Genomic DNA, 61,629 nt, shown 5'->3' with positions numbered 1-61,629 from the left:
CTCAATCAAAACCAATCATGCAAAACAGTGAGGATTCTCTCAGCTCACAACTGTATAGACACACTCCCTCACACGGCTTAGGTTCAAAGCAGTCCCTGATTTTCAAAAATTTCATGTTATACCTATGAATTCCATGTATACAATCATATCATATCATGTTATCAATGGGTGCAAACAACATTTAGACTATGGAATCAAACAATCCAAGTTGCATTTAAAACATATCATGCAATTCCATTGATTCTTCATCAATCATGCCATTTGAAATCAGTCATATATCCATGAAATCCACATAAAGTGTTAAGTTATCTTTATACTAGAATATTAACAAGAAACTAAAAGAAAACAAATGAAAGAAAAACAAAAATATTCCCTCATGATGTTATGCCATGCTCAATCTTATATTCCTCAAAACTCATCCCCTCAAATAAAATTGGACTGTCCTTAGGTCAAGCAATACCAGCAATAAAAGATTCCTGCTAACAATCACTTGTAATTTATGTTAGTACACAAAAGAGAATGAGAAAAGTCACACCTTCCATTAAAACAATCCACAACATAGTTCATATGAAAGTACACTTGAAGAGCTTTCCAAAGAGTGGTCATTTGCTTTAATCAGATAAGAAACGAGGAAGATATGATCATTTTAAAAAATGATGTCACTATTGTAAAAATGGCGCTAAGCGCCCAGATCCTTGCGCTAAGCGCAATTTGGTCAAGGAATACCCTTTTTTTCTTCAGTTCTACTGGCGCTAAGCACACCAAAATGGCGCTAAGCGCCAAATGGACAGTGAGTTCAGAATTATGCAGCAGAACAATGCAAAATATGAGATTTTTCAAAACTTTATACCCTAAAACTTATTTAAATCATAATTCATGCTTCAAGATCATTCAAATGCATGTCTAACATTATTTTAAACTTGTGAAAGTCTTCAATTTCAACATGTTATCACAAAAATCACAAGATCAAAGCCTAGCAAAAACTATATGCATTTACATACTTTTGCACAACTCAATACCTCCAATTTTGATTCACTCTATTTTCTTGCCCCAAAACTCATTGTTCATTCTTATAACATCATGAGAAACTTGTGGAATAGCTAAAGATACAAAATTAAGCGCAATTTCCATAAAAGCAAAATCTAAACCCCTAAGAAAACAGTAAACTATGATCAAATAGTACTAGAATCACTCCAAAATTCAAACTTAACATACCAAATTACAAACCCACAACACACATTAAATACACTAAACTAAATGAACATGAATATGAACATGAGAGAATTCAAACAGTTTAGAGAGGAACTTGCATAATTATGCAGCAAATTCAGATATAGAACTTGTTTTTCTATATTTCACACAACCACATACCTTAATTTTTGCATTACACACCAACCTTGCTTTCCAACATTCCATATGCATGAAAAATACTATTTTGGACTTGCTGCAGGTATCAAATTCAAAGTATTAGCAGTAAAATCACAACATCAAAATTTGACTCAATTTTCACATGCAGAACACAAGTCACACCCCTAAAATTTGATTTCATGACATTTCTTACTTCAAAACTCATTGAACAATCTCAATATGCTAAATAAGACTTGTGAAGCTCATAAAAACTCATCTTTAAGCACAACTTCACAAAATCACTTATGCTACAAATTAAAAGAGAAAGCACACAAAAGCATAGAAAACAAACACACCAAAACTCATGGTTTCCAAAACTTCATGGTTCTATCTTGATTCACACAACTCAAAAGATGATTTTTCTCATTAAAACTTGCAGCAATCATTCAAGAACCAAAAGTGAGGAATCCTTAGGGAATTGAAAAACAAAAACAAGAAAACAACAAATATGCACAATTCACATATATATACAACAAACCTATGTATCAAAATCATCATTTCATGACTAATGACCTAATTAAGATTAGATTCACTAGCTGATTCTTTCTAGGTCAGATTCACAGAATTTCAAATTTCAAATCATATTATAGGTGATCAGGCTACAACAAGCATTAATAACAAGAAAAAATCAGTGAAATTGACACATAAGAACAAAACATAGAATATGTACATTATTTACAACTCAAACCAACATTCCACTAGTTTCACCAACATTACTAACACAATCCCCGGCAACGGCGCCAAATTTGATAAAGGTTTTTTCCTCGTTGTTTGTACTGCTTTTGGCTAAACCTTTATGATTCAATCATAGTAAAGCAGATATGGGTTTATCGTCCTCAGGGATTGTGTGAACATTAATTCCACCAGTTAAACATTGATCTGAGCGGATACAAAGATGTTGGATAAATTGTTTTTATGGTTTTTGAATATAAGGAAAGCGGTAAAAGAATGTTTACAGGGATAACAAAGAAGAAAACGTATTTAGAATGCATTCCCCTAATCCTCTAATTGATTTCAACTCAAACACTTTTGCAATGGTTCATTTCATTTACGATGCCGAGAGTTATCCACCTAACTATCCCTAGCCTAGAAGAATCTATAGATTGGAATTCCTAGACGTAATCCCTTACCATCTAGAAAGCCCAAAAGGAACAATACAACTCGAATTCTCTCTCAAAGACATTCTCAATGACCAATTTTTCCTAGAACAAGGTACCCTAGGCTTGCAAATCTCCGTTGTCACCCCGAAAACTCTTGTTAGAACTCAGAACCCCACCTGTCACGTGGAAATCCACTATTGCTCCTATCCAAGATATTCTCACCCTAAGACAACTAGTTCACTGAGTGATTCCTCTCTTGAACCGGACCTGCAATTATCTCCCGATCTCATGCTAGTCCATAGGAATCTAACACAAACCAATCAATACTTGAAGCGAAGAAAGTAAAACTTTAACACACAAATTGTGACCTAAGACATAGGCGTTCTACTTTCACTGAACTAAGCATGCACTAATTCATATCAACCTTCCGATCTATTTATAAATTAGTGGAGCTCTTTTGATTATCAATTGATAGATTAGAAGCATGAAGCATAGAAAGAAACACCATACATGAAATATTTCAATTTACATCAATGAATGAGTTTAGAATAAATCAAAGAATCAAGTTTCAACAAGCTAAATACAAAAATAGAAACAATATATACAAGGGATAAGGAAGAAGAGATGAAACCCAAAAAAACGGCGAAGGATCCACGGCGATAGAAGCTTTCCCAAGCTTTCCATCGCCTCCGAGAGGTTGTCACGGTCCTTCGGCGGTCGCCGCCACGCTCCGGAGCTTCAATCTGTCAATCCTAGATCCAGGGACCTCTCCTCCATGAAGCCCAACTCCCTAGCTCTGTTTCGCTGCAAAAATGGAAGAAATTCGAAGAGGAAATGGAGAGATATTTCAAAATCTGATTTCTGGCCTTTTATAGGTGTAGTGCTGTCAAAATGGCGCTCAGCGCCCCTTTCTAGGCGCTCAGCGCCCTCTTTTCTTCAATGTGAAGACTTCTCCACCGCCTCTAGGCGCTCAGCGCCCCTGTATAGCCGCTCAACACTCTTCTTTCCTCAGGAAACTGGTTTCTTCAGCTTCCTTGGGTGCTCAGCATCCTTAACAGTGCTCAGCACTCTTTCTCTCTAAAAATGTCATTTTTCACTTCAAACTTGGACTCTTCATCAATTTCTTCAATGTATCAAAAATCCAAGTTAAACACATGAAATAAATAACATTTACACTATTTATAAGCTAAAATTATGTATTTACCAAATTAACTACGTTGGGGGATAAAATGATGAATAAAGTAAGCATATAGGTCAGATAAGTGCTTAAAAAGATATCAAGATATACGTAAAAAGAGCACTTATCATCGCCTCGTTACTTATTTATGAAGATATATCTGGGTAAATAGAGTTTCAAGTAATAATTTGAAAAGTATGCATAAAATTGAACATATATTTGAAAATATGTCATCCTATATGTAGGATTAAACTTTTTTCTCATTCTTATTTTAGAGGTAATGAGCCAGAATAAATAATGGGGAAAAATGTTAAAACCGTCCCCGAACTTTGAGCGAAGTTTGATATCCACCCCTCGCCGGAGAATCTTCCTATGCCCACCCTCAGACTTTACTTTTTTGTTTGGAATCAGCCCTTGCCGGTAAATTTCTCCGGCCGCCGTTGCCAGATGTTCGATTTGGCATACGTGTGCCTGCCACGTCATTTAATGAATGACGTGGTTTTAAAAAAAAACAAATTAAAATTAATTTTTTTTAATTGATTTACAAATTAAACCCCCCAAATTATAACTTATTAACTTTAACTAAAAAACATATAATTAACCCTAAAAACTAAAACCTAGTCCACTCTCATCCCTAATCATTCACCCTATCTAAAACTCATCCCTTCTTCCCCAACCACTCGAACACTTCATCTCTCTCACTCGAAGGCGGCGACGAAGATTTTCAGAGGCGACGACGATGACTGAGCATAAGGCGATAACGGTGACTGAGCAATCGACGACGACGACGTCGAGGTATGTTACCCTTTGCTTTGCGTTAATCTTCTCCATCTATCTCTTTCGTTTGATTCATTTTTGGGGCTTCTTTTGATTCGATGTTCACGGGTAGATTCCATGGCTAGGGTTATTGTTTTCGAATGTTTATGTGACAGAACCTTAAACCTATTTTGGGGCTTTTTTTGATTCGATGTTCATATGACACTTCTATTTCTGTTCCCATTCTATTTGTAGGTTCATTCTGTTCTATGTTGTTGCAACGAATTTCATATGACACTTGTATTCTATTTCTGTTCCTTTCTATGTGATAGAACCCTTCTATTTTTGTTTTGTGAAGATAGTCATGACTAGGGTTTCTGTCGTTCAATTCTACACTTGTAGGTTCAATTCTATTTTTGTTTTAGCATGCATTGTTGCAATTAAAATGTAATTCGTGTATATTTTGTTGCTTAATGTAGGATATAGCTTTCAACACCATTATTCATCACGAAGGGCAATTTGTGGAGGAGCCCCAATTCCATTACCATGATGTGAAGCTGACTACAGATTTAGTGCAGAATTGAGAAGGGTTTCTGCTGGCAATACTTGCAAAATGCACTTAGAGAACCCTACTGGATCTATACAACCTAGGTTTGGTAGATTCTACATGTGCCTAAAAGGTTGTAAGAGGGGCTTTATTGAGGGTTGCAGACCTTTCATAGGATTGGATGGGTGTCATTTAAAGACACAATTTGGGGGGATTCTCTTATGTGTTGTTGCAAGAGATCCTAATGATCAATATTTCCCACTTGCTTTTGCTGTAGTGGAGTCAGAATGCAAGGAGAGTTGGCATTGGTTTCTTGATCTATTGCTCCTTGACAGTGGTCCAGATAAAAGATGGATCTTCATATCTGATCAACAAAGGGTATAGTATTCTTACTAGTCTTTCAATACTTATTTGTTGAAGAATAAATCCTCAATGTGTAGTTTCTTGCAGGGTCTGCTGAGCTGCTTGGAAGGGTTTGAGCACAGGTTCTGCTTGAGGCATCTTTATGCCAATTTTAAGAAGAAGTTTGGAGGTGGTGTTGTGATTAGAAACCTTATGATGGCAGCAGCAAAGGCAACATATCGCCAGTTGTGGGAAGAGAAGATGTTGGAGCTGAGGACACAAAATCAAGCAGCATGGGAGTGGTGGGTGGCAATACCTTCCAGGTCTTGGTGTAAGCATGACTTCACATTCTTCCCAAAGTGTGATGTGCTGATGAACAACTTGTCATAGTCTTTCAATGCAACAATTATTTTGGCAAGGGACGAGCCAATTTTGACAATGATGGACTGGATCAAGACATATCTAATGGGCAGGTTTGCAACATTGAGAGAAAAGTTTCAGAAGTACACAGGGGAGGTAATGCCTAAGCCAATGAAAAGGTTGGACTGGGATATTGAAAAGAGTGCACACTGGTTCCCAACTCAATCTTCAGAGTACTTGTATGAAACTAAACATATTGTTGCAGGTATGAATTTGTTGGGGTTCCTAATGCTCTACTTAATGTTTCACACTGGTTCCTAATGCTCTACTTAATGTTTCAGGTGAAAGATTTGTTGTGGACCTGAGCAGGTATTCATGCACCTGCAATATGTGGGATTTGGTAGGCATAGACATGTTGTTTCAGCCATCACATACAAATGCCTCAGACCTCATGATTTTGTGAATCCATACTATAAGAGAGCAGCATATCTGGCAACTTATGGACAAGAAATCAGTCCAATCAATGGGCAAAAACTGTGGGAGCCTACTAATGATCCAGAGATCCTTCCTCCTATCCAGAAGAGAGGGCCTGGAAGGCCAAAGAAGCAAAGAAGAAGGGACCCAGTAGAGAGTCAAGATCCTGAGAAGATGTAGCAGATGTGGTCAGCATGGCCATAACATGAGAAGATGCCCAAACCCAGTAGAGAGTCAAGATCCTAAAGCAGGGCCTTCCAATGCTGCAGGACAAACAACTCAGGAACAACAAACCCAAGCTTCTCAGGTCATCAATGAAACACAACCTGTAAGTCACATTAGACCTACACTTTAACACAATCTGAAGTTGCTGATTGAATATACATACCTCAAGTTTCTTATTCATGAATATCCTTTTCATTTGTCAATATCAGATCCAAGTTCCTGCTGGTAATGGAGGATCTCAAGATGTTGCTGCTAATGAAGGTCATGACATAGCTACTGTAAATGGAAGGTCTCAATCATCTCAGGTCAATGAAACACTACCTGTAAGTCAACTTAAACATAAATTAGGTAATTTCTTCATCATACAAAAAAACTGACCAATATCCATATGATTTGTCAATTTCAGATCCAAGTTGATGGTAATGGAGGATCTGGATCTCAAGTTGCTGATGCTGCTAATGGAGGCTCTCAACTTGCTGGAAATGGATGTTCTGGAGGTGCTGCTGCTAATGGAGGGGCTCAAGTTGCTGGAAATGCAAGGTCTAGAGTTGCTGCTGCTAATGGAGGATCTCAAAATGCTGGAAATGCAAGGTTGGAATCAAATGGAAGGTCTCAGGTTGCTGCTGCTAATGGAGGGTCTCAAGCTGCTGGAAATGGAAGGTCTCAAGCTACTGGAAATGGAAGGTCTCAAGCAGCTGCAAATCGAAGAAGGAGGATTTAATGTAGCTGAATGATAGTGATATTGGTTCTAATGAAATTATTGATAGTAGTAAGATAATGTTAGGATAAAGAACAAGTGGACAGCTTTTGGTTTGTTTGGATTACTTTTGACAGCACATGGGTGCACATTTTGATAGACAACACATGGGTTGCTTTGTTTTATGTTGTGTTTTGATGTAGTATGGTCCAGAAAAGCACTTATGTTTTGTTTAAGGCCTTTCTTTATTTTGAATGTGTGGATGAATGGACCACTTTGACATTAAATTATGAAGGTTGATGTTGTTGGTCTTCAGGTTACATTTTCCCTACATTTTACCATACATGAAGCAAAAACTAACTACCCAAGCTAACACAACAAACACAATGGTGGCAAAGGCCAGATTCTTATTCATGATCTCACAATCAAGCTTCCTTTCAAGCTTGCTGACCTTCTTCTTGCTTTCCTCAAATTTCCTACTTGTATCCTCAAATTTGGTCTTCAATTCTTTCATTTTCTTCTTCGTATCCTCCAATTCAGCCTTCAACGCATCAATACCTCATTGTCTTGCTGAACCTTGCCCAAGATCATCATCCCACAAGAAAAATCCACAGTCCCTTGCTGTCTGTAAAAAAGGGATGGGTTTCAAGAAATGGAAACACATGAAATTTGATAGAAATGAGGTAGAGAGATTTTACCTTGAAATTCCTGCATCTCCAGAAATGTCTTCCTGGATTCTCAGGAGTATGAGATGTCAGGTGCACAATGAGCTCCCCACACGCACAAATTCCTCCAGGAGGCATGGAGTAAGTACCAGAAGAAGCACACGACCCAGATGAACACGACCTTCTCATGGTTGCAGATTCAACAAATCGGACCAGAAGATGATGGGAGAAGAAGAAATCGAACAAGAAGATGGAGGGAGAAGAAGAAATCGAATAAGAACCAGATGGAAGGGGATGAACCCTAATTCCCTTTATGATTTGGGTCGAGGAAGATGATGGAAGGGGGTTTTATGGGAGTTGATGTTTAGTTAGGGTATACCAAGTTAATTAGTTACAATTTGGGGGGATTTAATTTGTAAATCAATTAAAAAAAATTAATTTTAATTTGTTTTTTTTTAAAACCACGTCATTCATTAAATGACGTGGCAGGCACACGTATGCCAAATCGGACATCTGGCAACGGCGGCCGAAGAAATTTACCGGCAAGGTCTGATTCCAAACAAAAAAGTAAAGTCTGAGGGTGGGCATAGGAAGATTCTCCGGCGAGGGGTGGATATCAAACTTCGCTGAAAGTTCGGGGACGGTTTTAACGTTTTTCCCTAAATAATGTGGTAATATTTTGGAGACTTTTGGTGATTATATTTACTTTTTTAGTTTTTTATTCAAAACTCAAATTATTTAGGCTTGTAATTTGATGTTATATGATTCAAATTAACTTTAATTTGTTCATATAGTAACAATGTCTTTGAAAAAACGAAATCCAATACAATCCGATTAAAATTGGATAGGATTGGTTCGGATTTACAGAAAGAAAAAAAACCGATTTGATGATGTAGTAACAAAACCGAAGTGATTGGATCAGATGAAGTTTTCCCTCAAAACCGAACCAATCCAAACCGCGAACATCCCTACTAACACATACCTGATTGATTCAATTGGTGACGAAGAAAGGGTTGCAGCTGGGTTATGGATGAGGGGGGGCATCGCCAATGAGAAGGGGGTGGCAGCGGAGAGAGAGACCAGAGAGGCGGCCCGACGGTTGGTATAAAGAAGGAAGGAAATAAAAGAAGTGAAATAAAGAAGGGAAGCCCTAGGATAAAAAGTTGGAATTTTTAGATTTGTGCAGGGTTAATTTTATCTGAAATTTATTTCCCCTCCTAAGTCCCCAACTTTTGGGGGAACAAAAAATTGAGGTTGGAGAGATTTTGCTCCCCTCCTAAAGTTTGAACCAAACAAAATCAGATTATAAAAATTCCTCCATCCGTTCTCCTCCAACCAAACAATGCGTAACGAAACATTCCTTTAACTCAAAATTAGTTAATATAAATATAAATATAAATAGTAAATAGATTTAAATTATCCCCTAACCAAATAATAAATATACTGTCACATATAAATATTCTAAATATTTCTAAAATCTCTTAAATTTCTCTAGATAAAATATAAAATAATTAAATTTATATTTTTTTTTATATTTACTGTGGTAAACATATTTATAAGATATATTAACATTTCTATATTAAATATTAACATTTCCTATAATATTTTTAAGATATGAGTAAATAAAAATATTTTAAAATTAATTTTTTTTTTGAAAATAGAAATATTGATTGATAGATAATGATCAATTGTACAAACAACACATAACAATGTGCCAAAAGTCTCTCAAATGCCACAAAGCAAATCTAAAAACGAGTTTATCTCATTAAACATTACAAGGCAACAAACTAACCCTGAGCCACAACCATAAGGGCCTAACCTCTAAATCAAGCATTAACCGACCAACAAGAGAAGGCATCCGTCGGGGACGTTACGAGAGGAAGCCTCGCAAACCCAACAAAAACAGATCCTCATACAAATTAGCGCAAGACATCGACCAAAGGCGGCAGCAAAACTAAACAATATTTCCAGGTTATCAAGAACCTCCTGCAAACTCTGATTCAGCGCACTCAGAGCCAACGCCAACCAGCCCAACCAACATACCTACATCCCAGAACCGCCAAGGACAACCCATCACACACCAAAAGTCTCGAACAAGAGCGCCCAAAACATAGCAAAGCACCAGCCTATTCATCCTAACCATTTTAGAGCAACCCAAAGGCTGTGAATAATAAAATAAATTAAGAGATTTATCCTTGTATTGCAAACACATGTGTGCTCTTTTTCACAGTGACACAAAAATCGTGTCTCATAACAAATTGGCGGCGAGAAAGAGATTAGCCTTCTAGGAAGAGACAGTAGGGGACTTAACACGAGCCTCATAACAGCGAGAGTGGAACCTTTCAGAACAACCCATTCGGACAGCTGAAAAAACCAGAGCATGGATACTCTTTGACAGAATGCTCTCTCACTCTCTCCCTCACACGAGGTAGCATCCGGAGGCGGCGAAGAGCACGAAGGAGCAGAGACGTCAAGCACAAGAGCCTTTTCCCCGACAACAGATTTGGACGATGAAAGCAGGGGAAGAGGAACCTCTCAGATCTGGAGATAAAAACAAGGGGATCGTCGGATGGGAGAAGCACGACCCAGAATGTTGTCGTCGTGAGAGAGAACGATAAGGGTGGTCATCGTCGCTTATTGAAAGCTAAAGAAAGCAACCGGGACTCCAAGCACCGCGCGAAACAGGTCACCTGTAACGCCCCGACTTTCGGGAGTCACCATAGTAATCTAATAAAGTAAATATGAAATGATTTCCAAATTGGATTCATAAAAGCTAATATATTTTTTCTCATTTTCAAAGTATTTCCAAAACATGTCATGCATACTCCCAACTACAATAGATTTACATCAAGCCTTGAACCAGGCAAGTACTCGAGGCTAAAACGAAAACACACAACCTACAAAACCTAACAAGAAATAAGATTCAACAAAGAATCCATTATGCAAGACACCACCAATCTGACATACTCCCTACGATTTCCACATCAGGGAAATGCAGGAAAGCAACGTATCGGAACCTACCCGAAAACCTCAAATATAACTTCCTAAAAACATTATGCAAGCTTTAACCAATAATAGTAAGCTCTCTATCCGAAGGCTCTAGCCCTACACCTGAATCTATTCTTCGAGTCTTCCACAGTTCCCACTCGCACAAAGGTTAAACTCCATCGAAGATTCTCCATCGCCTAATAGCGTTAAGCGCCCAAACAACAAGTAGCAAGCAGAAAGGGTTAACTCCATGAAATTACTACATATAAAAGAGAAAAGCATGCTATTCAAGTTTAAGTGCATGACATGGCACATAAGCTAGCAACTTAATTCCAGATAGATGACGACATATATCCAACAACATAAAATCAAATCAGATATCAACAACATAGACTTAATCAGATATCAGCAACATAATAACATATATTTAAATCAGATAACAATAACCTCAACAATATAACATCAAATCAGATATCAATAACCTCAACAATATAACATCAAATCAGATGAAAATAACCTCAACAATATAGAATCAAATCAGATATCAATAAAACCAACAATATGGGTCAATCAATAACGTCTCGTAAGACGGGACAATCACGTGGGACACAACCACCTCATTGTCTTTTAGCCCACAATGGACGGGACAATCGCGCAGGACATAACGACCTCATTGCCACTTTAGGACATCTCGAAAGATGGGACGATCCTGTGGGACATAACCACCTCATCGCCACTTTATAACGCCTCGAAAGACGGGACAATCACGTGGGACACAACCACCTCATTGCCACTTCGGGTAATTCAAAACATTCCAATAGACAAGCTAACAATACCATCCAATCCAGATAGATATCAACACATAGAATCAGCAATCTAGAATTAAATCAAGTATCAACATAATCAACAACATGAAATTAAATCAAATATCAACATAATCAGCAACATGGAGTTAAATCAAATATCAACATAATCAGCAACATGGAATTAAATCAAATATCAACATAATCAGCAGCATAGGATTAAATCAAGTATCAACATAATTAACAACATATAATGAAATCAGATAACAACAGAATCAATTGTTAGTGCCCTATGATGCGACTATATGTTGCTACCAAAATGGATCGATCAATAACGTCTCACAAGACGGGACAATCACGTGGGACATAACCACCTCATTGCCACTTAATGCCACAACGGATGAGACAATCACATGGGACACAACCACCTCATTGCCTCTTTAGGACATCTCGAAAGATGGGACGATCCCGTGGGGTATAACCACCTCATCGCCATTTTATAACGCCTCGAAAGACGGGACAATCACGTGGGACATAACCACCTCATTGCCACTTAGGGACATCTCGAAAGATGGGACGATCACGTGGGACATAACCACCGCATCGCCACTTTAGTTCCACCCCTATATGCCACAGTCAGTCATCAACACATCAGCAATCTCAGTAGTCACTCAATCAACAATTTCAGCTCAGTAATCAAGTCAGAACAATCATATGTTATTCATATTATCAAACATGCATAGGTCTCATCGAACGTACTTAATAATTCATGCTGCATACGCAACAAGTAAAGCAATTTAAACCAGCCAGATTCTTCAAAGTTCATTGAGCATACAACATTGCAAGCATGTCAATATTTCAATCAATTGTCAATCAAATTAAACACATTTATCTCAAACGCAAGCAATGCGATTTAAACATGCAAGACTCAAAGACGCTTCTAAAACTGAGTTACCCTTACCTTTTATTTCTCCATCCAAGCTCGACATCGCAATCCGATCCAAAATCAAGTTCCCGAACTCAACAGTTCCCTAGAGCGTCCTCCTCTGTCGTGAAACCTCACCGCTTGCTGCAAAATTTCTCCCCTCGGCTCAACTCGTTCCAAACCTTAAGTAATATATCATTGCTTAGTCACCACGAAACCATATAAACTACTAACACTAATCAAAACACGAAAAGAAGCTTTTGAAGCTTCAGAATTCGACAATTAGGCACGAATGGACAACATAACCTTTGTTCGCTAAAATGCGCATAACTCGAGCTACAGAACCCGGAATAACACGAAACCAAAGCCAAAATTTCGACAACTGAAAGAGTTACGCTATAGCTCAGGCCATGCTTGCCCATAAATTATTTTTCTCCCAGTCCTAACACATACAAGTCTCGGCCACTATCCAAAATAGGGTTTCCCGAACTTTTTCTTCGATCTAATTAAATTCCTAGGTATTCTTAGGTGATATCTAGGGTAGGGAAACACTCAGAACAATTACGGGAGCTAAAACTAGAATAGTATATTTTTTTGGTCCAATAAAATTGCCCAAAAACTCTAAGTCGATATTTTTCGAAACAGATTTTGAATAACGATAAACAAGACATTTAGCAACAACTAATCAAAGGCACTAGGCAAGATCAAGACTTTTTGACTCAAAAAGTAAACTCACAGAGAAAACGGGTTTTTGGACAGTTTTTCAGATCTACGGCGACTCAGAGAAAATCCGAACATACCGATAGTGATTATAGCATGTTGGGTTAGTAGGGAAGGTAATTGAAAAGAAAAATTGAAGCTATCAGATATTTTGACATTTAGCTCCAAACTTTGAGCACAGAAAGACATGGTAAAAGACATCAGAAAGAAGAAACAGATGCAAGAGTTATGAAGGTTACCTCTGTGCCTATCCAACGCAACTGAAATCGGGACGATCGGGCAAGAATCGGCGAAGTTCTCTCCTCCTCTCTCTCTCTAGGCTCGCGGCCTTTCCCTCTCCAAATGGCAAGATATTTTTCTTTTCTCCTTTTATAGGAGAAGGGAAAAAAGGAAAAAGAAATATTTCGCGGGTCCGGTCGTTTGGTACTTTCATCTGCTGATAAAAATTGGGTATTCGGCGACAGAATGTCGAAACTCAATTTTGAGGTCATTTAAATGAAGAAGGATTCAAACGCAGTATGGATCGATTTACGCCAAAAAAACTACTTTTTGCAGTTGACGTCAGATGAAGAAACTCCTTTCAGGAAAAAGATCATAAACGTCGAAAGGAATGAGGCTTCGCGGATGTAAACTTTGTTAGAAGCTCCGAATAGGAAAACTCTTCATTCAGGATCTTAATTAAAGTCTCCGAGAAGTTAAAGTCTAGCTTCGAAGGACTTCCAGGAAGCAAAACCTAACAAGCGTACAGTCCAAAGTTTCGTATCAAAACACTGGTCATGGGAAAAATACCTAGAGGTTCTTATTCTTCCTTAAATTCTAAAATTCGCTTAAACAATGCTCTAGGAGCGGATATAGTCTTTTTCGGACACTCTCGACCTTAGTCGGGTGCGAATATGGCTCGTGTTATCACTTAAGCTGACTACAGTATCATCCATAGTCATAAACTAAACCTAATTATCATATAAATAGTTTTCATGACTCACAAGGGATCGAGTAAGAAAATAACATAAAAATAATATAATATAAATACTCAATTAATTAATACATCGAAAATAAATCAATAATCTAGTTATTTAATTCAGGGTCTTACATCACCATATCTTTGGAAGGTGGAGGAGAGAAGGAGAAGAAAGGGGAAAGCATAAAACGAAGGCAAGGAACGAAGGGTTGCCGCCGCGCACAGGGCGGTGCGGTGGCCACCAAAGGGGACTGAGGTTAAGGTCGAGTATTTTTAAATTAAATATATAAAAAGTATTTATAATATATCTTAGAATTAATTATTTTATAAATAAAAAATGGTCGGACAACTTCCACGGAAGAGCAGTCTTACAAAACAGTCTATCACAATGGCATACTCCTTACTCAGGTAGTCGTCCCTTACAAAATATATATATATATATATATATATATATATATATTTATTGTAATGATTATACATGTTAGCATATCCATCATAAAGAATCATCACAACGTCCACAAATACAACTTAAAATGTTATGTGCTTAAGTGCTTATACAAAGCCCAATAACCAAGGTAAATTACATATGGCCATATATACTTCAATTATTTTTTAAAATTTAGTAAACGTGTTGACAATTTTTTTTAGTTAACTGAAGTTTCTTATAATTAACTTTTTTTTATAATTAAGTTTGAGAGAACAAATCTTTATTTTCATATAATGGTGTAAAGATAAATTTTAGAAACTGTAGGATTGTTTTTTAGAATGAAATAAAAATATTTTTCTTTACTCATATTTGAACAAATCTTCGAATTCTTTTCATTCTTTTTTTTTTTGTGTGTGTAACGTTCAATCCCAAAAATTAAATTCTAGATAATAGCCAAAAATATTTAATATGCCAAACATTCAAAGATAATTGATTTTGTAAATAATTGTTCTGCTTCAAATATAATCTCAGATCAAGAGTACACCTCTTTTCCTCCTGTAACCAAATAATCAAGAGTATACCTCGTGCAAATCAAATCAAAACGCTTACATATGTGATTGTTCAATGTTTTGTTTTAACATATATTTTTTATATATGTTGAAATAAAATATTTAGCAATCACAAATTTTCAGCCTATTATGTTTTTCCCATTTTTGTTTTACAATCTCATTCTACACAATTCTGCCGACACTTTCACTCCTTATAAAAAAACCAAGAACCTGCGCGTATCATGGTAGCAAGTAGCAACAATGACACCTTGTTCAGTTCTTACCCTTTTGCTCTGCCTTTATTGTATCACCTCTCACGCTCATTCTCTAAACAATGGATTTAGCGTCGAACTCGTCCACCGTGACTCTTTGAAATCGCCATTGCATCGTCCCTCAGAATCTCAATTCCAAAAGGTGGCAAATTCCATGCGACGCTCCATCGGCCGTGCGGCCAAACGTTTCAATAAGGCTAATTACGCCCCTATAAACATACCTGAATCATCTGTAAGCCCAGATAGCGTTGGCGAATACATCATGAGTTATTCCATTGGCACGCCACTGGTTAAGGTCTTTGGCGATTTCGATACGGGAAGTGAAGTTGTTTGGTTGCAGTGCAACCCTTGTGAAAAATGTTACAATCAAACCACATCACCAATATTTGATCCTTCAAAATCCACAACATACACAAGCATTCCTTGCGCTTCTGAGTTATGTAAGTCTTTCAGTGATACCTATTGTGAAAAAACTACGTGTGAATATAATATTACATATGCTGATGGGACATACACAAAAGGAGATATCGGTGTGGATACTCTAACTTTGGACTCCACCAATGGCTCTCTTATCTCATTTCCAAGAACAGTGATAGGATGTGGGCATAACAATGCAGGGTTTGAGAAGGAAACCTCTGGTGTAGTTGGAATTGGAGTTGGGCCTGTGTCCCTTATATCTCAATTGGGCTCTTCAATTCATGGCTTCTCTTATTGTTTGGTACCGATTTTTTCAAACTCGAACGTCTCAAGCAAACTCAATTTTGGAGATGATGTTGTGATTTCAGGTAATGGGTCTGTCAATGTTCCCATAGTTCCTGGTAGTGACAAAATATTTTACTACTTTAATTTGGAAGCATTTAGTGTGGGTGACAAGAGAGTAGAGTTTGGAAACTCCTCTTCGGGCGGCGATGAGGGCAATATCATAATTGACACAGGCACGGTGCTGACCCTTCTTCCGCCCGATGATTATTCTCGGTTGGAATCGGCTGTGGCGGATGCGGTTAAATTGGAGCGTGTTCAAGATCCTAACAAAGTGTTAAGCCTTTGCTACAAAGCTACATTGAAACAATTGGAGTTTGTGAAAGTCACTGCACATTTTAAAGGTGCAGATCTTCAGCTGAATTCTCTAAATACTTTTGTTGAAGTTAGTGATGGAATTAATTGCTTGGCTTTTACTGCATCTGATATTGGTGCTACCTTTGGGAACTTGGCGCAGCAGAACTTCTTAATTGGCTACGACCTCCAGAAGAAAATTGTCACTTTTAAACCCACAGATTGCACCAAGGAGTGATTGATCATATGTTTATTCACAAAAATTAATATAAAACTTATGGTTAAATGCATTTTTGGTTCACTTATTTTTACTTTTGAGGGATTTTAGTTCTCTTATTTTCAATTACTTAATTTTAGTTCACTTTTTACTCTTAACTTTTGGTGCTTTTATTCTCATTACATTCTATATTGCAGTTGCACAATTTCAATCCTTATATCTATATACTTTATAAAAGAGAATCTTTATCCAAAAGAATTAAACACGTGGCATTTTCAGAATGATTTTCCTCTCACCCCTCTCTCTGGCTGACAAGTGTCACAACCAGAGAGACTTTCACACATTAATTATACAAATCAATGTCCCTCTAATTTGTCACCTATTAAATTGTCACCGATTAAATGGCCTCTCCAAGCTATAATCCATGCACCTAATGTGAAAAAGAATATTCCATGAAAAATTCTATTATGTTTTTTTATTCAAATCTGTAGGTAAATATTGGAGAATTAAGACAGTTATAATCAAATAATTAAAAACAAACCCATAGAATAATTCCTGTTTGAATATTGTAACAACCCTGATATTAATTTTTTTAAAAAGGAACATACAGCCGTGCTTTGACAATTTACAATGGCTGAAAGTTTTAATCATCTTAATAATATTGACTTAATTTGAGGAACACGTGTAATGAATGAAAAGTCAAGCCGTACAAACAACCATTCTAATCTGCCTATGAATACATTTATTTCAATTAAAATACTATATATTTTAAATGAAATAAAAGTCAAGCATTAAATATAATAAATCAGATTGGTTATGGAACGTAATTATTTCGCTGAATGTTAGGAACATAATTAATGTATACAGAAGCAAACGAAATTAGTCTGTTTTTTTATTAATTATAATTTTCCAAATCAATTTTATTGATTATGACTATTCAACAAATGCCAATGAAGAAAGGTTAATTAGAGTAAATCAAGGCCGAATATTGATTGATTTAGCACTATCATGGAAAAAAAATTCGAAATTGACATAAATTATAACATATTCTAAAAGCATTTATTACTGGTTTGTGTGAATGGAATTAAATGTATATAAGGAAAATTGTTGACCGCTGCATTATTACTGATCAATTATTGGGAAAAAATTCAAATAGTGAACCCTACTTTCAGACTATATATACCTCCTCATGTGACATTTCTCCTCCATCATTCCCAGCATCTTCCATCATTCCTTGCATATTTCAAATTAACCTTTTTTCTAATGGCTTCAAGAATCGACGATCTGGCCAAGATAGATGCCTCCAAAGAAACCTCGACAATTGTTGCGAAGGTCAATCATCTATGGCTAAGTCCGAGCCTATATGGCTCAAAGCTACCCTTTTCAATGGATATGATACTGATGGATGACAAGGTATAGTTTAGTGTTTTTTTGAATCAATCAGTTTTAATGTATTTTTTTGAATGCATTCATAAATTTCTTAGTTTGTTTATTTTTAAAATTTCAGGACTGCAAGATTCATGCTACTGTTAGAAAGACTTTGATTTATCGATTTCAGTCTTTGCTAACTGAAAAAAAGTATACCGGATTTCCTACTTCGGTGTTGGCGAAAGCGGACGTGATTTTCGCTCAACCGAGCATCCATTCAAGATCAACTTTGATATTCAGACTTATGTACGCCTGCTACCTAACAAGGCTATCAACATAATGCCGTATTCTTTTGTTCCACTTGCAGACATAATTTATAAGGACCTTGATACATCATTTCTTATAGGTATTACATCTTCCGTAGCCTCTTGATTTCTTCAATAATAGTTATTAATTTTTCTTACTTTTTTTTTTTTTACTTTTTTTCACCAGATGTAATTGGAATTATCACGGGAGCAAGTGGAGAACAAGAGTTCGAAAAAGATGGTACTAAACAGAAGAGGATAACAATAGAGCTTGACCAAGATGGGTACACCTCATGTTCTTTGCTTATTCAAATCATCGATCCTAATTTTATAACCGGTGCACTCTCATCCCACCCCCTCACTGACTGACAAGTGTCACAGCCACAACAATTCTCACAAATTTATTAATTGCATTGATTTCCCTATAATTTGATTTGGTTGTCCCCCATTAAATGTGATTTTCAAAATCATTTACTATAAATAAACCTTCTTATTGCTGATTTCATCACATATTCAAAATGTGTTTTTGCCATCCTTTTTCTGCAAGTATGAAGTTCAACCTTCTCATATCAAAAGGTATTTTTCGCACTTTTTATTCAATTGACATGTTACATCTGATTTGGTTCCGTTAACTATTACTGAGTTGTTGTCTTTTTCAATTGTGATTGATGATTGCCAACAAAATGTATTGAAAGTTGTTAAGGAGGAGAAATAAGCTTTTGAAAGTTGTCAAGAAGGAGAAGATATGATGAATAGAAAGTAATGATAAATTTGTTATCCAAGTAGAACAAGAATGAAGTTTTGTGAAGGAGGAGAAATAAGCTTTCCGTTCATGGTTCTCATATTTGTTATTCAAGTAGAACAAGAATAAAGATTGATGATAAACCATCTCTCTTTTGCTACTGCTTTTTACATTTCAAGTTAGTTTTGGCATTTATTTTTGTTTTTGTTACCAGGAAACGGAAAGTGTTTGTATTTATGTTTTGCATATTAGTTTTCAAGGTTTATTAATAAATTACGGTTTATATTTACAATTGCTTCTTTTATGATTATATGTTATTATTTTAGATGGATTCAAATCTTTCATTCTACCTGTGTTTACAATTTTTCCCTATAATGAACGAGTCTCTGCTTTGAAATATAGGATATACTAGAAATTAAACCCGTGCATTGCACGGGTTTGTTTTTAAGTTATGTGTCTATTATTTGTAAAAATAATTTATGTAATATGAAAAATTATTGAATAGTAGATATTTAAGAATATGATAAACATATATAATGTAATTACATTAATGAAACTCAATAAAAAATTTATTGAATTTTTTTTGGTATAAACATTTGGTACCGGTCACCCTTTGGATATACCGACAGATTCGAGATTTAGTCACAATTAAGGCTCTTCATCCCTCCCCTAAAGTGTATTGTGTGGGGATCGAACCCGAGGGCTCTTCACACACACTCAGCTTGCGTTGCCAACTTAGCTACCCTCTTAGGTTAATTTTTTAGTATATTAAAGCACATATTTTATATTTTATGTTTCTTTAATAAAAATTATTTTCAATTTATTTGGTGATTATGTTTAAATAGTATTGCACTCCCAATATTAAGTAAAATGATGAAAATATATAATTAGAACTGAATAATTCAATCAGTGTTTGTGTAAAATCATATATAAAAGTAAAAAGACTTTTATAAAGTGGTATTTACCTCTTGCTTTCATGTTTTGGCAGTGAAAGTAGTGTTTTCAGTTGAAACTTTATGGGAAGTGTGCTAAGGAAAGTTTAATGTCAAAACATATTCTTAGTGACACATATAAAAATTATACTATTTATTTCATAATGAGTATTTAATTAGTTAATATGCAGTTTGTAAGAGCATATATTTTTTAACTTAATTATGAATTAAGATAATAATTTTTCTTATTCCATAATTTTTTATAGTTTTATAGAAAGTAAAAAGTTATAAAACCTCATAAGACAATTTGAAATAACAAATCGTTCAACCTAATGAATGTCTATTACAATGGTTAAAATTAACTCTTTGGATCCCTGAGATGAGATTTCGTCCTTAAAGAATGTACTTTATGATAGAACATGATTTCCTCATTAGAGGATACATGTAGTTAACACAAATAAATTATAAGACTTAGTTAAAAAAAATTCTTAAACCCGTGTACCATAATAATGTGCAAAAGCGAAAGTTGGTTAAGAATGATTGTTATTTTTTATCAATGGAGAAATATAGTAGCCATATCAAATATAATTTCATTTAGGAAGTTTATTAAATACATCATTGCATACTACATTTTAAGTCTATTGTAGATGAGTGCAACAATGATAGACCTCATAGGAGATTATAAACTCATATTAAATATTATTAGAAAAAATATTTTAAATCAAAATTATAACTATATCGACCAAAAACTTTAAAATTAAACTATTTTGACAAATAAATTTAATTAAACTATTCTATTATTTTTTATAACTAACACGACATGCATAACATATTTAATATATATCTCCTAATTTAATTAACTTAGTTTTTAATATATTTATTTTATTTATCATCATATATTTAGTTAAAAAGAAAAATTACTATATGAAAATTTTAACTATCAGTAATTATTTAATAAAAAATAGTTATTAATTTTAAATCTATTTTATCTAAATTAATTAATTTTAAATACTATTTATAATTAATTAATTTTAATTCTTAATATTTGTCAACTCAAGTTATTTTTTAAAAATTATAACTATTATTATTTAATATAGGTATTTTTGTGAATATTAAATGTAGGTAGTTGAATAGCTTTTGATAATACAATTTTTTTTCCAGTTTTTACCCTTATTATTTAATATATTTATTACAAAGATAATTTGTTATTACTTAATGCATTATAATACATGCAATCTTCACTAATGTATTTAATGTGATTGTTCAAGTGTGCTTTACTTATATATAAAGATATTGAGGTTGTGTAATTTTATATACTTACAAACATTTTTTATTAATTTCCATCATTTCAGAGCATCAGCGACATATATTCTTAAAATACATAATTTGCGTGTGTGGAAAATCAATGAATAAAGCTGATGGTTTTGCATCATTTCTTTGATTTAAAATAATTTCCATTTTTAGAATGGAAAAAAACTTTTAAAAGAATTAATTACTTATTAAATTCAAAAGCTATCTATTTAAGAAAATTACTATTCGAAATTAATTTTTAATTTCCTTCAATTTCCTTACATAAACAACTTAACTATAGTAATTTGTAGTTAACTCACAAATGATCTAATAAATGCAATATGGAATAAAAACTGTATGCGTTTTCTTTTTAAAAACCTCATTTAAAACAATTAATTACATTTTAATACGGTAATTATTTCGTTTTTCCAGTCAATTATTGCTATAATCATTTTTTAAAACCTCATGTAAAATAATTAATTAAATTTTAATTCATTGATTATTTATTTTAGGAAATTAATATTCGAAATTAATTCATTAATTCCTTCAATTTTCTTATATAAATTAATTAATGGCGTGAATAAGTGCAAATATGTATAGAAATGATTTCTTTTTTTTAATGAAAAAAAACGTTTTAAATAATTAATTACTTATTAAATTCATTAGCTATCTATTTAAGGATATTACTATTCGAAATTAATTATTTATTTCCTTCGAATTCCTTATATAAACCACTTAATTATATTAATTTGTATTTGCACTCATAAAAGACATTAAATTCTATATTCATTTTTTAAAAGCTCTTTTGAAATAATTTATTACATTTTAATGCATTGACAATTTTTTTAAGGAATTATTATTCGAAATTCATTGATTAATTGCTTCAAATTTCTTATGTAAATAAATTAATGACATGAATCGCGTTTTCTTTGATTTAAAATCATTTCCATTTTTAGAATGGAAAAAAACATTTTAAAAAATTAAAGGAAATTACTATTCAAAATTAATTTTTAATTTCCTTACTTAAAAAACTTAACTATAGTAATTTGTAGTCAACTCATAAAAGATCTAATAAATGTTATATGGAATAAAAGTTGTATTCGTTTTCTTTTTAAAAACCTCATTTAAAACAATTAATTACACTTTAATGCAGTAATTATTCCATTTTTCCAGTCAATTATTTCTATAGTCGTTTTTTTTTTATACTCATGTAAAATAATTAATTAAATTTTAATTCATTGACTATTTACTTTAGGAAATTATATTCGAAATTAATTCATTAATTCCTTCGATTTCCTTATATAAAGTAATTAATGATGTGAATAAGTGCAAATATGTTTTGAAATAATTTCTTTTTTTTAAATGAAAAAAAAGGTTTTAAATAATCAATTACTTATTAAATTCATTAGTTATCTATTTATGGAAATTACTATTCGAAATTAATTTTTAATTTCCTTATATAAACAACTTAATTATAGTAATTTGTAGTCAACGCATAAAAAACCTAATAAATGCTATATGGAATAAAAGTGAAATTCGTTTTCTTTTTAAAACCCTTATTTAAAACAATTAATTACATTTTAATGCAAGAATTATTTCGTTTTTTCACGTCAAATATTTAGCAAAATTTTATGCAAGTTTTTCAAAATTATTTGAACTTGGAAACAATCAAACATCAAATATGCCAAATCATATGTCTATAGATAATTTTTAGCCAAATGGAACATCAAATATGACATATAATTCCATCCATTTTCCAGCACTTGATATCTTTGAAATTAACCTTTGTTATGATGGCTGCCATAATCAACGATCTCGCCATAATCGATGCCTCCAAAGAGAACTGGACTATTGTTGCAAAAGTCAATCGTTTATAGCTAAGTCCGAGCTTATATGGTTTGAATCTCCCCTTTTCTATGACCATGATTCTTATGGATGACAAGGTATAGCATTTTTTTAATTACTCGCTCTGTTTTAATATTATTTTTTATGGTTGGTAAATCTCTTATCTTTTTTACTTTTAAAATTCCAAGGTTGTAAGATTCATGCTTCAGTTAGGAAGACTCTGATTATCGATTTTAGTCTTTGCTAAGTAAAGGACGTGTATATTATATTTCATTCTTTGGTGTTGGTGAAAGCGGTCGTGATTTTCGTCCAACCTCGCATCCATTCAATATCAACTTTGATATTCATACTTCTATACGATTGGTTCCTAACAAGGCTATCAACTTAACCCCATACTCTTTCATTCCACTTTGTGACATAATGTATAAGGACATTGATACGTCATTCCTAGAGGTATAAACCCTTCTGTAGCCTTTTTATTTTTTGAACAATAGTTCTTCATTTTTTCCTTACATTTTTATTTGTCTTTGACAAGATGTAATTAGAATTCTTACTGGAACAAGTGGAGAACAAGAGTTTGAGAAAGATGGTACAAAGATCAAAAGGATAACTATTGAACTTGACCAAGATGGGTACACTCAATGTTTTTTGCTTATTCAAATAAGAATATTCTCCGTGCAACGCACGAGGTAAAAACGCTAGTTTGTCTAATGTCGCAATCAATTCCCTCCATTAAAAATGTCATCCAAATTTAAGCCAACTTTGATGATATAATCAAGGTTAATCCACATGGCCGCTGATCGTTAAATGATTCGAAATAATTTAAAATAAATTTGGCTTAAAATGTATCATTTATCTTAAACTAGTACTTTGACCCGTGCGATGCACGGGGGATTTTCATTTTAGTTTATCGCGTGAGTTATTAATTATTTTTGTTGTTGTTTTTACTATATTTATTAAAAGATAATTTAAGGATTAAAAGAAAAAATGAATTATATATATGAGAATTTTTTTTTTGTAATGAATGTGATTTTTTGTATATCGGAAAGATAAATTGCACCATATAGGGATTGATAGACCTCCCCCATCCCAACTCATATGTCCTCTAGCTCTTACCACTTAAGCTATCATTCGGAAATTGTGATGAATGTGTTTGTTTACATTATATAAAAGCGCAATCGTTTATTTATTTGTAATTTTTACCCCTATTTTAGTAAACGCTACATTATTTACTTTTTGTTCTATATAAAAATTTAATAGTTTTTGAAGTCATTCTTAACTAAAAAAATTATCAATTTGTATTATTATATTTATAATTTTTCAATTAATTTGTAATTTTTTGAATTCTGTTTTTTTTTTACTTTTTTTATATATATTTTTTTAAACCGATTTTTTTTGTTACAAATAAAATGTAGTACCATTAATATACAATTTTTTTAGCTATGTGAGTCTTAATACTCAAACAAAAGTTAAAAGGTTAATTAGTGTTTACCAATTCACTTTAGTTTCAATTATAATTTAAACTAGATTTTTCACCCGTGCGTTGCACGGGGAGCATATATCTATCAATTCATACTTTATAAACAAATAAGTAAATATAAATCAGCGCAACAATATGACGACGGCTTTTAAAACGACATAAATTTACACCAATTGACCAAAATATTTAAACGATTTCCATGAATAGAAGAGCATACACTTGTATAGATTAAATCATGCAATGGTACTCTATTGAATAAACCATCAAATAAGAACAACTCCATTATGAAAAGGATTTGAGGTTCTACACAGTGTCGCAATGAATGATATACAAAATTGATAATAAATTAGCAAAATGATGTCTAGTTGATCCAAGCTATTCCTCAGGGAAAACTCCTCTATAATCGGAGATGAAGATTCACCCTTCAGCACTGAAGTAGGGGTCCCCATATTCAACAATGGAGCGGAACCCTCAATAGAGGGAAGAGATGCCTGAAACTGACACATAACCTCTGAGTCAGAGCAGATTTTCTTAACTCGGTACGATGGTTCAAATATCGAGTTTGAGTTGTTATTGACTTCAATTTTGAATAGAAATGTTTGATCAATGAGTTCCAAAACATCAGCAGGAACTTCAAAATCAGCAGGATCCTAAAAAATGAAAGAATGAATAAACATCAGCCCCATAACGAATTCATATAAATAAAAGAGTTAATAGTACATTACTTACCTTGGTTGGATCTTTGACCAAAGCAGCACATGGTTTATTAAGAAGGATCTCATTACTACGATTAGCTTTTAGCTTTAACTAAAATATACTGATCTTCAGAAAAGGATCTCATTAATAGAAACTAAACAACTTATACCTCAACTAAACTATGCAGATCTTCAAAAAAATACAAAGGTTAATCTCTTTTCACTAAAATAGAAAAATTCATGGCAAAGCAATCTCTTTCAAAGGTTAAAAATAAAGCTTATTTGATTGTTCTCAGGCAAAAATTATAATCAATTTTTCATCACAATTTTCTTCTCAAAATATGTAATGAGATGAGAACAATAAAATCAAGGTGAACCTCCAATGATGACAATGTTGAATCGTGTAGATACCTTTTCATGGAATGTGGTTCCTTCACTTTGTTGCAAAAGTTCTTTCTCGGCTGATCCTCTCTGCAAACAAATGTTTCAACTTTATGTTGATTTTAATACTCAAATATCTCTAACAAAAATAGACCTTGAAAGCAAAATATATTGCAGCTTAATCTCAGCCTTCTTCTTCTGCCACAGGCAATCTAAAGCTCTGTCAGCATTCCCACTGAAAATAGAAATCAGAACATAAAATCACAAGTCAGTAGTTGCAATTCTTAAAAACTACTCATAGAGGTGCATCAATTCAACATAATATCTAGGTCCATTACAATTAGAGAGGGAACAAAATATATCCACAGACATTTACAAACATAAATACAAAACACAAACTAACAACCAAAACACAATCAACTTCCTAGTTAATTTAAATAAGCTATCTTCCCTTCATATAGAAATTAAACAGATCCTCCTGCAAAGATCCTAAAACTCTGTTCATGATGATGTAAGTTAGCAAAAACAGAGGATCTCCAAACAAAAATCATTCAAGAAGATCTAATGAGAGAAACTGCAATGGGTAATCATAGTAGAAGCTGATAATACTTCCTACTTACCTAGAGCATGTATCAATTCTTATTGTTTAGCCCATCTCCACATCACCTGAAAAAAATTCAAACTAAAATTTCAAATTGTGAAAATCTACATGAACCAAGGAAATCCGAATTTGTATCCATTCTTGCTCTTGTTGTGCACTGAAAAATCAGAATTTTTAAGTAAGTTTTTAAAATAGAAGAAGCAGATTATGAAGAAGTAGTTATCAAAAAATTTCAAGCTTAAGCTTCATCCTTTAACAATGTTGAAGTGTTATCTGAGCATAGACTTTTTCCATAAGCCAAAAAAATGACAAATTAAAATAGACACTCTAAATCCTTAGGGGCAGTTGAAAAGTGTTTAAACCTTGATTTATCGTGAGTACTGAGTACAATTAAAAATCTGATCTCTGCAACCTATCCAAATGAGTCATCAACCTTGCTTCTTTGTCCACCCTCAACCTTGCCAGAGATGGTGCAAGAATTTGAATTCAAATGAAAAGAAAAATCAATCCTAGAATTCAAACGAAAAATATTAAATGGTAACTAACAGTTAATAAAAAATACTCACAAATTACATATCATCGGAGAAAACTGCAACAACGGCTTGGCGGCGGCCGCGGGTGGAGAAGGCAGTGCAACAAAGACTGTTTGGAGGATGAATCTCAGTTCAAACACAAACGTAAAAGAACAGTTCACAGCCACAACTGGAAAATTGAGACTCGGTGAAAGAGAAGAGGGAAGGGGAGTCAAAATCGGGCAGATGGCGATGCCGCTGTTGAGGGATGGTGGTGGACGAAGGGTTCTGATATGAAGATGAGGGGAAGAATGGTCTCAAAAATATACTACCAGTTAGAAAGAATAGTGGGAATGCACACAGGCAATTGGGAAAAGGGGAGGTGGTGGTAGAAAATCTCGAGAAAGAGATGTTGGGAAACTGAAGAGGAGTAATTAAATCAGGTAGGGTTTAATGATGAATGGTTTCAAAATTTGAAATTTGGGAGATGAAACAACAACCTAGGTGAAAGGAGAGAGCATTATTTGAAAAAAATCAAAAAAAATATTTTTTTTTAAACTTAAAAAATATCTTAAATTTATTTAAACCCATAATTTGTGAAAGTAAAACAGGATCCAAATATATTATTATAGGAAACTTGGATATATATAATATAAATTTGTTTATTATCATAAATTTACAGTTAAAAATTTATTGATAAAAAAATAGTCATGAAAGAATTCAACGTGAATGGGGGAGTATTTTTTTGAAACAAACAAAATAGTGGGAGAGAGAAGGAGTTCTTAATAATGAAAGGAGATAGTGGGAGAGAGAATGGTGAGTGGAGCTTGATAGGAAAACAGAAAAAAGAAGAAAATGCTACGTGTACATGAAGAAGGAGAGAAGAGCTTGTAGAATGCCATGTGGAATTCCACTAAGTCTAAGATTGCATGAGAGAGCAGAATGCTTGTGATTGCGACACATCAGCATTTAGGTCTTTGAACCTTTGTTCTTTTAATAGTATTATTGATTTCACCATTAACCATTTTTAATAGCAACTTACATAAGCTTTATTATGTTAATTTCACTATATAGCTGTTAGAATTTAGAAAGGAATAGTGACACGGTGAGGGAAGAACATTAGAGTGCAACTAAATATGCCATGTTAGTATTGTGAATAGTATTAAAATGATCTGGATTGGATTTGTACATGAATATCCCTGTGCAACTAATCTTTCTATAGTCCATCTCCATCTTTCTTCTTTTTTGTTAAATACCATTTTAAAAGGTCAATGATAAACCCATGTTGGCTTACAAATGATACAGGTTCTTATGCATTAGCCACTGTTCAATAAACAGTGGAAAAATTAAACATACTCTTTTTTGGAACCAAAACTTGACTTGCAAAGACTGTAATAATTCAATTCCAATATATCATAGTTGGGTCGTAATGCCCTTCAAAATTGAAGATATCATCTCTTGACAGTACAAATGGAACTTAGAATCCGAAGCCCACAAAAGAAAAAAACTTAAAACAAAGGAAGTTGAAAAAACATGAAAACTTGATGCACTACATATATTAATTCTGTATCTTGATACACCTTGCAGCTTTCAAAAGTTTGTTGAACCTGCAATCCATGCAACATCAACAAACCCAGCCCCCTCAGTCCTTTTAGTAGCACTCTCAACCTATTACATAGAAAATTTAAAAGAAGAGATGTAAGTGTATACACCTGCACAACAATAGAGTCAAAGAAGCATTCTTTGGAACAGAATCAGTAGACCCAGCTGCTTGACCATAAGAGACAGATAAAGCAGTTAAGAAAGAAGTTGACCTTTCCAAATTAGTAACCTATTCATATGTGCAAGATTGAAATCAGGGAAGCTATGAGATTACCTTCATAGAAGCCATCTTGGTTCAAAGGCTTTCTTCTATTTGATCTCTGACTGTGTGAAAAGGTAGGTCAAATACATTCTGCCAGGGAGGTCACATACAAAAGAAAAATGACACACAGATATCCACATAGGGAGAAATAGAATAAGAGAATTACAGCTCTTAAAAAATGAAGGCAATATGAATGACCAGAAAGCATCATACACTGGATATAATAACAGGAAAAGTTAATTAAAAAAAATAACAACAAAAGTTGAAGGAAGATTCAAAGTCACACCATGGAGAATCAATGAAACACAGGCAGAAGAAAGACATGTTGTATTCACACACTTATCTGCAAATAGGAATTTCAGCAAATAACAATTCACTTCTCCAAATTAGTAACCTATTCAAAAACTATAGTCATTCCATTTCTCTGGGTTGGAAAAATTTTGATTGTTTTTTTTATCTTATTGTCTTGAACTTTATTTAAATTTTTATGTCCCTTCTTGTGATATCTATGATCCAAAAAAAGATTTTTTAAAAGAGAGGAAGTGCAGTAATTTTCTAATATGAGGTTTTACAGTTGTGAAAATGAGTTGTTTTAGACAGGCTTAAAGAGAAAAGTTTAAATAGTATGCAGTCTTCATTTCCTTAAAGGTTAGAGGACGTAAGTGGAGTCCTATTTTAACCAAAAACCATGTACAATTAAGGATGCCACTGTTTACTAAATAAACTACAAACCATGACAGCTTTCTAAAATCCTTACCTTCAAGGGACTAAATCTATGCTTCTCATCAGGACATGGACACTGCTTTAAATAGCTTATAAGAAGAAGTTCAAGAAATGCCAAGTTAAATAAAAAAACCAAGCAACCAAACATATTACGTTGAAGAGAATTAGTATGAGCTAAAAAAACTGAGCAAGCAAACAGTGATATGGAAGCTTTTCTCTTACAAATTAAGAAGGCTCGTATGTGACTATCATTTGAAACCGTGATAAGAACCACTAAGTGACCTCAAAGGTAAAAACAATTAAGTTGCAGTTCACCCAAGATTAGTTGGAGATTTCCTCTTATAATAAAGAATTGATTTCAATCTATAAGACAACAGTGCAAACTTAATCTGCTAAATATTACATACATGTACAACCATGATAATTCAGCTAAAAATATGATCAACCTGATTATAACTGATAGCTTTAGTGAAAATGTCAACCTAGCTGCTGTTCAACATTTAGGGGAGAAAAAAAGGAAACAAAAAAAAAGAGAAAAAGCAAACCTTCTTCTACTTTTTAACGCCAGATTTGGCAGTCTCCTCAGATGAAACTGTCATTCCATTCTCACCATTCTAATCAAGTCTCTCATATTGACCCTTCTCGCAAGAACATGGTTGTCTATGCTGCTAGGAACCCCACTTCCTGATCATCTCCACAATTATGATTTTTGTGGAATGCTTCAATAGATAGTGTTTTTTCTCTGTCACTCCTGCATTTCTGAAATTTGATTTTACATTTAAATAAGTAGCATTTTCCTTTATTTTCCATACTTTTGTTTGTGGATATATATAATTGCAGTGTATTGCTCTAGTCTACTACTGCGACTTACCCTGCAAAAGTTTCACAAAACCTGGCCAAAACTCTTGCTCCCCTATTGTTTCTTTTCATTCTGGATTCATGTTTGAACTACAACTTATTTAGCCTTCAAAGGTGAAGTGCTTCTATAACCAAAGGGACCTTCCACAATCGTATCCAATGTGTTCATCATTTGTTGCAGAGTGGTTCAACAGAACTGAAAAAAGAATGTCATCTTTGTCAGTTTCTCTGATTCTCATGTCTGATGAAGGAATAAAAATTATTGGGTATCCTAAGCCCACAAAAGAAAGAAAGTTGAAAAAACATGATACAATTTATAGTTTTTCTATATCTTGATACACTGTACAGCTTTGCGAAGCTGGATGTACCTGCAGTCCATGAAAGATTTCCGCTATTGAAAGCTCAGGAACATGGGCAACATCAACAAACCCAGCCTCCTCACAAAAGTTTCAGAAAAGCATGTTTTTGGAGCTCAATCAGTGGACCCAGATTCTTGAACATAAGAGATGGATAAAGAAGTTAATAAAGAAGTTCACCTAACTCCAGGACGCCCACATCCTGATCATTTCCACTTGTGTTCATTGCACGCAGCAGAGGAGTGGAACATGTATAAAACAATAGTAAGGGAAAATAAGGGTGTTTTTAATGAGATAAAAAGAAAATAAATATAGAAGGAGATGGCCTTACCTAAAGGCACAAAGATGAAAATCAAAGAAATAGAAAGCAAACCTTTTTGTCCAGCGAAATCTTGCCATTAAACATTCATCCACCATTGTTTGCTATACTCCGACAACTCCACCTGACATCAGCGTCAAGTACAAAATGAAATCAGATGTAACCATAATACAGAACATGCACCAAACCAACATCAACACATGATTTCTCATCAACATGAATAACATATATCAGAACTAACTAAAAGGCAGGGAGAAAAAGAGACATCCTTAAACAATTAGACTTCAGAGAGAATGGAAGGAGTGAGGAGTTTGTATTTGGGTGCTTCAGTGAGGAGCTTATCATAGCTGGCTTGATACTTTTTCTTTCCCTTGCTCCACTTGTGTTAAGCACAAATATATGAGCACAATACCACACACCCAATCTTTCATATTGCATAAATCTCAACAAAAATGTACTCTTTAAAGTTATTGGCATCAAATGTTCTATATGAGCTCTGGCACCCATCATGGATAATAAAACAAATCCAACCGATTACCCCCATCAAGCGATAATTACAATAAGGGGAGAAAAAGAAACGAAACCAAAAAAAGAGAAACGAAAAACCTTATTCTGCTTGCCACCGCCGGATTTGGAGGGCAAGAAGGAAGTGGAGGAGCCTTGTCCTGCATGAAAATTCCACAAAGCCAAGGTGAGTATTGAGGAGATTGAATAAAATAAAATTTTGCTGAACCATGGCGTGATATATTCAGGAAAACATTATCTGCTACAATAGGCAAGGTCATATGTTTAGTAAATTATTTGGGCATAAAACAAACAATGGAAGACATACTCACATGATAATAGGAACTCAAGAGAGGCCCAAAACATGATTTTAGAACTTTTGAGAGATCAAACCTTCATCAATAATAACATAATTTCATTCAATGCAGAATACAAAATGAAACGAAAGGAGAAAAGAATGTTGAATATCACCTAGCGGAAGAATTAGAAGCACTCACAAAACGGAGGACCTTTTGAGCAACCAAAACCTTCAGAATGCCACACCTTAAGCTAGTATGAAAACCTATCGGACAGGTCCAAATCAGAGAATGCACAATGAAAAATGAAAGGAAAGGAGAAGGGTCTGAAACATACAGAGTGAAGCTGAAAGTCTCCACCAAAACCGAACGGCAGGGCCTCAGAACAAACACTGTAGCACACAAAATGCATACCTAAGGTTAGGCGAAAGAGATCTGATCGCTCACACAATCACCCCTCCACTGGCCTCAACATCGCAAACAAAGAAACAGAAGACGGAGAGAGGCAAAGAGAGTGAAGATGGAACGGAAGACATGAAGGGGAGAACGTGCACGCGATTAAAAGCCCTGGAAGAATGAATGAAAACGGATGAAAATACAGAAGGAGATTGCTGCAGGATTTCCACGGCCAAGATTTGATCCATAAATAATAACTTATTGTGAATCAATGGGTGGGATTCAATCCAAGTGAAATAAAAGAGACTTTTACCAAAATATCCATGGTCAAGCTTCATTGTCTTTGAAATTATTTGTTGATTGACAAATTTACACCCAATGCTGCAAAAACTCTCCCTTTATATAGTTTATAAATAGATAAATAGATAGATATATAAAATTCTTTAGATAAAAAGAGTATGAAGGGCAGCATTCACAAATTTGCAATTGAAATTTACAAAATAATGTTAGGGTGAAAGACTAATGTTGTTGCATCAAAGACTCAATGCACGAGAGTAGGAATTAAAAGAAAATCCTTATCAAAAAAAATTAACACATGGCATTCCCATAATGATTTTCCTCCCACCCCTCTCTCTGGTTGACAAGTGGTACAGCCAGAGAGACTTGAATAAATTAATTACACAAACTGATTACCCCATAATTTTGATTATTTGTCCCCTATTAAATGACCTCTCCAAAGTAGAATTCATGCACAGCCCAATATAAAGGAGCTATGGATCAACCAAAAGCCCACAACAATGAACTTTGCTATTCCTTGGCTAAATCAGCTTTAATTCAGGGGAAATACTTTGGGCATTAATGTTTGATTGATTCCAACCCATAATAAAATAATTTGGTAAATAAATGTGAGATTTTCTCTAATTAACCAGTATTTCCTTAATTAAACACCAATTTCGAATTAGTTATATTTTATAAAAAAAAACTGGATTAAGGTTTGTTTTTTTTTAAAACTAATCTCTGCTTGATTTATTTCAAAAAAAAAAACGGAAGAATTGAAGGAAATAGAGCAAACTGAATTCATTCCTCCATATTTTCCCAAAATCCGAATATGAACTGCTAAATTGACAGAGATTTTAAATAAGGAATGATTTAGACCAAATTGCAAATCGTATCAGGGGAGTATCACTGTATCACCAATTAAATAAAATTTATTTTATTTTCTAAATTTTAACAATCAATTTGTTAAAAGAAAGTCAAGCATTAAATCAAGTTTATGTTTCTTTTATGTCTTTTAAAACAATCAACATTCATTTTAGCATGCTTGAATAAATTAATACTAAAACATGCATAGCTCATATTCCATAATTAAAAACTTAAATGATTTTCATATTTATTAATGAATGAAACCATTAATTTACCACCCACAAATGCATTTGTTTAAACATGATAAACCACTTAATAAACCTTACTATTTTGTCTTAATTGTGATTGATGACTTTTAAAATTAAATCAGTGTTATTGATTTTGTTATTCATTAATTCTAATTTAAAAGTATTTTGTTATTCATTCATATCTGCATATAGATGATGAAGAATTAAAGAACCTATGTTTGATAGAGATTGAAAAAATACTTCAAGGAAATGGAATGTCATTGAAGGAATTTCCATGTTTGCCATATCCTAAATTTACTGAAGCATGTAATTTTGAAAATAGATTCGTTGCAGATGAGTTGAATTACAATAAAGATTAAATGCTTAAAATTCATTAAGAATTGGTTTGTTGCCTTACTTCAGAGCAAGAGGGAGTTTATAAAAATGTTTTGAATGTTGTATTATCTGATAATGGGGGATTCTTTTTTCTATATGGTTTTGGAGGAACTAGAAAAACATTTGTTTGGAACACCTTATTTGCTGCTTTGCGTTCAAGGGGCCTTATTGTGTTAAATGTCGCATCCAGCGGAATAGCATCGTTGTTCTTACCCGGAGGTAGAACTGCTCATTCCAGGTTCTCTATTCCTATTTCAATAAATGAGATATCAACCTGTAATCTTCTTCAAGGTTCCCCAAAAGCTAAATTGTTGAAAAAAGCAAGCCTAATTATTTGGGATGAGACACCTATGTTAAACAAACATTGCTTTGAAGCTTTGGACAGATCTCTAAATGATATTATAAAGACTAGATCTAAATATGGTTATGACATTCCATTCGGCGGAGGGAAAGTTGTTGTACTAGGAGGCAACTTTAGACAAATACTCCAGTTATTTTCAAAGGAAGTCGTTCTGATATTGTGGGATCTGCTAATTCTTCATATCTATGGAAGCATTGCAAGGTAATGAAGTTGATTGTTAATATGAGATTGCAAAATGCTAACTCATCTTCTTCAACAACAGAAATAAAAGAGTTTGCTGATTGGTTGCTTCAAGTGGGAGACGGAACAATTACAACTATTGATGAAGCCTGATAGCTCCTTTGCAAGTGTACAAAGTTGCCCGTAGTAATAAATTATCGATCCCTCGAGGATTGTGATTCAATAATAGTTTCTATTAATTCTCTTATTCAGACTTGCAAAAATAAAAACCAATTTCAGATTTAGAAGTAGTGATGTTGAACGCAATAAGTAACACAGAAAATTAAACAGATTTGAGAATTCAGTTGGGGAAAATAGCACTCGGGTATGTTTCACCTATTTGTCCTATGATTCAATTTTAACAATATTTATATAAACTCAATAATCCTCTCTTCGGCGATCTAGCCTTTATTCTAGGATGTTGATAACTCACACGCCCTAGACTTCCAATTCAAATACTAAGTCTGTTTTACGAGCACCTAGACCAGAGAATTGAAGATTAAGTCCTAATTAAACTAGCCAACGCAACTAGGTTCTACTCTTGAATCAAGCAGTAGGGAACGTCTAATCGAATCGAATCCTTATTTCCCTAATTCCTAATCAACTTCCGTTCTCATAGAAATTAGCAAATTCCTTGCGTGCACTCAAGAATAAACAATATAAATTGATTCAATTACGAAGATTGGAAAAGAGAATTCATATAAATAAAGATTCAAATCAAAACATAATTCAAAAGGGATTCACAACCCAAGTACTAAAAGAAGTTTAGCCAAGCATGGTCATAATCAAGAATTAAAGAGAAAGAAAAATAACACCTAAAATCTCCAGGAGGAACCTTGCAAAAGCTCTCAAAACCCTAAGAAGTCTGTGCTCAATTCCCAATCACCAAAAGCTTTCGAAATAATACTTATACCAAAATATATATATTAGGTTTTGCAATGTTCCTTTAAAGTTTAAACTGCCACCGCCCACTCTGCCTTCTGTTCCGTTTCTTTTTCCACGTGATGGCCCCGCAAAAGACAAAACAAAACCTATCTAATGCCACGTGTCGCTTTTCAATTGGTCCAAGCTTTAAAGTGAGTAATCCAGCGCCTCGCGCTTCACAACCTTATGGTGGACCTCTTGCGTGGTTGAGCCACGTGGCATGGAAGAAGACAACAGCCGTCAGATTTCCTGCAGGTGCATGGCAGCTGTGTGGATCCTCAGCGCAGGATCAGCTCCCTTTTCCTGATTTTCTCTTTTCTTTTTATTCTGAAAATCCTAAATAAAATAAAATCAAAGTATCAAAATTAATCAAAACAAAATACTAGAAAGATTATAAACCAAAAATAAACAACTTAAATCCTAACTAAATCTATAATTCAAAAAGTACTAATTAATGATAAGATAAAAACTACTAAAATTTACCAAATCATAATAAAAACTCCTAAAATACTAAAATAATTAAAAATACGAAAATCATATAAATATACTATAAAAACTAATTAAAACTCATAAAATAAATTAAAAATAAAATAAAAGACCCACAAAAATACCCTTATATCCCCGGGTCAACAAAGCCGAATCACTCATTGAGATTCCTCCGGATCTCCTTATTGAACACCATGTAAGGATCCCTTACTTGAAATAGTAAATATTGCATATCCGAAACTTTTGTTTAATTTGGAAAAAAATTCATTCTTCCAAGAAAGAGCAATCCTTGCACCAACACTTGAAAGTGTAGAGGAAATCAACAACTTTATGTTAGGTATGATTCCTGGTGATGAAACAGAGTATTTGAGTTGTGATACTCCATGCAAGTCAGATGAAGATTCAGGTGTCAATGCGGAATGGTTTACATCTGAATTCTTAAATGATTACAAATGCTCCGGAATTCCAAACCATCAAATTTAACTGAAACCCGGTGTCCCTATCATGCTCATTTGAAACATTGACCAAGCTGCATGGTTGTGTAATGGCACTCGAATGATAGTCAACGCTTTGACTAAATATATAATTGTTGCTACTGTTCTAAACGGAAACACGATGGGGGAAACAACCTTTATTCCAAGGATGAGCTTAACTTCATCTAATTCTGACATTCCATTCAAATTCCAGCGCAGACAATTCCCTGTTACCCTATGTTTTGCAATGACTATAAATAAAAGTCAGGGATAATCTTTATCTCATATTGGACTGTATTTGCCAAGGCCTGTCTTTACTCATGGCCAATTATATGTTGCACTATCAAGAGTTAAATCTAGAAAATGTTTGAAGATACTAATCCTAGATGACAAGGAGTAGTTTCTAACACTACCCGCAACGTTGTCTATCAAGAAGTATTTGAAAATATTTGATATGTAAGTGCTGTTTTTTTACTACAATTTTGTTGGGTTTATATTTTTTTAAATACCAAATCTGACATGTCTTTGTTTTAATTGTTGACAGTATAAATAAATGTCAAGCAGCTTATTGGCCATTCCTGGACTTGAAGGATAATTCCGTTGCTATAAGGTTTGTTTTTAATTTTCAAATGATATATCAACTTCATCTTTGTTTTACTTACTAACTAGAATGGACCTAGATGTTCTGTTGAATTGATGCACCTCTAATTGCAACTACTGGGTTGTGATTTTATGTTCTGATTTCTATTTTCAGTGGGGATGCTAACAGAGCTCTAGGTCGCCTGTGACAGAAGAAGAAGGCTGAGATTAAGCTGCAATTGATTATGTTTTCAAGGTCTATTATTGTTAGAGATATGTGAGTATTATGATCAACTTAAAGGTGAAAGAGTTTTCGGGAGAGAGGAGCTGCAGAGGAAGGACATTGCAACAAAGTGAAGGAACCGCTATCTTTCATTTTTCTTTCTGTTTTTGTTTCAGGGGATTTGACAGCCTATGGTAATCGATTGGAATAATTTCTCTCTTGGACTATCACTAAAAGAGAAAGGTACCATGCTCTAGCTCTTTATGTATGCCATCTTTCACTAAATATTAATCACTCATTATCTTGATATATAATGTTAACAATGCTTCTTCTTTCAATTCTTAATTTGTTTAAGGACCACTATTGTTCAGTATATGAGATTTGTAGACATGTTCACTTGCTACGTTGAATATGTATTTATATAGTGATATGCCAATCAATTTAAACCAAAAAGTGGCCATATAAAATAAAATGGAAGTGGACTTGGTTGTCATTGTGAAGATAAAATTAGATGATTCTTATAGAAAGGTGGGTGTTGAGTTAGTTTCTTTATTGCAGTAAATCAGGATTGGAATTTGCTTGCAGAAGGTTACATATTAAATCAGGTTATTAGAGATCCTATATTTTCTGTTTTCTTCAAACTAGCTGAATTTTTTACATATACTGAGCTTTAACTTCTTTACACCATTCGTTGATATTGTGGTGAAAAAAGAGATTTTGCAGCTAAATCCTATCTTCTACTTTTTTTGGTGGGTGATATTTAATCTTAACTAACCACGTTATTTCAATCTCTAGGAGGTATGGCTATATCTTTGTAGCATTGAGGAAAATTGGTCTGACCAATAAGAATTTGGTGGATTCTTCACCAAAGAGGAAGCTTTGCCAGTTTTCAAGATTGACCAAGGGAGCTGCTTTAAACGTCTTGAAGTTCTCCTCCTTGAGCCACCAAGAGATGCTCTTGACAAGTCAAACAAGAATTTGAAGATCAAGTACATGCACCATTCGATGAGATTGAGAGGTACTACAGAGTGCGGCATGCATATGATGACTTAAATGTGTTGCTACATGCTATCATTAAGAGAGGATCCCAGTTATGGCATGAGTGCTTTTTGTGATGCATGGTGCAAGTTATCAATTTGTTTCACTCTGCTCTTTTCTAAGCCTTGCTGGGGTGCCTTCTAAGCATTTGTATCATTATGCTCCCTTCTTAGCATCCCTTGAGTATATGGGAAAAGTCTATTGCAACTTCTTTAATAAAAAGGAGCACTAAATCTTGATATTCTGCTGATTGGAAATGATCATATTGGCAGATACATATGTTAGCCTGAGATAGATAAAAAAAAAACATTTTATCAAATTCTAATTGTCCTTTCTACTTAGTCTGAATATTTTTATTTTATAAAGCAACCTTGAACGGTATAACTTTCCAATGAGGCTTCTTTTCACAGAAATGGAAGCAATGTAAGAAGCAGAATCCTTTTACAAGAAATGAACCAAGATGGTGAGGCCCCAATCATGAGAAGCCGGAAGGATTAATTGTTTATGGCTCCTTTTTTGAATGGACATCGGGAAGGAGGTTGATGCATGGAAGACCATTGAGAATCACTTTGCTCAACATGGAGTTGATGGAAAGCTCTCCAAAGATAAATTTGCAGCCTGGTACATTGTCTGGAATGATTTAATCTTGGTTTCATATCTTTCAAGTTTTTATTTTGAATCCAAATTTTTTTGAACCCCAATGTCATAGTCTTGCTCTTGATGGTGATAGCCTGGCAGCATGGCTGGGAGCTGCAGTCCTAAACTATTGAAGGCAGTCAAATTTGAAAAGTAGTTTAGTAGGCTTTTGAAGTTTATTGTTGTCTTATATTGTTTTATTATCTTCTTTCCAAGAACAATGAGGATATGTTTGCCTCCATTTTGTATCCTATCACGTTTTTTTGTTGTTGTTGCATTTGGATCTATGATCCTCTACTTTAAGTAACTTCAACATCGATCAATGTAATGATTGTGGTCTGTGGCCTTGGATATTTGTCAATGTATATGACCCAGCATGGTTATTGTTATGACTGAATCTTAGATCTAAGTTATTTATATGTGGTTTACAAATTAAATAGTGTTTGATCCATGAAGCTTTCCTTTTCATTTTTGCCCTTAAAATCGTTTATAGCCACACTTTTGTGTGTTTTACTTTTTAGAACCTTAATGATATTTAATCTTTATCTTATATTTGGTTGTATTGGAACCTCAATGAACTCTTTCCATATGTATTGTTTGTCTCACTTTCAATCGATGACATGAATCCGAAGTTTTAGCAGCTAAAAATGGAATGCATATAGCACAACTAAGTTCTCTAAGTTCTTTTGTCAGCTGTAATAATTTTCATGCATATATTAGAAATTAGAAAAGAACAAGGGCTATGAGAGCCACTTGCTGAGGTGTCAATTCAAGGTGCATTTTGCTCTCAGATTAATTCTCACAGCTCCCTCCCTACGTGTTATTTCCATGTTTCTATATTGCTTCTTAATACGTGTCATTCCCACATGAATTCTCTTCCCTGACCTACGTTGCCTTCTTTGCTTTCCTTCTTTCCCGTTTTCAAATCTTCTCTCTTCTTTCCCGTTTTCAACATTTATGGTTCACACATTCAAATTTAATTTCAATTGCACCTATCACCGGTCCCGATATATACCTGATTGATTCTCCAAGCCTCCTTTACACGTGTCCTTCCAATAGTTCACTCTTCATGAATCACACATGTTACTCTCTCCTCATTTTACTCCGTTTGAATTCGATTCCAATTCAAATCAAAACCCTAAAAGAAGGTCAACTCTCACCCCACACCTCCTAGATCAGAACCCGCTTCGTTCACCGCCACCCCTCAACAAGTCCTCCTTCAATAGCGACATGGTCATCTACTCCGGTCGTGACTCCCCTTTGCCTCAGGTCCGTCACTGACCGTCACTACTTTCAATTTCTAATCTGTCTCAGTTTCAATCGTCTGATTCCTCCCCCTTTGCAGCTTCACTTTCATCTCCTTGGTCAATTATATTATTTGTAATAGTATATTTCCCTTACTTTTTACTTTAGTGTTTTACATATGGATTCAATCGTATTTACTATGTTAATTATAAATGAGTAATGATATATGGATCACATTTTTTATCTCACGAATACAACAAATTTTGTTAACAAACAATCATATTCATATGTTGAGGTTATGATTGGGAAAAAACAGAAATCTAAAAAATCAATGTATTGATTGATGTATCAAATACAATAGACATATTCCTCGTGTAACGCGCGGGTAAAAAAAAACTAGTTATTATCAAAAACTTATTTAACCTATAAAATTATATTTTCTCCTCCACCCAAACCCTCTTCCACCACTCCTCACCGAATTCCACCATAACCACCCACCCATATGCAACCTCCAATTTTGATAACAACCCAATAAAAAAATCAAACTCAAGAAAAATTCACTCTTTATTCCATTTATTAAAACTTAATACAAAAATTGTAAACAATTTATATTCCCAAATCATTAATCTCTCATCGATCTTCATTAATCTCTCATCAATCTTCATCTTCATCTCCTCCAAGGAATAAAAAACAATCATCATGCTTCACTCATCAACCAAAAAAAAAACTAACAAAAAAAAAACCTCAAAACAGCAAAATATGTAGAAATGTAAACCCGTTCTCTCAGCCCATATAATCTCTTTGTAAAAAGAACACTGCAAAATCATAATGTTTTACCTCCTTCATTACAACAATCAGTCAGAGGGAACTTTTAATCTGCCTAATAATATTGGCTCAAAGAATTTCTCACCATAATAAAATTGAACTAACCATAACGAAGGAAATTAACATATGATTCAATCAACAACAATGACACTATGACAGTAAAGGCATACTCTCACCCAATGACAGATCCTAAGGCTCACTCATTCTGTGGTGTTGTCCAGAGTTCAGATCACTGTTTACAACTTCACAGTTTGTTACACTCTAAATTACCTGCTGAAACTACAGCTAGTGCCATGAATTTATAAACATTTACCATGAATTTATAAACATTTGAAACTGAGTTACCAAATCATATATAGTCAATAAACATTATACACAACTTTCTTTATGAGGAAATCTTCTGCAGACAATCAGATTAATGGTCATTTCAACAAGTATCATATTAATTACTTCGGACAATCAGATTAATGGTCATTTCAAAAATTACTATGATTGGAGCATTGAAAAATATGAACCAGATTACAGAGACATAAAAATGAAAGAAATTTATACCAAATTGACATGGTCAATTCTACAGAATCATTTCATGCAATAGTCACAAATATCCACAAATCAGTAGCAAGGGAAGGCAAGATCCAGGACTTAGTCCTATAATCACAAACTCATATAACAGCTAAGATATTGATGAAAACTGACTGTTGTACAATCAAAATCCAAAATGAAAATTGAAGATGATTTCTCCCCTGACATTTCCAGTATTCTAGTATCAATGCTATGCTGGCTTACACAGAAATCAGTATTCATGAGTTAACAAAGTACCAGATGCTAGCATCCTCCACGATATAGACTTAGTAGCTTAGATGTTTCCTCCTCCTCAAAACATTCCACAAATTTTTGCAGGAACAACTTATCTGTATACATAAATGGTGAACTTAAGCTAGCATTCTTCTTCATCAAACCTCTGGAGAGAAGATACTGGACAACTAAAGCCCTTGGCATAAGCCTTTTCTCCAAACTATATCCAAAAAGGCATGGCGCTGCTAGAAGCACTGAAGGGTCCCAACCAAGACGGCCGACCCAAAAATTCATCACTGCATTAACTTTTTTGATTGAGTTTAGCATAATGTGGGGATCCCTCCTAAATGCATCCAGAACAACATCTTCAGACCAGCCCCATGTCTTAAAGGCATCGAGTTTGGCATCCCAAAGTGATTTGGGTATAGAACTTTTGGCCTGTAATGCTGCAACAAAATGCGTTTTGGAGGGATGAAATCCCAATCCCTTGACTTCCTCCACGGCCTCCTTCATGTTAGCACATCCGAGCATAGAGGGCCTAGTTCTAAGCAAAATGTATATGTTTGAGGGTGGCACTCCCATATCAAGCAACAATTGTACTTTTGATTTCATGAGAGCAATAGTATAGGAAGTGGAACCAAAAAGTGCACAAGCTAATGCTTTTTCATCAGATGGAGAGAATCTCCTGACAAATTCAAATGCAGGTATAATGTGATTCTCAAGGCTTTTAAGCAGGAAATATGGGGCCCTAGTCACAGTGGTAACTATGTCAAAACCTTTGGAGGCTAAAAATTGAAACTTGGGCAAAACCCTTTTGGTGGGGTTGCATGTAAGAAGCTCTGGTACCTTGCCGATGATGTTCTGTGTCTGGGAGATGGAGAAACCGTGGTTTGTGAAGAAGGCGATAACCGAGTCGGGCTTGTTTGTGTCGTTGAAACGAACTCGCTTGGCTGCTTTGAGAGCAGCTTGGGGATAAAAGCCACAAGTGTTCGTGAGATATGAAAGGGTGAAGGATTGTTTATCGGAAGAATCACAAGTGGTTGAGAAGTTGTGAGGTATTGATAATGGGTAGGGGAAGAAGGGTTTCAGTTGAAGAAGAAGGGCTCTTCGCCGGTGAAAACGAAACTGGAACATGATGAGATTGTACATTTTCGTGCCACTACCGCCGCAGTTTCCAGTAACCACCGCGTTTGGTTTACACAGCAGCTAAACGAACACCGAAAACAGAGGCACTTGATAGACCATAATTGTTACCTCAGCTGAAACATAATTGTCATTCAAAAGAGATAAATAATTCTTTTTTTCTTTACCTTATAAAAAAAACATGAAAATTAGTTGGTAGTTGAATAACTAATTGATCTAAAAAATTTATTGATCAGTTTTTAGTTTAGTTTAATGTATATAATACAAATAATTTTTTTTTTGTTTTGTGGTCTATTTATAACAAAATTTCAATTGAGTTATGCATTTTAGTAGGTAGTTCAATAGCTAATAACTTATCATAAACTACCAGAATGGCATAGAAGAAGAGAACAAGGAGACTGAAATTTCATTCACATCCAGCTCATTTACAGCTCAGCAACCAGCTGTCAAAGTGCCAGCTCAGCATTTAAACAAGTGAATGGTTATGGCTGTTATAACAGAAAGAAGAGAAGAGTATAGTGTGTGTGTAGTATGATAGTTAGTATGCACCTTCATCTTTGTAGTATAAATACAGGTTGTTGAACCTTCTGTAACTACCAATTTTCATTTTTCTATCAGATAAAACTTTTCTATCTTCTTCTCTACGTTTTCTGTTATGGTATCAGAGCTCTCTTTGTAGAGCTCTGCTGCGTTTACTCTGATCAATGGCAAAGAAGAACAACAATCAATCTGAAGCTTCTGGATCCAACAATGGCGTTCTGGATCCTTCTCTTGATCCTCTGAGTCCATATTTCGTTCATCCAGGCGATGGACCTTCCACAGTCTCTGTTACACCGAAGCTGACGAGTGCGAATTTTCAGACATGGACACGTTCGATGCGGCGAGCTCTGAGCGCGAAGAACAAATTCCGATTCGTCGATGGAAGCATTCCAGTTCCGGAAACGGATCATCCACTCTATTTTGCGTGGGAAAGGTGCAACAATCTTATTCATACTTGGATTATGAATTCTGTTTCTGCTTCAATTGCACAAAACCTAGTTTACATTGAAAATGTGATTGATATTTGGAATGAATTGAGAGAACGTTTTTCACAAGTAGATTTAATTCGAATTTCTGAGTTGCAAAGTGAGATCTCAAATTTGAAGCAAGGATCATCTTCTGTGACTGATTTTTTTACTGAGTTGAAAACTCTATGGGAGGAGATTGATGGTTTTAGACCACTACCTATATGCATATGTAATGCTAGATGTCCATGCCAGGGTAATGCTAAGATCTATAAGGATCAAGACTATATAATTCGTTTTTTGACTGGACTCAATGAGGAATTTGCTACTGTTAGATCACAAATCTTGCTTATGAAGCCTTTACCATCGTTGAATGAGGTGTTTTCTATGGTGATACAACAAGAAAGACAATCTGGTTCAGTTTCTGTAAATTCTAGTCAGAATGTAGGTGATGCAAGGTCTATGTTGAATGCAGTAGATAATAGACAAGGTTATGGTAGAGGCAGAGGTTATCCTCAAGGAAATCAATATAATGGTGGAAGAAATTCCACAACTGCTAATACTGCTGGCAATGGAAGAGGATACTATTCAGGATCTGGTAGAGGAAATAGAATTTGTTCACACTGTGGCAGAATAGGTCACACAATTGATTCATGTTACAAGATTTATGGTGTTCCTCCTTCTTTTAGAAATAATAATGCTGGAGCAGTGAACAATTTTCAATCAGAAGACAGTTATTCTAGCGATCATGCTTATAATGAGGAAGGACTGAATTCAGATGCTTCACAATCTTCTCTAGCTTTGAATGGTTCTAGTACTCACACTGCAGTTCCTTCACCAGTTTCAGTTCCAAGTTTCACAGTAGAACAGTACCAGAAATTGCTTACATTGATTCAAGGAACTTCAGAAGTACAAGCTGCTAATACTTCTCACATCAATCGGTTGAGGATTCATGAAGGATCACATCAGGTCAATCAATTACATACTCAGCATAAGACTCATGATGGTACTAATTCCAAAGGAAAAGGTACTGCTATTGTTTTGTCTTACTATCCTCCTTCATCCAAAGCTTATAATTCATGGATATTGGATTCAGGAGCCACTGTCCATGTGTGCTCCACTCTTGATCTTTTCCATTCTTTCTCAAAGATTAAACCTATGAGTGTTCAGTTACCAAATGGTAACACAGTTAGAGCTCAGTTAGCTGGTACTGTGGTTTTTACACCCTTGCTCTACTTGAAGAATGTTTTATATGTTCCAGAATTTAGCTTCAATATCATTTCTACTTCTAAGCTATGTGAGCATTTGTTTTGTGTTGTATTATCCTACTCCTCACACTCCTTGATACAGGACATCAAATCCCAGAAGATGATTGGTTTGGCTAAAAAAGAGGAAGGTCTCTATTACTTGGTGGTTGATGGTCTAGTGGAGCAGTCAACAATGAAGTTAGCACAAGCAGATGCAAAGATCAGCACAGTGAGCACAGCTAGTTCTTCAGTCATACCTAGTTCTGTAATTTGGCATTTCAGATTAGGACATTTGTCTAGAGACAAGTTACTTGCTATGTCTAAGACTCACTCTTATATTCATGTAAATAAGGCAATAGCCAGTGACTTAGTGTGTGATGTATGCCATATGGCTAGGCAAAAACGTTTGTCCTATTCTTTGAGTTCTAATAAAGCTGTGCATCCTTTTGAATTACTACACTTTGATATATGGGGTCCTTTTTCAACTACAACAGTTCATGGTCATAGATATTTTTTAACTGTTGTAGATGACAACACTAGATACTTGTGGATCATTATGTTGAAGCAAAAATCAGAAGTCCCAAGTAAGGTTCAGCATTTCATAGCACATGTTAAAACACAATTTGGGGCAGTAGTTAAAGCTGTTAGGACTGATAATGGACCTGAATTTACTCTTCAAAGTTTTTATGCTTCTCAAGGAATTGTCCATGAAACCTCCTGTGTAGAATGTCCTCAACAAAATGGAAGAGTAGAAAGGAAACATCAAGACATTTTGAATGTTGGAAGGGCATTATTGTTTCAGTCCAAATTACCAAAACAATATTGGAACTATGCAGTTCAGCATGCTGTGTACTTAATTAATAGAGTTCCTACTATTGTGCTAAAGAACAAATCCACTTATGAGCTTTTATATCATGAGCCTCCAGATTTAACAGACTTGAAAGTTTTTGGTTCTCTATGCTATGTATCTACTTTGCAAAATAACAGACATAAGCTGGATCCAAGAGCTAGGAAATGTGTTTTCATGGGCTATCAAAGTGGGACTAAAGGCTATGTAGTTTTGGACATGATAAGTAGGTCCTTGAGTGTTTCCAGAAATGTAGTGTTTTATGATCATGTTCTTCCTTATCAACACTCAGGGGCCCTTCCTTGGGAAGTCATGTCTTCTGAAACTTCTCAGGGTGCTGATTCTATCAGTGAAGGCAATGCAGAGAATTTGGATAAGCATTGTTTTTCACCATTTGAAGATGATTTGCTTCATGAACAAGGTACCTCTTCAGATGTTTCACAGTCAGATGTTTCACAGTCCCATTCTGCAGAAGGTTTAGCTTCAGTACCTACACAGTCAAGAAGCTCCACAAGAACTAGACATCAACCACCTCACCTCAAAGACTACATCTGTCATTCCTCTTGTGCAGCCACTCCAATATCTTCAGGTAGTAAGTATCCTATTACTAGTTATATGTCTTTTTCTAATTTGTCCTCTTCTCATCATCACTACGCCATGTCATTGTCTCTTGAGTCTGAGCCAAGAACTTATGCTGAGGCTTCACATCATAAATGCTGGATTGAAGCTATGAAGTTAGAAATTTCAGCTTTAGAAGCAAATGGGACATGGAGTCTAGTATCTTTACCCCCTAATGTAGTACCTATTGGCAATAAATGGGTGTACAAGATTAAAAGGAAAGCTGATGGGTCAGTTGAGAGATATAAGGCTAGATTAGTGGCTAAAGGCTACACTCAAGTTGAGGGACTTGATTATTTTGACACTTTTTCCCCAGTAGCTAAACTGACAACAGTTAGAATGGTCTTGGCTCTTGCTTCTATCAAAGGCTGGCTTTTACATCAATTAGATGTCAACAATGCTTTCTTACATGGGGACTTATATGAAGATGTTTATATGCAAGTTCCAGAAGGAGTAACTTGTGCAGATTCTAGTAAGGTTTGCAAGTTACACAAGTCATTGTATGGCCTTAAACAGGCTAGCAGACAATTGTATGCAAAGTTAACTAGTCTCCTGGTCTCTTGTGGATACCAACAGGCTCATTCTGATCACTCATTATTTACCAAGAAACAAGGAGATTCTTTCACTGTTCTGTTGATATATGTGGATGATATTATATTGGCCGGTAATTCCTCATTGGAGTTTGCAGAGATTAAAAGAGTCCTAGATGATGCTTTCAAGATCAAAGATTTGGGAGTGCTGAAATTTTTCTTAGGTCTTGAAGTAGCACATTCTGCTAAGGGCATTACTTTATGTCAGAGGAAATATTGTCTTGATTTGCTCTCTGATTCTGGTGTCTTGGGCAGTAGGCCAGTCAGTACACCTCTTGATCCATCTCTTAGATTGTCTCAAGATGAGGGGCCATTGTATGATGATATCTTTTCATACAGAAGACTTGTGGGGAGGTTACTTTACTTAACTACAACCAGGCCTGATATTACATATGCAGTTCAGCAACTTAGTCAATTTCTTTCTAGACCAACAGTGGCACATTATACAGCAGCTCAAAGAATTCTTAAGTACTTAAAGGGAAATCCTGGCAAAGGATTATTTTTTCCAAGGAATTCTGCAGTTCAGCTAGTTGGTTTTAGTGATGCAGATTGGGGTGGTTGTGTGGATACAAGGAGGTCTGTGACTGGATATTGTTTCTTTGTTGGAGAGTCACTTGTTTGTTGGAAGTCAAAGAAGCAACAAACTGTCTCCAAGTCTTCTTCAGAAGCTGAGTATAGAGCCTTAGCATCGGCTACTTGTGAATTGCAGTTGCTCACTTACTTACTTAAGGATTTGAAGATAGAGCCAGTGAAATCCTCAGTCATCTACTGTGATAATCAGAGTGCACTCCACATTGCAGCCAATCCTGTGTTTCATGAGAGGACTAAACATTTGGAGATTGACTGTCATATAGTCAGGGAAAAGTCAGAGGCAGGACTTATGAAGTTGCTATCTATTCCTTCAAAATTTCAAGTTGCAGACTTCTTTACAAAAGCATTATCAGTAAGGCCTTTTACTTTTTTATTAAGCAAGCTTAGCATGTTAGACATCTATCATGCTCCAGCTTGTGGGAGGCTCATAAACTACCAGAATGGCATAGAAGAAGAGAACAAGGAGACTGAAACTTCATTCACATCCAGCTCATTTACAGCTCAGCAACCAGCTGTCAAAGTGCCAGCTCAGCATTTAAACAAGTGAATGGTTATGGCTGTTATAACAGAAAGAAGAGAAGAGTATAGTGTGTGTGTAGTATGATAGTTAGTATGCACCTTCATCTTTGTAGTATAAATACAGGTTGTTGAATCTTCTGTAACTACCAATTTTCATTTTTCTATCAGATAAAACTTTTCTATCTTCTTCTCTACGTTTTCTGTTAACTTACCCAAATTTATTTATTTTTAATATTTTAATTTAATTTATTTAATACAAAGGAAAATGTTAATACAAAGGTTCAAAGTAACCTTTACATTTTAGTAGGTAGCATAAAAATAGTAATAAGTTTTATTTGTTATTTTTAAAAATTTCCTCAACTTATGATGAATAATTATAATAATTATAAAATTAATTTATTTTTAATATATAACAAATTAGAAAGTTTTACAATTAAAAAGAAGTATAAAAAATTACTATTAACTATCTAATATTGTTTTTTAGGAAGCAGAAATAAACAAATTTAGGAAGCAGAAATGAATCTAATATTTTTACTAATGTAAAGTTAGTCAATTTCAGTTATTATTATTACTTAAAATTTCCCTCACGTAGTAATTAATAATTATAATTTAAATAATATTAATATTTAATTTAAAATATGATAAATTGAAAAGTTTAACAATCACTAATTAATAATTAATAATAAGTTGATGTATATTGAAAGTTGAATAGAAATTTGTTTAACTTTCATTCTTTAATGCATTTAATACTTATAGCTCAAGTGAGCTTTATATATATATATATATATATATAAAAGATAGATATAGATAGATAGATAGATAGAAAGATAGAAGATAGATAGATTTAAAAATATATATATAGAAGATTATTACTCTGATATCTACTTTTTCCATTGTAGGTTATGAGGCTCAAATATTGAATTGGTAGCAAAATTCAACTTCAAGTCTGAAGTCATTATAACTGAACATGGACAGCAAGTTCTATTAAGCGATCATGTTGTTGACATTTTTGTGATTTTTTTATTTTTTTGTTTTTTCAACGCATTCCATAAAAACTTAGATTTATAATATTGTTCATGTGTTGACATCGGTGGGTCATACAACGAATTCTATTTAACAATTTTATGTTGGTCTATTCACATACATGTTTGAATCTATTCTCTGTTATTTGATCTTCTACAGATATATCTACACAATAAACTTAATCGCCGTGCAACGCACGGGTGAAAATGACTAGTGTTGATGAGTTATTGATCAATGGAGCAACCAAGGTTTAAGTGTACAAGTGGCTAAAAAATAATGTTTACCATCTTAGAGCATCTTTAACCATGATATTCACTAAAGTATTTACATTTTACTTTTTACAACTCCCAATAATAGCACATCATCTACATCATTTTATTAATTTTTACTCCAACCCAACAACTCTTAAAAGTTTAAATAAAAAAATTATTTTATTAATTGCAAGTTTTATTTAAACCTTTTAAATTAAGCAATAATAAATGCAAACACACTTTTCATGACTAAATTGAGTATCTACTCTCACATACTCTCACTAGCCATGTTGGAATTAAAAATATACTCCAATGGTAATAGATATTAGTAGGAGTATGTATTTGACATTACATACTCCCATTGTAGATGCTCTTATGTGCCCTGTTTGTGAGGACCCCAAACGTTCAAATGTGTAAGATCAACGAATGCAATGAAAAAAATTGGCTTAAAATTGGAGAGTTTATTTTTTAATGGAGAGATTTAATTACTACATTAGAAATATACAACAGTTGGTTGGGCAAACAAGAGTAAATTTAGGCAGCAGAAGTTATTGATTTTTTTAATCAGATAAATGTGTGGGCAGGGAAGTCACTATCGTATCCCGAGCCAGATTAGTCACGTAGAACCCATTTTTCCCGTGGAGACTGATGGCCAAAGGAAAAAAAAAAGATAAATGTGTTACGGGTTCAAACAAGTATTGGAGTGATCCACATTTATAGGGAGTTGAACTGTTTTGATGATAGTCTTGCTAAGTAGGGATGCTCTCACAGAAACAGGTTTTGGCCTTGTATTGTGTGACTGCTTTAATGGGTTGTTGCTGCCCATGATGAAAAGGTTGGTCTCATCTTGTTCTCCAATTCAATGATTGAATTGAGCTTTTGGTGTTAAGAAAAACCATATTAACTCCTTGCTGATTTTAAATCCCATAAAATCTGGTACTATTACAGGAACTAAAGTTTCTAAAAGATAAATTACCACAAATTGTACTGAGAATAGGAATCCGGAAGCAATTTCGATTTTTTAAGGGCCCGTTCAGGTGGTTGTCAGTTTTCAGTTTTTCATTTTCAAATGCAAATTTGAAAACAAAACGTGTTTGGAAAAAATGGAGCTGAAGTGAGTTTTTATTGATTTTCAAAACCGTTTTAGTCTGTTTTTCAAAACCACAAAATATGATTTTGTAATTATGGTTTTTAGTTTCAATAACATGTAACTTCATCACCATCACCACTCACCACCACCACCATCGCCACCACAACCACCTTCACCACCACCGCCGCCGCTGCCACCACCATCGCCGCCACTGCCACATGTTTCCTCCACCCGTGTCATTGCCGCCACCACCACCCTTCACCGCCACTACCACCTCCACCACCCTTCACAACTGTCATGTGCGCCACCACCACCCTCGCCGTTGCCACCACTACTATCGCTGCCACTACCACCACTTCCACCTCCACCACCACTGTTGACTCCACTTCAACCACCACCGCCTCCACCACCACGTCGCTGTCACGACCATCATCATCACAAACACCAGGTAGCACCACCGCACCTTCATTGCCACTACAATCACCTCCACCATCACCATCACTGCCTTCGACATGGGCGATTCTAAGGCATGTCATGCCTAGGCAAGTGCCCAGGCTCAGTGGAAAAATAAAATAAATTATTTGGGCCGCAGGTGAAAAAAGTAACTTTTGGTTGGTTGAGCCTGGGCAAAAGAGAGAAAAAAGAGGGATGGAAAGTCATACAAGGTTCTAGCAGAGTAGCAGACCCATTAGACTATGTACAATGGTTTTAAGATTCAACACCCTCCTTTTTCACTTTTTACACTCCACATCATCTACTCTCTATTTCACCTAATAATTTAACACACATTCAACTTTTACTCACTACAATGGTTTTGTTTAATAAAATTCAACATTCTACCCCACTACTTTTATTTCATATTCTTATTTTCTTTTATGTTTTTGTTTTTGTGATTATATATAATAACAATTATCGATTTAAATTAAAAATTAAAATACTTAAGAGTTAATTTTTTTTCTTTCTATTCCATTTCACTAAAAAGATGTTTAAAGCTACAAACAAGAGTTTATTGGAGGCTAAATAGAAAAAGTAAAGGGAAAAATGTCGTTTTTTTTTCTGTGTCCAAATCAAATGAACTAAGTATCTATTTATAGACAAAAAAATGATGAATTATGGTGAAAAAAATAAGAAAAAAATAAATTTACTACGAAATAATTGACCTCAAATAATTAGGATGAGATAAAAATCTAGAAATCACAACAATCAATGAGATTTTGCCAAGTGTATTAAGTGGCCCCACTTGCTATTCATTCAACTAGTTTTTTTTTTGAAAAGGCTAAATTTCATTGATGCTGCACCAGAGGTGCCAAATGTTGTACAGGGAACATCATAGAGGAAATAAATGAAAAACCAGCAAGGGATTAAAATACAAAGATCCCCCCAACGGTTCCTACATAAAAGGACCCAGCAGTTCAAGGCTTATAATTGCCTGAGACATTCTCCTAGGTCATTAACCCAGTCGAAGAAAGAATTGCAAAAATCTTTCACAAGCACAGATAACCAACTAAAGGAACGACGTTGTATCATGACAACAACGGACTCCACATCAGCTTGATCCCCGCGGAAGGTTGATTCGTTCCGATGAAGCCAAATTGACCAAATAATAGCACACCAAACAGCCCAAGCCCCTGCCCTCTGTTTAGAATTCGAACATCCATTTGTGTGCTACAGAAAATGAGACCCGCTATCTACAGTCAAATCAAGTGTCAAGCCCAGCCAAGTGTAACAGACATTCCAAACTGATGAAGAAAATGGACAAGAGAAGAATAAATTAGATAAATTCTCCTCTTCCAAAGCACAGAAGGAACACAAAACAACATTGCCCTCAAGTGGTATACCCCTTCTCCTAAGATTGGCTTTAGTTTGTAATCTATCCCAGAAAAATCTCCAAGTGAATGCTTTGATATTTTAAGGAATAGGGAGCTTTCAAATTATGCTAAAGACCATATCAGGTTCTGAGAAATCCCATCTGTGTTGCCAATCATACGTTGCCTTGACAGAATATTCCTCAGCGCCATCCCATCTCCAAGAATCAACAGAATTACGAGTGGGCGAAAATTGTGCTAAGAGAAGGAGAAGATCTGAGAGCAAAATTTCTTCAGAAGGCTCAAGGCGGCGCTCCCAATGCAGATTCCAAACCCATCGGTCATCCTCCCAAGATCCCATTTGATTAACCAGATGATTCGGTTGAGCAGAAATCAAGAAAAGTCTACTGTACCAGGCCACAAGAGAATCATCACCTAGCCAAGAGTCATGCCAAAATCTTACTGAATTACCAGCCCTGATTTGTCGTGAAATGGCCTCATCAAACCAGCACGAATCATGAGGATCACAACAGGAAATAACAATGTCCTTCCACCAGGATGAAGCTTTACCCGACCTTGTATCAGACAGATTACCTGCAAAAAAATTATATTTCGAGTGAAGAACCTTGCACCAAAGACTTTCAGATTCAGACATTAAAGGCCATCTCCACTTTCCCAACAAAGCCTTGTTAAAAAGGCTCAAGTTTCGGATGCCTAACCCCCCTTGAGACTTCGGCTTGCACACTATGTCCCATCGAATCCATGCGATCTTGCGATGTTCGTCATATCCCCCCCCAAAGGAAATTTCTCATTAACTGAGTACACGTCTTAATCACACCTTCGGGCATCTTAAAGAATGATAAGAAATACAGTGGAATAGCGGACAAAGTGCTATTAATTAAACTGATTCTGCCACCAAAGGATAAGTTCTTACTGCGCCAATTTGAAAGCCTGCATTTCAGTTTAGCAATCACAGGATCCCAAAAAGAAATCCTTCTAGGATTACCGCCAACGGGAAGACCCAAATAGCTAAAGGGGAGATCCAAAATTCGACAATTCAGAATATTAGCCATGACCTGAAGCTCTCGGTCCTCCACAGAGATTCCCACCAATTTGCTTTTATTGAAATTTACCTTCAAACCGGAGGAAAGTTCAAAGCAACGCAGAATTGATTTTACAGTAAAAACATTCCGGCGTGTAGCTTCCCCGATAAACAAGGTGTCATCAGCGTATTGTAAAATTGAGACCATCTCCCCTTCAGAATTTCCAAATCGATAACCAGAAAACAGGTTTAAATTTATTGCTTGTCGCAACAAACAGTTCAAACCTTCAGCCACTATCAAGAAGAGAAATGGAGCCATTGGGTCACCTTGGCGCAGGCCCAATTCCATGCTAAATTCGTCGGTCGGGCTTCCATTAACAAGTACAGAAACTCTAGAAGATTCAAGACAGCTTTGTACTAGTGATATCCATTTGGGACTAAAGTTTAGTCTCCGCATCATGTAAAATAAAAAAATCCCAACGGACTGAATCGTACGCCTTTTCGAAATCCACCTTGAAGGCCATAGATTTCACCTTCTTGCACTTAGCATCATGGGCCCATTCATTTGCTATAAGAATACTGTCCAGCAAGCCCCTGCCCGGGAGAAAGGCAAATTGACTGTCATGAATCACACGGGGCAGCACTTGTTTGATTCGGTTGGCAAGAATTTTAGAGATGATCTTATAAGTGCAGCCAACCAACGAAATGGGCCTGTAATCATTTAAACCGGATGGAACTGATTTCTTTGGGAGGAGAACTATGAAAGAAGAATTGTAGCCACGGGGCCAGCACCCATTTTGAAAAAATTCATTTACCATCTTGTGAACATCTGCAGACAAAAGATGCCAAAAAGACTTCATGAATTTAAAGTTATAACCATCCAGGCCCGGGCTTTTATCCCCATCGCAGGCCCAGACCGCTTCCTTCAGTTCAACACTATCCACATGAGCTATCAAAAGAGAATTGTCTTCTACTGTTAACTGATCAAATGGTACCCCACTAGTTTCGGAGGATTCCAATAATGGCATTTAAATTTCTGCTCAAAGAAAGATTTGATTCCATGTTTCACCACACTAGGCTCTTCTTCCCAATTACCATTCAAATCCAGGCCCACTATTTTATTTATTTGACGTCTGCGGTTGATATAAGCATGGAAAAACCTAGAAGTAGAGTCTCCATCCTTGATCCATTGGCAGCGGGATTTTTGATGCAAGATGGATTCCCTTAGTCTAGCCACTTGCCACAACTCATTCTGCACAGCCCTACGTAAATCCTTCTCTGCCGATGATAAACCTGAGGTAGCCATTTTCTGATCCAAGCCAGTGAGAGAGTCCAAAATCTCAGAATACTTCCTGTTTATGTCACCAAATATTTCTTTGTTCCAACCTTTGAGTAAAGGTCTGAGGCCCTTCAATTTTTCTTTTACCACAAAAGCGCCCCAACCTTGGATTTGTAATGAGGACCATGAAGACTCCACGAAAGGCTTAAACCTCGGATCTTGAAACCAACATTTGAGTACACGAAATGGTTTTGGACCCCAGTTAGCTGCTGTAGTTTTCAAGAGGATCGGACAGTGGTCGGAATAATTCCGGCGGAGAACATATTGAGCAAGATTAGGCCAAGTTGACGCCCAATCATCTGATAATAGGAATCTATCCAATCTGCTACAAGCCTCGCCATTTGGACGAAACCAAGTGTATTTCCCACCCACGAGAGGAGGATCCAAAAGTTGAAGATTTGCAATGAAAGAATTGAAGTCCTCTGATTCCCTTCTGCCTGCAAACGTAACTCCGTTTACTCCAACTCTCTCATCAGAATGCCGAACCGCATTGAAATCCCCGGCAATACAAATACAGGAGGTAGGGCAAGTAGAAAACCACACCTCAATAGAGGACCAAAGATTACGCTTTTCAATCATGGTGCAGGGAGCATACACATTGACTACCCCACATCAATATCAATATATATATTAAAACAGCAAGGATTATAAGACCCATTTGCTGATGTGTCAGCTCCTCATGCATTCTCTTCTCTAGTGCAATCTTACAGTGAGTGGATTTCCTAAGTGGCTCTCTCTCCTTGCTTCCCTCCTTTCCGTGATTATGTGTCACCTTCTCTTCATTCTCCTTCTCCACTCAGCTTTCACGTGGCACTCATCTACCAATCACGTTGCCTGTTTCGCTGACTTGGAAATCTCTCATTTTTCTCTTCCACAAGAAGATTCCCAAAGAGTGCATCTTCCAATTCCTTTTTTAAATGCTTCACACATACCACAGAAGCATGCAAGCCTTCATAATTACCATTCCAATTAATCTCTTCCATCAATGGCCACCATGACCAATCATATACCCTGCACCGCCATCAGCATCCTTCCCCAAGAATCCTTATTCCCCAAGATGACACATTGGGAACCAAATCTCTAAACTTTTTCGGTGGTCGAGGTTTCATCTGCATCTCCAAAAGTTTTCAAATTTCAAATTTACTATCTATATTTATTGTTCTCATTCTCACTACCAACTCAAAATTCCCAGTCTTGCTTCACAGGTCTCATCTCCTTCGCGCTCTCCTTCCTCACCTAGGTCTCTCTACCACTCTGAGGAACTCGAGTCCTCCTTCTTCAACTTCTTCTGCTCCCAAGTCCCAACCCGAGCCAGAACCTGCGATCCGCACTGCCACCGCCCCCTTCGGCTTCCTCTCCGACTGGCGTTTCAAATGCAGTGGAGTACTTACTCTCCAAGGTCGGCGATCTCATGATCTAGGCTCTTCGCAAGTAATCCCCTCTTCCCTCCCCTCCCCCCTTTATTTTCCAGAGTTTTCTTCATTTGATTCCTTTTCATCTCTCTATCTCTCTGTAGAACCCATAGTTTGCTGAGTTTGCTACAACTTTGTGTTCGGATAGATGTCATATCGGACATTTGGGTCATTTTGGGAACAATTGGTTCTTTCTAGGTGTTTTTTTTAAGGCTGGAGAAACCTTTCCCCATTTTCTTCTTATTCATTTTGTATTTATTGGTCTTTCTTCTTTACTTTTTGTTCAATTTACCCTTTCATTCCCAGAATAATTTAAAACTAAAAAACCTAACAGATGATCTTACTTTGATTACCTATAATTTACTGAGTATTATATTTCATTTTATTTATTCATTCTGCACTGAATTATGAAGAAGCATGAGTTACTTTTCAGCTGATTGATTTTTTGAGCTTTTGTTCCGTCTCTCAGATTAGTGTTTATGGGTGCTGAATCTTTAAACATTTCTATGAAGCATGACACAAGTTGGAAACACTTCAGCAACAACTGTTATAGGTAATAAAAGTAGAAAATTTCCTCAATCTATAACTCTTCCGGTGATTCATATCGGGTAGATGCACTTGGTTTCAACTATTATGTGTCTTCTTTAAACAGTGCAACTTATTTTGAATGCTAATTGCGCTGTTTTTGTTGCTTAATTTTTACTATTATGCCTTTTTTTAGAATGTGTATCTTCTGGGCTTCTGGCCACTTTTATAAGAATTTTGGCATTTGTAGGCCATTGTATGTTAGTTAGATAGTAATTAATATTAAATTGTTGGCATGGGGGAATTATATATAAAAAAGGATAGAAGTAGTTATTGAGGGATTACTTGGAGATTGTCTAAGTTCCACCTGTAGCTCGGGCTAATGTATATCGTCTTCATTTTCTTGGATTCGAACATCATCACTGTCCTAATTGAGTTACAGTTGTCACTAACAGCTTCTAAATGAGTTTTAACGGAATGCAATTATAAACTAAAAGTTCCTTTTCATGATTTCATCACCGTGTTACACACTACACTAACAATTTAATTGCTTGGTGTGCTAAGAGCAGGCCCATAATTAGAACCATGTGTGTCTTATATTTAGTTCATGAAAATGTCGAGCTCAGTCTTAAATTTCTCTTATGCTTCAGTTTTTCACTCAGATTTCTTTCAACATGGACATTTTATAGAAGGAGATCACCTTAGTTTCAGGAGCTAATATGTACATTATGTTTTTAATTTTTTTTAAATGATGCGTTATGTTCTATAAGTTACACGTGTATCGGGGGTCGGCAAAGGCTTTGCCGGCGCTTATACCGGGCGCCGGTAAAGATGTAAAAAACGGCCAGTAAAAGGCGTCGTCGTTTAGCGGCCATATCTAGCGGCATTTACTATTGCCGCTAAACGCCTTCATTTGCATAAAGCCAATTTTGGGCGTTTAGAACCGCCAGGAATGGGTTTCATAGCTGCCAAAAAATAGAACTTGCAACTCAAATACCTACTTGCATAAAACTTACATGAGCACTAATGCTCTTAACACTCAATTCATTACCTTGTATAGTTTCAGAACTAGAGTAGTAGAAAACCATGGAAGATAAACACTAAAACTACTACACAAATAAGATTTTAAACTTCATCATTTAACAACACCAAACAAGCTAGGAAACATTAATGCCAAACAGCGACAAAGCATCACAGTGAGAAACAACAAGATTATCTGGAAACAAATTATGACAAACAGGGAAAGGAAAACCCAATGTGGCAAACAAGGTGATAAAGTATAAGATTAAAATGAACTTTTAAAAAAAAAAGTGAAAATTTGAACCTGAAATCTTGAGGAACTCAGGTCAACATGCAGTGCTTCAAACTCAATTTCTTTCTCACTCAGACACATAACCACATCTCAATGTGCCATAAATGGCTTCACTAGCCTGATGATAGAACTTGGCCGGAGTGGGCACCATGGCCCTACAAACTGAGCAAAACAAACAAAATAACAAGAGAAAATCATCTTTTATCTCCTTATACAGAAACAAGTTAAATAGACAGGAAAAAACTGAAACAGCCTTGAGCTTTCCATTTGAAGAGGAATCAAACAAACCTAACCCCAAAAGCAGCATAGTTCTCTATGAGAAAAATATCGGCATACTTTGGATCTGTTTGTGAAAGTTATATATATCATTTGAATCAACTCAGTCCCGCTACATATTGCATTTCATGCTTCAAATTGCAGACACTTAACATGCAGATTTATTTCTAACTACACCAAACAATGGAATCAGACAAGATTCATATTCCAATTGATTAATTTTAGCTTTTACTTTTTCAATGACATTGTATTCTTCGTACCAAATGTAGATAATAGAAAATAAGAATGCAAAACAGGACAAACAATTACATGAACAAGTTAGAACATAATAATTAGCAACGAACAGATTCAACATTGAAAAATAAAAACATTGAAAGAAAAATCAAACGAGACAAGGAAACTGATGAATAAATTAATAGATAATCAATCCAGAATCTTGATTTTCAAACACTCCAAAACAGTAACATTTTCAACAAATTAGGGATTTGATAATACAAGTCAATTACCTCTACGTCACGCTCCTCATCTTCATTGTCGTCGTCATATTCTTCTTCATCCTCGTCAAAGTTGTGACTTCGTTTTCCTCCACATGCTCCTTCAACTCCTCATAGCTAATCGGTGTATCATTGAAGGGATTAGGGTAGTCTAGTTTTAGTGATGACTATGAAGGAATATGAGAAAATCCATCTAGATTTGAGGTTTGAGGATGGTACCTTTACGAGTTCTGCTCCTACTTTGTTCAAACTCTTATCATACTTGTTCTAGTCCCCCTCATAATCAACCAGATATAGCAGCTTCCTATAGACCTAGTTCAGGACTGGCACAACAACCACCCAGGCATGACCTGCAGAGAAAAGCAAATCCAACTGTAAGTACAACCTTTCTTTTTATTTGTACATCAACCACCATGATCCAACAGTTTGTAGTTACTCCTCAGTGTCCCATCCAGTTCATTACAAATGAAAGTAAGGCAGAAAAAGGTTGCACAAAAGGTTAGTGAGTAAGCCAAATTATAAGAGAAAAACACGCCAGAGTTCTTAAGCAAATACATTCTGCTATTGTTGTTTGGCCAGTATCTGATGCTCCAAGAAGAAATAATCCAAAAGAGAAATTTCAGTCTCAATGTAGCATAAATGTAAAAACAAAAATGCAACATACACATTTGTCAATGAAGTTCTGAATACCTATAGTGCATGTTCCAAACACGAGAAGTTCCAATGTCTTCCATCATTAAGGAAATATTATCCCTTGCCTCCGGTTCTGACAAATGGGGTTCATATCATCAAAATTATAAGACAAATTAATTGATATAAATAAGATATTTTGTTTTTATTTACTGATCTACTAGAAACTAATTAATAAGAGAAAATAACTAGCTAGCAGATAAAGGATTACTTTTCGAAAAACAATTCTCATCAAACTTCCCACGTCACTTTGCTTCCACATCTTTTGCAAAAGGAACCTCAAGTTCTTTTCAAGCTTCCAACCCTATCACTCAAACACACAACCACATAACAAGACACTAATTATTTATAAATCAAGAAGAACCATACTAGTCTTAACAGAGGAAAATGTTCATGAATTGAAAGAAAACATAAACAAACAAAAATTAATCAAGTACTGATGCATATACAATTTTGATAATTACACATCACAGAGCATACATTACCCAAAAAGATTATCTAACAACATTAATTGATACCATACATGATAGCAATATCAGCGTAATCAGATAAGCTAAGCCTACACAACATATACAATAATTAGTCCCAATAGTAGCAGACAGAATGAAGAGAAAAACTTTCCAGCTCACCACAAGAAGCTGCCAATCTCCACCATCACCCATGCTTGAAGCCACAACACTAGTAGCTCCAAAGGACCATAACTCCATCCATGAAAGCACAATAAACATAAATTTACCAGGAACCATAGCTAAAATAGCAGATTATCATAGCCTAGCTAGAAGAGCAGATGCTTAGACACTAACTTAGTAAAATCAGAGTTATAAGCCACATTGATATGGCTAAAATTGGAAAAACATTGAAATCAAGACTGAGAATCATACCCTCCTCCATGATTACACCCTTTATCCTTTCTCTTTGTCCCTGCACCACCACATTAGTGAAATTCATAGCAATATGTCAGAGTTGTGCAGAAACAAAGACACAAACAGAGAAGAGAGGAAATGTGATTTGCCATGCGATTGGTGACAAGAACAGAGGAGAGAAGGATTTGCGATTCAAGAGCGAGATTCAGAGATCGAGAGTGAAGCCATAGCGACAACGAAAGGAGTATTCGTGTCTTCCTCCGCCGGCAACGACGGACCAAGCCGAAATTGGTGACAAACCTCAATATGTGGTCGACGACGGTGGGAGCGGGCACAATCGATCGGGATTTTTCCTCTCAGGTGAAAAATCTCACTCCATTCGAAGCATGAAGGGGAAAAAGCCCTAGGGTTGCGAAGGGGCTGGTGGTGAAGAATGTCGTCGGAGTTGGAAAGCGGCCGGTGGTGAAGAGTGCTGCCGGTGGTGAACGGAATCTCAAACGACGAACTCGTCGGAGACACTCATCTTCTTTCCGTTGTGTCGTCGGAGCCATTGAAGGAGACGCCATCAAAGCATGTGTGAGCCCTAAGATCAAGTGCGAAATGAAAGAGGGAACAGAAATCGCGCGAGGATTCTGATTATTTTAGCGACTTTTACCCCTAATTGCGGGTATTAAGAAATTATCATCGACCAATGTATTGTTATCACAATTTTGTGTGTTTTGTTAGATAAATTTATGGCAATAGCACCATTGCCGCTAAACGATTGTCGTTAAATGTGATTTTTCTTGTAGTGCACCCTTATTATATTCCCCTATTAAACATTATATGGCTTTGACTGTTTCATATTTATCTTGGGTTCATTTGCTTTTTAGACTTTGAATGTCCAGGTTCTTAATAAAGTTTCATTTTCAATCTTTTTAACAGGTCAAGTTCAATATTGTATCATGTTTATGTTTTTACAATAATAACAAAGCCTCTTTGTTTTAGAGGTTCTCTACTTCCTAATATTTTTACTTATTATAGTGCACCGGTTTAACTTTGTCATTTGATACTAATGGCATTTGTTCTTCTTTGACATGGGATCAGGAGTTTAAGAGGATTGATTCTGATAGTTGGGGGCTTGCAAATCAAAAATTTCATTAAAAGAAGTACTTGCTGAAGAATCTGCTGGTGTAGGGATGATCGGTTTTGGCTATCTCCTTCTAATGTGCAAGTAAAATCTAATTTGTTACTGTATTTTAATTTGGCAC

At 35.2% G+C, this 61,629-nt stretch overlaps 4 protein-coding genes and 2 long non-coding RNA genes across 15 annotated transcripts; 2 read left to right on the top strand and 4 right to left on the bottom strand.

Moving 5' to 3' along the window:
* The first annotated feature begins 6,368 nt into the window (after nt 1-6,368).
* Nucleotides 6,369-7,109, top strand: LOC130744574 (uncharacterized). Its single transcript, XM_057596748.1, has 3 exons — nt 6,369-6,491; nt 6,598-6,711; nt 6,795-7,109. The coding sequence occupies exons 1-3, from the start codon at nt 6,369-6,371 to the stop codon at nt 7,107-7,109; spliced, it is 552 nt and encodes a 183-aa protein (XP_057452731.1).
* Nucleotides 7,110-15,380: 8,271 nt separating this feature from the next.
* LOC130744573 (aspartic proteinase CDR1-like) lies at nt 15,381-16,682 on the top strand. The gene has a single exon (XM_057596747.1). It carries the CDS (start codon nt 15,381-15,383, stop codon nt 16,680-16,682), a length of 1,302 nt encoding a protein of 433 aa, XP_057452730.1.
* Nucleotides 16,683-24,880: 8,198 nt separating this feature from the next.
* Nucleotides 24,881-26,448, bottom strand: LOC130742349 (uncharacterized). Its single transcript, XR_009021120.1, has 3 exons — nt 26,320-26,448; nt 25,730-25,934; nt 24,881-25,273 (listed from the first exon to the last, which is right to left on the bottom strand). It is a non-coding gene; the product is annotated as an uncharacterized LOC130742349 (long non-coding RNA).
* Nucleotides 26,449-28,187: 1,739 nt separating this feature from the next.
* Nucleotides 28,188-32,334, bottom strand: LOC130745453 (uncharacterized). 4 transcript variants are annotated; one of them, XR_009021757.1, is made up of 9 exons: nt 32,070-32,334; nt 31,934-31,998; nt 31,769-31,829; nt 31,539-31,597; nt 30,794-31,056; nt 30,271-30,453; nt 29,945-30,158; nt 28,689-28,766; nt 28,188-28,480 (listed from the first exon to the last, which is right to left on the bottom strand). It is a non-coding gene; the product is annotated as an uncharacterized LOC130745453 (long non-coding RNA). The 4 variants fall into 4 exon arrangements; XR_009021755.1 differs by having other exon boundaries at nt 30,626-31,056; nt 31,908-31,998; nt 32,070-32,331; XR_009021756.1 differs by having other exon boundaries at nt 30,626-31,056; nt 31,769-31,812; nt 31,908-31,998; nt 32,070-32,330.
* A 2,864-nt stretch (nt 32,335-35,198) lies between these two features.
* LOC130745451 (uncharacterized) lies at nt 35,199-61,129 on the bottom strand. Of its 7 annotated transcripts, none has more exons than XR_009021752.1 (7): nt 60,146-61,112; nt 59,728-59,820; nt 59,517-59,592; nt 59,046-59,176; nt 58,839-58,943; nt 58,069-58,218; nt 35,199-35,734 (listed from the first exon to the last, which is right to left on the bottom strand). XR_009021752.1 is itself a non-coding variant. In XM_057597727.1 (6 exons), exon 6 carries the CDS (start codon nt 55,384-55,386, stop codon nt 54,445-54,447), a length of 942 nt encoding a protein of 313 aa, XP_057453710.1. In that variant the 5' UTR covers nt 55,387-58,218; nt 58,839-58,943; nt 59,046-59,176; nt 59,517-59,592; nt 59,728-59,826; nt 60,146-61,129; the 3' UTR covers nt 53,233-54,444. The 7 variants fall into 7 exon arrangements, 3 of the variants coding, with proteins under 3 accessions (XP_057453710.1, XP_057453709.1, XP_057453711.1); XR_009021753.1 differs by lacking the exon at nt 35,199-35,734 and adding an exon at nt 40,518-41,164; XR_009021751.1 differs by lacking the exon at nt 35,199-35,734 and adding an exon at nt 51,860-52,286.
* LOC130745450 (uncharacterized) lies at nt 41,178-43,082 on the bottom strand. Its single transcript, XM_057597724.1, has one exon. It carries the CDS (start codon nt 42,845-42,847, stop codon nt 41,729-41,731), a length of 1,119 nt encoding a protein of 372 aa, XP_057453707.1. The 5' UTR covers nt 42,848-43,082; the 3' UTR covers nt 41,178-41,728.
* Nucleotides 61,130-61,629: the final 500 nt, after the last annotated feature.

Source organism: Lotus japonicus, chromosome 3, assembly GCF_012489685.1.
Source record: "Lotus japonicus ecotype B-129 chromosome 3, LjGifu_v1.2".
NCBI lineage: Eukaryota > Viridiplantae > Streptophyta > Magnoliopsida > Fabales > Fabaceae > Lotus > Lotus japonicus.
Note: the sequence above shows the minus strand (reverse complement) of the source record. Positions and strands in the feature narration are given on the sequence as shown.

Coding starts and splice junctions, on each gene's coding strand:
- LOC130745451 (XM_057597727.1), bottom strand. CDS start 55,386: ATGATTGAAAAGCGTAATCTTTGGTCCTCTATTGAGGTGTGGTTTTCT.
- LOC130744573 (XM_057596747.1), top strand. CDS start 15,381: ATGACACCTTGTTCAGTTCTTACCCTTTTGCTCTGCCTTTATTGTATC.
- LOC130744574 (XM_057596748.1), top strand. CDS start 6,369: ATGAGAAGATGCCCAAACCCAGTAGAGAGTCAAGATCCTAAAGCAGGG. Junction 6,492..6,597: donor TCATCAATGAAACACAACCT/GTAAGTCACATT, acceptor TGTCAATATCAG/ATCCAAGTTCCTGCTGGTAA. Junction 6,712..6,794: donor AGGTCAATGAAACACTACCT/GTAAGTCAACTT, acceptor TGTCAATTTCAG/ATCCAAGTTGATGGTAATGG.
- LOC130745450 (XM_057597724.1), bottom strand. CDS start 42,847: ATGTACAATCTCATCATGTTCCAGTTTCGTTTTCACCGGCGAAGAGCC.